The 72,089-nt window shown below is 42.7% G+C and overlaps 1 protein-coding gene and 1 pseudogene across 1 annotated transcript; one reads left to right on the top strand and one right to left on the bottom strand.

Moving 5' to 3' along the window:
* The first annotated feature begins 25,626 nt into the window (after positions 1–25,626).
* Positions 25,627–35,847, top strand: LOC139458082 (uncharacterized; annotated as a pseudogene).
* A 3,433-nt stretch (positions 35,848–39,280) lies between these two features.
* LOC139458081 (mucin-22-like) lies at positions 39,281–41,622 on the bottom strand. The gene is made up of 3 exons (XM_071239388.1): positions 41,177–41,622; positions 40,397–40,991; positions 39,281–40,297 (listed from the first exon to the last, which is right to left on the bottom strand). The coding sequence occupies exons 1-3, from the start codon at positions 41,620–41,622 to the stop codon at positions 39,281–39,283; spliced, it is 2,058 nt and encodes a 685-aa protein (XP_071095489.1).
* Positions 41,623–72,089: the final 30,467 nt, after the last annotated feature.

The following is a 72,089-nucleotide window of genomic DNA, read 5'->3' as shown; positions in this document are numbered from 1 at the left end:
CACACCCATCACATACACCACACACATCACATACACCACACCCATCACATACACCACACACACCACACACATCAGACACATCACATACACCACACACATCACACACATCAGACACATCACATACACCACACACATCACATACATCACACACATCACACACATCACACACATCACACACATCACACACATCACACACATCACACACATCACACACATCACATACATCAGACACATCACATACATCACACACATCACACCCATCACACACATCACACACATCACATACATCACATACACCACACACATCACACAGATCACATACATCACACACATCACATACATCACACACACCACACACATCACACACATCACACACATCACACACATCACATACACCACACACATCACATACACCACACACATCACATACATCACACACATCACACACATCAGACACATCACATACATCACACACATCACACCCATCACATACATCACACACATCACATACATCACACACATCACACACATCACACACATCACACACATCACACACATCACACACATCACATACATCACACACATCAGATACATCACACACAACACACCCATCACACACATCACACACATCACATACATCATATACATCAGACACATCACACACATCACATACATCACATACATCAGACACATCACACACATCACACACATCACATACATCACACCCATCAGACACATCACACACATCACACCCATCACATACATCACACACATCACATACATCACACACATCACATACATCAGACACATCACATACATCACACACATCACACCCATCACACACATCACACACATCACATACATCACATACACCACACACATCACACAGATCACATACATCACACACATCACATACATCACACACACCACACACACCACACACATCACACACATCACACACATCACATACATCACACCCATCAGACACATCACACACATCACACCCATCACACACATCACATACATCACACACATCACATACATCACATACATCAGACACATCACACACATCACACACATCACACCCATCACACACATCACACACATCACATACATCACATACACCACACACATCACACAGATCACATACATCACACACATCACATACATCACACACACCACACACATCACACACATCACACACATCACACACATCACACACATCACATACACCACACACATCACATACACCACACACATCACATACATCACACACATCACACACATCAGACACATCACATACATCACACACATCACACCCATCACATACATCACACACATCACATACATCACATACATCACACACATCACACACATCACACACATCACACACATCACATACATCACACACATCAGATACATCACACACAACACACCCATCACACACATCACACACATCACATACATCATATACATCAGACACATCACACACATCACATACATCACATACATCAGACACATCACACACATCACACACATCACATACATCACACCCATCAGACACATCACACACATCACACCCATCACATACATCACACACATCACATACATCACACACATCACATACACCACACACATCACATACATCACACACATCACATACACCACACACATCACACACATCACACCCATCACACCCATCACACACATCACATACATCACATACACCACACACATCACACCCATCACACACATCACATACATCACACACATCAGACACATCACATACATCACACACATCACATACACCACACACATCACATACATCACACACATCACATACACCACACACATCACACACATCACACCCATCACACCCATCACACACATCACATACATCACATACACCACACACATCACACCCATCACACACATCACATGCATCACACACATCAGACACATCACATACACCACACACATCACATACACCACACACATCACATACACCACACACATCACATACATCACACACATCACACACATCAGACACATCACATACATCACATACATCACACCCATCACACACATCACACACATCACATACACCACACACATCACATACACCACACACATCACATACACCACACACATCACATACACCACACCCATCACATACACCACACACATCACATACACCACACACATCACATACATCACACACATCACACACATCAGACACATCACATACATCACACACATCACACCCATCACACACATCACACACATCACATACATCACATACACCACACACATCACACAGATCACATACATCACACACATCACATACATCACACACACCACACACATCACACACATCACACACATCACACACATCACATACACCACACACATCACATACACCACACACATCACATACATCACACACATCACACACATCAGACACATCACATACATCACACACATCACACCCATCACATACATCACACACATCACATACATCACACACATCACACACATCACACACATCACATACATCACACACATCACACCCATCACATACATTACACACATCACATACATCACACACATCACATACATCACACACATCACACACATCAGACACATCACACACATCACATACATCACACACATCACACACATCACACACATCACACACATCACATACATCACAAACATCAGACACATCACATACATCACATACATCACACACATCACACATATCACACACATCACACACATCACATACACCACACACATCACATACACCACACACATCACATACATCACATACACCACACCCATCACATACACCACACCCATCACATACACCACACCCATCACATACATCACATACATCACACACATCACACACATCACACACATCACACACATCACACCCATCACATACATCACACACATCAGATACATCACACACAACACACCCATCACACACATCACACACATCACATACATCATATACATCAGACACATCACACACATCACATACATCACATACATCAGACACATCACACACATCACACACATCACATACATCACACCCATCAGACACATCACACACATCACACCCATCACATACATCACACACATCACATACATCACACACATCACATACACCACACACATCACATACATCACACACATCACATACACCACACACATCACACACATCACACCCATCACACCCATCACACACATCACATACATCACATACACCACACACATCACACCCATCACACACATCACATACATCACACACATCAGACACATCACATACACCACACACATCACATACACCACACACATCACATACACCACACACATCACATACATCACACACATCACACACATCAGACACATCAGATACATCACATACATCACACCCATCACACACATCACACACATCACATACACCACACACATCACATACACCACACACATCACATACACCACATACATCACATACACCACACCCATCACATACACCACACACATCACATACACCACACACATCACATACATCACACACATCACACACATCAGACACATCACATACATCACACACATCACACCCATCACACACATCACACACATCACATACATCACATACACCACACACATCACACAGATCACATACATCACACACATCACATACATCACACACACCACACACATCACACACATCACACACATCACACACATCACATACACCACACACATCACATACACCACACACATCACATACATCACACACATCACACACATCAGACACATCACATACATCACACACATCACACCCATCACACACATCACACACATCACATACATCACACACATCACACACATCACACACATCACATACATCACACACATCACACCCATCACATACATTACACACATCACATACATCACACACATCACATACATCACACACATCACACACATCAGACACATCACACACATCACATACATCACACACATCACACACATCACACACATCACACACATCACATACATCACAAACATCAGACACATCACATACATCACATACATCACACACATCACACATATCACACACATCACACACATCACATACACCACACACATCACATACACCACACACATCACATACATCACATACACCACACCCATCACATACACCACACCCATCACATACACCACACCCATCACATACACCACACACATCACATACACCACACACACCACACACATCACATACACCACACACACCACACACATCACACACATCACATACATCACACACATCACACATATCACACACATCACACACATCACACACACCACACACATCACACACACCACACACATCACATACATCACACACATCACACACATCAGACACATCACACACATCACACACATCAGACCCATCACACACATCACATACATCACACACATCAGACACATCAGACACATCACATACATCACACACATCACACCCATCACACACATCACATACATCACATACACCACACACATCACATACACCACACACATCACATACACCACACACATCACATACACCACACACATCACACACATCACATACATCACACACATCACACATATCACACACATCACACTCATCACATACACCACACACATCACATACACCACACTCATCACATACATCACATACATCACACACACCACACACATCAGACACATCACACACATCACATACACCACACACATCACACACATCACATACACCACACACATCAGATACATCACATACATCACACACACCACACACATCAGACACATCACACACATCACATACACCACACACATCACACACATCACATACATCACATACATCACATACACCACACACATCACACAGATCACATACATCACACACATCACATACATCACACACACCACACACATCACACACATCACACACATCACATACACCACACACATCACATACACCACACACATCACATACATCACACACATCACACACATCACACACATCACATACATCACACACATCACACCCATCACATACATCACACACATCACATACATCACACACATCACACACATCACACACATCACACACATCACACCCATCACATACATCACACACATCACATACATCACACACATCACACACATCAGACACATCACACACATCACATACATCACACACATCACACACATCACATACATCACACACATCACACACATCAGACACATCACATACATCACACACATCAGACACATCACATACATCACATACATCACACACATCACACATATCACACAAATCACACACATCACATACACCACACACATCACATACACCACACACATCACATACATCACATACACCACACCCATCACATACACCACACCCATCACATACACCACACCCATCACATACACCACACACATCACATACACCACACACACCACACACATCAGATACACCACACACACCACACACATCACACACATCACATACATCACACACATCACACATATCACACACATCACACACATCACATACACCACACACATCACACACACCACACACATCACATACATCACACACATCACACACATCAGACACATCACACACATCACACACATCACACCCATCACACACATCACATACATCACACACATCAGACACATCAGACACATCACATACATCACACACATCACACCCATCACACACATCACATACATCACATACACCACACCCATCACATACACCACACACATCACATACATCACACACATCACATACATCACACACATCACACACATCACACACATCACACCGATCACATACACCACACACATCACACACATCACATACATCACATACACCACACACATCACATACACCACACACATCACACACATCACATACATCACACACATCACACATATCACACACATCACACACATCACATACACCACACACATCACATACACCACACACATCAGATACATCACATACATCACACACACCACACACATCAGACACATCACACACATCACATACACCACACACATCACACACATCACATACACCACACACATCAGATACATCACATACATCACACACACCACACACATCAGACACATCACACACATCACATACACCACACACATCACACACATCACATACATCACATACATCACATACATCACACACATCACATACACCACACACATCACACACATCACATACATCACACACACCACACACATCAGACACATCACACACATCACATACACCACACACATCACATACATCACACACATCACACATATCACACACATCACACTCATCACATACACCACACACATCACATACACCACACTCATCACATACATCACATACATCACATACACCACACCCATCACATACACCACACACATCACATACATCACACACATCAGACACATCACACACATCACATACACCACACACATCACATACACCACACACATCACACACATCACATACACCACACACATCACATACATCACACACATCACACACATCACATAAAGCACACACATCACATACACCACACACATCACACACACCAGTCAACCATGCATGCTGTTATAAGACTCCTGCCATGGTGACCTGATTCAGAAGAAGGCTGTTCACCTGTACCGGACAGCCAACAAAAGCGACTGTTTATTCATTCTTTCCAATCAACTACGAGTATATATTCGACTTGTATTCATCGATAACCCTCAATATATTGTCAGACTGTGTTCGTATTGATTAACCAATGATTAACAATAATTCTATATTGAGAAAGTATTTTAGCTGAACAGCACAATGAATTCGAATCTTTTACTCAATGAGACGACATTATTTGTTGATGAAAAAACAAAAAAACAAAGATCTTTCATCAGGATTCAAGAGAGGATACGATTTGAAAAGAATGTCATTTGATATTCAAGTATACAGAGAGCCGTGCTTCGTCTTAATTCACACATGAATGCATCTTTGAAAGCTTTGAAGAGTATTGACAGAAGCTGAACAAATTGGTTCAATTCTAAGCCAATGTTGAACCGGTTTCATAAATTATGACACATGCCTTTGATTTCTCAATCTGTTTGATTGATTCATGTATCAGTCAGTGGTTCTGTATTCATGTTTTCACAAAAGAGTTGGTGATGTGCGGTCCCCGCGCTGATCTAACATGGAAATGTGTGCTTTTGTCATCTCATTACCGCGCTCATTAAAATAAGCTCATATATTATCCATGTGAATCAGGATCAGCGAACAAATGATTCAATGCACCGTGTGCCACTGATCTCTGCCACAAATAAATAAGACCTCACGAAATACAAGCAACGAAGCATTTCCGTCATCCTTAGGACTATCTTCTAAAAGCGGAGTCCATTCTACGATTCTGATAATTCATTCCTGTCTCAATGAATCATTATCAGATAAGATGATAATAGGTGTTCCCCAAAAGGCGAACGGGCCCTGCCCTCCTGTGATACCCATCACAAACACATGCAAAGGAAGGTCAAGTGTTTAGTTATATAAGCACGGGAGCACAGGGTACAAGTCATAAATAGAGAATTGCATTATAAGTTTGTGTCAAATTGGAAACTTTTCTCGACTTGTCTACATACACCTTTTTTTATGAGCTTTACTTAGCTTTGAATGTTGTAGCCCTGATCAAAATATGCTTTAGTGTAAGTCATGATGGTCTTTGATATACTCATGCGAAGGGCATGCTCGGTTGTATCCCAAACGTTGTGAAACGTAGACACGAAAGGTTTCAGCTACTGGCGTATTGCTCAACATTAAGATGAAGCTGGCGTCATTCCTCTCGTCATATAATCTTTAACACAGTCTTTGCAACTCTTAATCTTCAAGCAAAGTATATGTCTTTACATTTGCCCCCTTGTTTATTCATTTAGTATAAACGTCAGTGATATGTTTATTGTTTATAGGGGTCGGTGGAGGTGCTTAGTGTTGAAAGCGTTATCTCGACACTCCGAAGACCCGGGTCCAATGTCCCACATGGGTACATTGCGTGAATCCCATTTCTGGTGTCCCCAGCAGTGATATTGATATTACTCACTCATTGTATTGTTTAGTGTTATTTAGGTTTAATATATGAATTAATTAACCTTCTTGTCAGCTTCTCGCTGATTCACATCCTACAATAGCTGTAACAACCCTACATTGTACAATAGCTGTTACAACCCTACATTGTACAATAGCTGTTACAACCCTACATTGTAAAATAGCTGTAACAACCCTACATTGTACAATAGCTGTTACAACCCTACATTGTACAATAGATGTAACAACCCTACATTGTACAATAGCTGTTACAACCCTACATTGTACAATAGCTGTAACAACCCTACATTGTACAATAGCTGTAACAACCCTACATTGTACAATAGCTGTAACAACCCTACATTGTACAATAGATGTAACAACCCTACATTGTACAATAGCTGTTACAACCCTACATTGTAAAATAGATGTAACAACCCTACATTGTACAATAGATGTAACAACCCTACATTGTAAAATAGATGTAACAACCCTACATTGTACAATAGATGTAACAACCCTACATTGTACAATAGCTGTTACAACCCTACATTGTAAAATAGATGTTACAACCCTACATTGTACAATAGATGTAACAACCCTACATTGTACAATAGCTGTTACAACCCTACATTGTAAAATAGCTGTTACAACCCTACATTGTACAATAGATGTTACAACCCTACATTGTAAAATAGCTGTAACAACCCTACATTGTACAATAGCTGTAACAACCCTACATTGTACAATAGATGTTACAACCCTACATTGTACAATAGCTGTAACAACCCTACATTGTACAATAGCTGTTACAACCCTACATTGTACAATAGCTGTTACAACCCTACATTGTACAATAGCTGTTACAACCCTACATTGTACAATAGATGTAACAACCCTACATTGTACAATAGCTGTTACAACCCTACATTGTACAATAGCTGTAACAACCCTACATTGTACAATAGCTGTAACAACCCTACATTGTACAATAGCTGTAACAACCCTACATTGTACAATAGATGTAACAACCCTACATTGTACAATAGCTGTTACAACCCTACATTGTAAAATAGATGTAACAACCCTACATTGTACAATAGATGTAACAACCCTACATTGTAAAATAGATGTAACAACCCTACATTGTACAATAGATGTAACAACCCTACATTGTACAATAGCTGTTACAACCCTACATTGTAAAATAGATGTTACAACCCTACATTGTACAATAGATGTAACAACCCTACATTGTACAATAGCTGTTACAACCCTACATTGTAAAATAGCTGTTACAACCCTACATTGTACAATAGATGTTACAACCCTACATTGTAAAATAGCTGTAACAACCCTACATTGTACAATAGCTGTAACAACCCTACATTGTACAATAGATGTTACAACCCTACATTGTACAATAGCTGTAACAACCCTACATTGTACAATAGCTGTTACAACCCTACATTGTACAATAGCTGTTACAACCCTACATTGTACAATAGCTGTTACAACCCTACATTGTAAAATAGCTGTAACAACCCTACATTGTACAATAGCTGTTACAACCCTACATTGTAAAATAGCTGTTACAACCCTACATTGTACAATAGCTGTAACAACCCTACATTGTACAATAGCTGTAACAACCCTATATTGTACAATAGCTGTATTAAAACCTACATTGTATAATAGCTGTATTTTACCCTACATTGTACAATAGCTGTAACAACCCTACATTGTTAAAAAGCTGCAATAACTCTACATTGTACAATAGCTGTATTAAACCTTACTTTGTAAAATAGCTGTATTAACCCTACATTGAACAATAGTTGCATTAAACCCTTCATTGTACAGTAGCTGCAATAACTCTACATTGTACACTAGCTGTATTAAACGCTTCGTTGTACAATAAAACATACTAGAACATTGAGCCGGAACCTCGGCACCTGATCGGAGTGTGTGATCGATATATGTGCTGAATCTTCCAACATTACTTAACTGCAGCTTGAAGCAGATTCCCACTGTCACACCAGCCGTTATACGTAGACTATCACACCCGCCGTTATACGTAGACTATCACACCCGCCGTTATACGTAGACTATCACACCCGCCGTTATACGTAGACTATCACACCCGCCGTTATATGTAGACTATCACACACGCCGTTCAACATAGACTGTCGCACCCGCCGTTATACGTAGCCTGTCACACCCGCCGTTATACGTAGACTATCACACCCGCCGTCATAGGTAGACTATCACACCTGCCGTTATACGTAGACTATCACACCCGCCGTTATACGTAGACTATCACACCCGCCGTTATACGTAGACTATCACACCAACCGTTATACGTAGACTATCACACCCGCCGTTATACATAGACTATCACACCCGCCGTTATACGTAGCCTGTCACATCCGCCGTTATACGTAGACTGTCACACCCGCCGTTATACGTAGACTATCACACCCGCCGTTATATGTAGACTATCACACCAGCCGTTATACGTAGACTATCACACACGCCGTTATACATAGACTGTCACACCCGCCGTTATACGTAGACTATCACACCCGCCGTTATACGTAGACTGTCACACCCGCCGTTATACGTAGACTATCACACCCGCCGTTATACGTAGACTATCACACCCGCCGTTATACGTAGACTATCACACACGCCGTTATACGTAGACTATCACACCAGCCGTTATACGTAGACTATCACACACGCCGTTATACGTAGACTATCACACCAGCCGTTATACGTAGACTATCACACACGCCGTTATACGTAGCCTGTCACACCTGCCGTTATACGTAGACTATCACACCAGCCGTTATACGTAGCCTGTCACACCCGCCGTTATACGTAGACTATCACACCCGCCGTTATACGTAGACTATCACACACGCCGTTATACGTAGCCTGTCACACCTGCCGTTGTACGTAGACTATCACACACGCCGTTATACGTAGACTATCACACCAGCCGTTATACGTAGACTGTCACACCCGCCGTTATACGTAGACCGAAGTATAAAGAGATAAGGCGGTGGTCTGGTCGCATTTATTACTAGTTCAGGTGTGTAAACTAGTGACGGAGAATGGACTACTTGACCTTCTTTGAACGATATCAGATCATGGATATATACCTAAAGCTGAAGTTAAACTTTTTGGTCAAATTCAAATATTTTTTATTTTGCCAATTAGAACAGAAAGTCCGATTCATATGCATAAATTACCAGATCAACTGACAGGACAGCTCAGCTGGTGTCCACGGGCATGCGCACTGCTTGTTTCAACGTCTTGTCCCCACGTGTCAACATGTCCCCTGTTGCCCTCTCAGTAAACCTCAGTTGACATAACATTTTCGACAAATTGCCCTCTCAGTAAACCTCAGTTGACATAACATTTTCGACAAATTGCCCTCTCAGTAAACCTCAGTTGACATAACATTTTCGACAAATTGCCCTCTCAGTAAACCTCAGTTGACATAACATTTTCGACAAATTGCCCTCTCAGTAAACCTCAGTTGACATAACATTTTCGACAAATTGCCCTCTCAGTAAACCTCAGTTGACATAACATTTTCGACAAATTGCCCAGAACCATGGAAGATAGAGATTACGGATATGTGATTTCACCGCGTTTAGTAACAGAAGACCCGTAGATCAAGGAATGAAGTGTAACTGTTACACTGTGTAAAAGCAAATGTTTTTTTATCAAAATTGAATGTGTTTCTTTTCTGAGATTGCAACATTACCACATGGTATTAAATCCACTTGCCTTAAATACTTTCTGCATATATGAAGATGTTTTGTCGCATTTATTTCCAATTATGCAACTTCGAGGTTTGAAATTTTGTAAAGCATCGAGCTGATGCCCAATATTATGTAAACATATTATTTATCTGAATACGAAAACAACAACTTTTGTTTACGGGTAATCGTTTGTCGCGCATTTGTCAACCAAATGTTAATATGGAACTCACCTGATGTTGATGAATCTTGAAAACCGTGTGGGACGGCCAGGAGCCAGGCTTTGGAGGAGACAGAATTACTATATTCCCACTCTGAAAGACGTCAAACAGGTGTGTCTCGTCGTTTGGCAAAGGAATGATTAAGTATTCAACACCAATACTTGTATTATTATCGCTCGCGCACGTGTTTTGTTTACATGGGTTGTCCTGGAACATGTATACAATTCCTGCACGGTCATTAGCCTCCGCCATACTACCGCCCCGGTGCGAACAAAACTCGATATGATCAACACGCGTCTGAAAGTTTCTTTCTGTTTTCTACAAAAGGACCACAACAGTACGTCAACAAGTTTACAAGAGCGTTTAATGTATGGAATAAAAACAGAAACTTTGCACAAAAATAATCATGTTTGTCTAAGTAAGGAAAAAAATAATTGCTAATCCCACACAAAGTCAATGATTGCGTTGTGGACCAAGGCACTGCTGCCAATATTGTTGAGAACTCTGTAAGCTGTATTCCTCCCAGCACATCTGGGGTAGTTGGACTCATTGCCGGCAGACTCGTGAAGATCCGGGGTAGAACAGGTCTTCAGCAACCCATGCCTACTGTGAAAGGAGACTATGCTTGTCGTAAGAGGTGACTAACAGGATCGGGTGGTCAGGCTCGCTGACTTGGTTGATGCGTGTCATCGCAACCCAATTGCGTAGATCGATTGTTGATGTTAATCACTGGATTAACATTGTTGATGTTAATCACTGGACTGTCTGGTCCAGACTCGATTCTTTACAGACGGCCGCCATATAGCTTGAATATTGCTGAGTGCGGCGTTAAACAACAAACAAACATTGCCGGCAAAATATACTGACGGTAAAAGTAACTGTGCTTCCCAAAGCGGTGTGAAGGTTGAAGCTATTGAACGTAATATCATACTATTTGGTCATTCGTCTGATCAGACACAACCCATACCTGGTAACAGGAGACAGCAAGACACGTCCTAAAATAGGGTGTTGTATCAACTCAGTTAACAATGTTAATATCGGGTGTGACCACCGTTTGATACAGGCAGCCCATTGAAGACACCAGATGGGTGATATTGTTCCAAATGGCAGTCAAAGATTGGCCCTAGTGAGCTAGCGTTACCGGCTGGTTCTGATCCTGTTGTAGGCGTCGTTCCATGCATATGTGGGCGGGCATTTCCTGCTGCAGCGTGACCTTACGTGACCTTCCGGTAGAATATGATCTTAAACGATGTCGTAGCTATAGCCTACTCCGTTCATATTGCCATTACCAATGACGAGTTGAGCTCTCCCAGGTGTTGTGATGCCAGCCCATGCCATTACACTTCATCCCCAAACTGACGACGTTGAGAAACGTTTCACTTCGCTAAAACGTTCTCCCGGACACCAGTTAACCCTTGCACGATCATCAGAACTGTCCAGTGAAACCTGGACTCATCTGTGGACAGTGGACTGCCCCAGTCTTGTCTTCTGAACCTCAGACGCTGTCTACACCAAGTTGACGTGGAAGCAAAACTGGGCGTATTGTGTGTAGGGAGTGTGTGGGTGAGTGAGTGTGCGGGTGAGTGTGTGAGTGAGTGGATGGGTGGGTATTGTTGGACGGGCGGGCGCCCGTGCGAGTGAGTGGGCGTATGTGTGTGTGTGTGTGTGTGTGTGTGTGATGTGTGTTATGTACGGATGAGTGAGTGAGTGGGCGAGTGTATCTGTGTTGGTGAATGGATGTGTGTGTGTGAGTGTGTGGGTGAGTGAGTGAGTGAGTGAGTTTGTAATAGTGAATCAGCTACTAACAGAGCTGCTTCGAAAAGTGACTACATCCCAATTAAGATTTGCAAATGGTGTCACATATGTTGCATCGCCGTCAGATAAGACTATGTCCCCAGCAACCTTCGCATGTCGAAAGACGCTACTGAAAGGATCGAACGGCCAGTCCCTGTGGCTTGGCTGTCTGCATGACATCTCGACGGCGGACGATGCTTATAATATCAGACTCGGTTACTGACCGCTATCGTTACACTGCTTGGTGAGTGAGCCGCCAGGCAACATCAAGCAGCTTTGTTGCTATGTTGTACACACAATATTCACCAATACCGTTATATTATCAAAGTGTTTATTTACATTGTCAACGAGTTCATATCGGTAAAACTATTGGTAGAAGGGACCGGGCACATCCCTCCACCACCAGGAGACCAACTAGTTGTCAGCACCTTCGTGCAGGTTTGTGAGTGAGTGAGTGAATTTAATTTTACTTCGCTTTCAGCAAATTTCCAGCAATATCATGGCGGGGGACATCAGAAATTGGCTTCACGCATTGTACCCATGTTTGGAATCGAACCCGGGTCTTCGACGTGAAGAGCGAATTCTTTAACCACTTGGCTACCCGACCGCCCCGTGATTGAGCCAGAGAAGTGATATGTATCCGTATGTAGCGGAAGTTGAAATATCACAAAAGTTAAAATACAAATTATTAAATCATACGGAAGCCTTTTAGGGACATTTGTTTTTCATATTTTATCTTGAAATTCCAAGAAGTTATGTTGAAATTTCAAGATGTATACTAAGTTGAAATTTCAAGATTATAAGTTATAATGTTAAAAAAATAACTTGATATTTTCAAAAATTTCAACATAGCATCTTTAAATTTCAACTTACTACTTTGATATTACAAGAAGAAAAAAGAAATAGACAAGTGCTAATATTCTTGTCATAACCACGTTCACACAGTCAAACAAAAGCTGTTGATGTACAATGGTGAAGTCAGTCCGCGGAGTTGCTTCCCTTGGGAACGCCAGGAACCTATGATCGATTTTGTTTCCAGATTTGGCAGCACCAAAGCTTGCTCGTGGGTTTCACCTAAGTGGTAAACGTCTGAGACCTACATCACTTCCGGCGTTCATGCCACATTAAGCTGACTCGCCGTGATATAACTGGAATACTTTAAAAGCAGCGTTAAATCCAACTCGCGCACTTACTCTATCGATCCGCTTGTCAGCGTGGATATGTCACTAAGCTTGTACAATACTTACTTATATAAATATTTTGTAATCCGCCCTAGATAAGAGATCTGTCATTCATATAGCTACTATAACGATAAATGTGGTACAGCTGATTCCAATCCATCATTCCGAGTCATCCCCACGTAGTCCTTCATCAGACAAATACTAAATGTCACGCACACATGAAGGAATTAACTGTTAACTTTGAAAACAGACACCTTCCACGTGGCTCCGCAAGACGTGCTGCTGTCGCCAAAACACGCCTTGTTGCATTCCGAGTCAGCCAGCAGAGTGTGCCCGGATGTATCGAGGGTACTGCCACACGAACAATCCTTGCCTTTCTGGAAACAGAGGAGAGTCACAATATGTCATCTGCAGTAAATCAAGTAATAATAATAATAAAAATAAGCAATGGCTGGCTCCATGTAACACTGTGCACAAACGTCCATGTTCGAATCCTCAAAGGGTTTCCTTGTACCAAATCCGTCAAATGTAGGCACCACTTGCAGGGTATTGCCGCTTCGAAATTGTCGTGTGCAGGGGTGTCCAAGTCTGTTCTAAACCCAATACCCGACCTTAAACATGTTCGAATCCTCAAAGGGTTTGCTTGTACCAACTCCGTCAAAAAATAGTCACCGGACATCGCCGCTACGAAATTGACGTGTTCCAGGGGTGTCCCAAATATTAATCAAATATTACCACCAAGCGGTGTTACTTTTAGCATGCAACCAAGAACAAAAGATGAGGTACATATGTCCGACTAACTTCATGTCAACTTTCAATAGTTTCTGTGGAGAACCTTACAAGATGTGATCTTTCAGGCATAGAGCCCTAATAATAATAAACATGGCAAATATGCGGACCTCGCTTCCGAAATGTCCCGCTTGCATCCCAAGTACCAGGTTGTACGACTCCCCATTGGAGAGTACCCAAGCCTGCTACCAGGAATACAGCCCTTCTGACAATCTGGTTTAAGTAGAAGGGAGTCTTCACATTCTCCGAAAGGTTCTGGGTCGGTTTGATTAGGCAGCGCTTCCTGTGAGAAGTCCCATTCGCTGTCTGGGCTGCCCTGAGCTGATGATGAGCCTAACCAGCCTGACTGTGCCAGGATCACCCAAACCCTCTTTGCTGCATTTTTTATTTCAATCTATACATAATCATAACTTACATGCAGGGCGATGTAGGGTTTGCTGAGAGCCTGGCAATGGGCGGAACACATGGGGATGGTCATGGCGCTGCTGGAGATGTCGTCATCGGTTGGGAGGACACGGTTGTGGTTGCTCTGCGAATAACACCCCTCAGCAACATCTAACAAAAACAAAATATTGAAACATTGGGCACTTGGATGGTCAGTTGCTGGACATCAGACAGTAGGCTCACTCTCACACTGTCAGCATACATCGGTGCTGTTATAATTATAATCAGGGTAGAGGTTGGATTGTCAAATATATTCATACGCTCATGATATGATTGACTACATATTGAACACCTACATGAGTGAGTGAGTGAGAGTGAGCTGGGTTTAACGCCGCTTTTAACAGTATTCCAGTTACATCACGGCGTGTCAGCATAATGTGGGAGGAAAGCCCGAAGTGATGCAGGTCTCAGACGTTTACCACTTCGCTGAAACCCACGAGCACGGGTATGGTGCTGACAAACCTAGAAACGTAATCGGGGCGACCTGGGATTCGAACCCACGATCATAGGTTTCTGGCGTGTCCAACGGACGCAACTCTGCACAGCCTGAAGTGAAGCAGGAACACCTACATGAAATAGTTGTAGTTGTAGATGGAGGAGTTGTAGTGGACGTCAGTGGAGGCTTTGTAGTAGATGAAGTTGTCGCAGTAGGCGTCGTAGTAGTTAAACTAGGCGTCGTAGAAGTAGATGTCGTACTCGTTGAACTTGGTGTCGTAGTTGATGATGTTGTAGTAGTTGAGGTAGGCATCGTAGGTGATGTTGTAGTAGACACAACTGCTGTGGTAGTCTGCGTTGTGGTGTATGTGCCCGAGGAAGGGATTATAGGAGTTGCAGTCTGTATCGTCGTCATGGCGAGGAAGGATTCTGGAAGTTGTCAGTGTATTATATCAACCGGAGCAAAACGATGTGCTACAGGATGTCGACCTGTGCTACAGCATGTCGATCGGTGCTACAATATGTCGACCAGCCCTACAAGATGTCGACTAGCCCCACAGGATGTCGACCTGTGCTACAGATGTCGTCAAACCCTACAAGATGTCGACCAGCCCTACAAGATGTCCACCAGTGCTACAAGAAGTCGACCACTGCTACAAGATGTCGACCAGCGCTACAAGATGTCGACCTGTGCTACAAGATGTCGACCAGCCCAACAAGATGTCGACCAGCACTACAAGATGTCGATCAGTGCTACAAGATATCGACCAGTGCTTCAAGATATCGACCAGCACTACAAGATGTCGACGTGCGCTACAAGATGTCGACCAGTGCTACAAGATGTCGACCTGTGCTTCAAGATGTCGACCAGCCCTACAAGATGTTGACCTGTGCTACAAGATGTCGACTTGTGCTACAAGATGTCGACCTGTGCTACAAGATGTCAACCTGTGCTACAAGATGTCGACCAGTGCTACAAGAAGTCGACCAGTGCTACAAGATGTCGACCAGCCCAACAGGATCTCGACGTGTGCTACAAGATGGCGGAGTAATTCGAACTCTGTAACATGCGGAGTATGAGTAAGCCAGGATCGAGTGGTAAGGCTCGCTGACTTGGTTGATGCATGTTACAGTGTTCATTAACACCGAGTGTCATCAATGCAACGTTACAGTGTTCATGAACACCGGGTGTCTTCGCCGTACTGTACTGTTAGGCTCTATGACCCATCGGTGTCTTCTCTGTCACGTGATACGGTGAGTGGACACCCGGTGTCTTCATTGTAAGGTCACAGAGTCTATGAACACCCGGTAGATTAAATTCAACTGGAGTAATCGCTCTGAGGTTGTGAAATGGGGTTTAACGTCGCGTACAAGATTGTTGCACTTATATAGCGACGTGCATGCACGTGTGTGTGTGTGTCTGCTTGTACTAGTCCGGATTGAGGCCGTTTTTTAGTGCTGAGTTACCATGCCGCAGTTTAACATGAATACCCCACTCAGACACAGTATACTGACTCCGAGCCGACCAGTCCTTGTTTTAGCCCCTTAATGCCGAGCGCCAGACAGGGTAACAACAAGTACCATCTATTAATGTCTTTTCGTATGACGCGGCCGGGGATGTTGTAGATTGTTTGTCAGTTTCGTCAAATTAATTGACATTGGTCGATAGAAAACTTCAAATATGTGATCCTACCTAAAGAAAGACATATATGCTGAGTCGCTTTCACCGCAGGCATGCACATCTCGTCCACCCTGCAGGGTCTGTCTGCGCATGCGTGACCTGTACCCTGGAAACAACAATGATCACGTGATACTATTGGTTTACGGTTAAGCAAATAGCAGTGACACATTTGGCTCTGAAAAAAAAGATGGTAATCGACATTTCTTGTTGTCAAAGGTATTTTATGAAATAACTTTACTTTGATATTCTAACTGGAAAAGATTAACTACTACAACTACGTTTGTTCACAGCAAAGGGCTACATGAAGCAGGGTATTTTATCCATTGTGTAAGCATTTTATATTTCAATGTGGACATAGCGCAGGATGCCTTCAGCACTACAGATAGACACAGTTAGGTAGAAATGTTCGTGGCCTCACATAGAAAATCGTTAAGATTGAAAATTGTGCACACATTAGTTTTTCCAGATGAGTGAGTGAGTAAGGTTTTACGCCGCTTTTAGGATTATTCCAGCAATGTCACGGCAGGGGGACACCAGTAATGGTCTTCACACATTGTACCCATGTCGGGAATCGAACCCGGGTCTTCGGCGCTTTTACCACTAGGCTACCTGACCGCCCCCAAGGTCAGGAGAACAAGGGGCATGGGGGAGTAATTCAGGGAGATGACTGACGCCAACTGTCGCCAACTGACGCCTGCCGACGCCACGTCGCACTCGCTAGCACTTCTCAATGGATGAGGCCAATTGTTCCACTGACACCATTCTATAGGTAGCTACTTCTTTATCCTCTGTCACGACGTTTCCGAGCTACTTCCTGCTCCTTTGTGTGGTGAATAATTAGTAATGGTAGGATGAATGTACAAAGACAACAACAGCTCTGAAACGTCGTCACAAAGAATAGAAGAAGTAAAAGCATAAAAAGCATGATCCCGACATGATTCCAATAGTGTCAGCGATATGATCCTAATAGTGTCAGCAATATGATCCTAATAGCGTCAGCGATATGATCCTAATAGTGTCAGCGATATGATCCCAATAGTGTCAGCAATATGATCCTAATAGTGTCAGCGATATGATCCCAATAGTGTCAGCGATATGATCCCAATAGTGTCAGCGATATGATCCCAATAGTGTCAGCGATATGACCCCCCATAGTGTCAGCGATATGACCTCCCATAGTGTTATTGATTTGATCCCAATTAGTGTCTGAACTTATTCATAGTCTGGCCGCGAAACGGTCACATAACAGTTACAGAAATACAGAGATATTGAGTGAGTGAGTGATTAGGTTTTACGCCGAACTTTTAGCAATATTCCAGCAATATCACGGCGGGAGACACCTGAAATGGGCTTCACACATTGTACCCATGTCGGGAATCGAACCCGGGTCTTCGGCGTGACGAGCGAACGCTTTATCCACTAGGTTACCCGACCGCCCCTCAGAGATATTGAACTTACCGGAGGACTTGAATAAATTTTATATTGTTTTTCAGTGTACTAACTGATTGGCTTAAGAAGAGAGAACGGTACTCCAGTACAGAGAATGATGAATGAGGTATGCTGGTAGATATGTATTGCGTTTGTTGCTGAAGATAATACATACAAGACTATGATCGAATTCGTCCCCAATATCCCTGTGGTCACCGAGTGGACGACTTCTTTCAAACAATGGCATAGTTCCATCTGCCAGTTTCTACTAGGAGCCGATGATTTCATAATCCAAAGTACAATAGTGGCAGTCCATATTTTACATCCAAAATATTGAGGTATTGTTCACATGATATACACTCTTTCATAACCTTTGTTAGGTTTGTGATGAATTTGTAATTGTATTGTTCAAGACCTGTAAATATTGGTCTTAAACTCTTTGAGAAACAAAGGATTTCATTTCTGGCTATTTATATAGAATCCACATCGTAACGAGTTTTTTCTAACATGTTTTTTTTAAAGTATTATTCCTAAATACGTATATATCCATATAATTTTTGGGGACCACCAAAAATAACAACTCTTGTCTTATCAACAGTTACAGTTAATTTGTTGGATTTACAGAACACTTCAAAGCCACACCGTTCTTTAGCACCAGTGGCTAACACGGCAATCACGTCTGTATACAACAGAACAACAAATACATTTGAAACACACATATATCATTTGGGTTTGAAATAATGGTAATTACAATTACAATTATGATATTTACGTTACTGTTCTAAATCATTTAACAAAAAGTGAGAATAGTAAAGGTTTTCGCCATGTCGTCCTCCAAGCGTCGGCTCTTTGCCAGGTTTTACTCCTTTAATTCCAGATTTCCGAATCTTCCAAAACGATATTTGGTCATTAACAACTACAAACCTAAGCTGCTTTTTAATTTTGAAATTTTGCTTATTTTAATATTTTAACATACATGTCTTTTTACGATTTGCTCGCGTTTTCAAGCGCTGCAGACCGCCTCCGTGGTTTAGTGGTAGAGCGTCCGCCCGGAGAGCGGAAGGTCAGGGGTTCGATCCCTGGCCGCGTCATACCAAAAGACGTTAAAAGATGTTACTTGTTGTTACCCTGTCTGGCTCTCGGCATAAAGGGGCTAAAACAAGGACTAGTCGGCTCAGAGTCAGTATACTGTGTCTGAGTGGGGTATTCATGTTAAACTTCGGCATGGTATCTCAGTGTGCTACACTATAAATCGGCCTCAGTCCGTACTAGTACAAGCAGCAACACACACACATGTATATGCACGTCGCTATATAAGTGCAATAATCTTGGACGCGACGTTAAACCCAATTTCACCTCACCTGACTTCAGGCGCTGCAGGGTCTCTACAGTTTGTTTTGCAGCAAAAATAATAACATTCTATTGATAATATTTTCAATTTATCAATCTATTAAGGTAAATGTGGTTAACAAGACGTATAAATTGTAAGCTTTGGTAATTACTAATATATCACTTTTCTGTCTCTTTATTCTTGTATGTATGAGGAAGAGTGTATGTGTTAACTTTTGGAATAGGCTACGTTTTACATGCTTGTGTGATCAGTTTTGTACAATATACAGTCTGTACTATACAGGATCCGGAGTAATATTTTAAAGTTGTATGTAAATAGTATTAATCATTGTTATAAAAGTATATGTTTTATTCAGATATCCGGACCGCACTGTGGTCTGGAAGACACCCCGGTCTCACATTATCAGACCAAGCTTCAAAAGCAACGTACGCTATCTTCAGAAAGACACGATTGCTGGATATTCCAATTGATTGTCAACTTAAACTCTTCGACCAGTTAGTACAACCGATTCTTCTATATGCAGCTGAAATTTGGGGATATGAGAGTGTAACAATCATAGAACGTGTTCACTTAAAATTTTGCAAATTTATCTTAAGATTAAAGCAATCCACGCCTGACTACATGGTTTATGGTGAGCTTGGAAGGTATCCTCTAGAAATTCAAATAAAAGTCAGAATGATTGCGTTTGGGGAAAGATCATATTAAATTCTGAAAAACTGTCCAGTAGAATGTATCGACTTCTTTTTCATATTAATTCCACAAATAATATACATTTTGGATGGTTAACAACAGTAAGAGATATTTTGTATAAGGTTGGTTTGAATTGGATTTGGGACACCCAGTCCTTCCCCAGTTTAACTTGGTTAAAGGCAAATACTAAAGTCATATTGTTAGATAACTTTTATCAAAAATGGAATGAATCTGCGACTTTATCCTCCAAGGGTAAATACTACACAATGTTCAAAGATAAGCCTCGCCTTGAGGAATATTTATTATCATTACCATACAACTTAGCGAAGTGGATAGTCAAATTTAGAACAGCTAATCACAGATTACCAATTGAAAAGGGAAGATGGTTCAATGTTAATAAAGATCACAGATTCTGTACATTATGCAACAGTTATATTGGAGACGAGTTCCACTTTCTTCTACAATGTCCATCACTTCATGAATGAAGAAATAAATACCTCCCGAGTTATTATTGTAAGTATCCCACTATTGAAAAATTTAACCAGCTCATGGTTTGCTCCTACAAACCTCTTGTAATAAAGCTGGCGAAATACTTAAATGATGGTTTACAACTTTTTAAGTAATAATTCAATTACTGTATATACTATGTTTGTAATTACTTTATGTTTATGCACACTGACACACGTCTGTAAATATAAATATGTATATTGTATGCTCTATATCACAATACATGATTCATGAGTAATAAACTTCTGTTCTGTTCTGTTCTGTTCTGTCTCACCCACAGGGTAGGCACATGATTACTTGTAAAGTCTGTTTGTATATTTGTGCAGCACAAAGTCTGTTACACCCTTAAATTCATGTATATGTATGTATTTGGAAAGAGATTGATAATATTTTTACACTGAGATAAAATAACATATGAATAATTCCTCTATGTGGCTCTTACATCAATTAACAGATTACTGTTAACTGTAACAGCTGATATAAGAATAAGATGTGTTTGCAATGTAAAACGGTTCGTAATACTGTGATTTTGCGTATTGTTAATATTACTTATTATTCCTTTCATATGTTTCAGGGTGTAGATAAATATATGAAACATCCATTGGCGAAATAGAAATGTTTGTACATTGCTCATTCACTACCCTGCTACATAAGTACCAAACGTCGTTTCAGCTGTCTTCAAGAACAATTGATTCATGTCTTCCTTTTTTGTTCAATTAAGGATTGACTGCGTATTTGTTTCGGTTTATTGAGGTATGGATCGAAAAATCGATTTACAGACTGTATTAATCCGACAACGAAAACATCTACAATAGTTCAACCAAACATATGCATATATCAAACAGACAAAAATTACGAGATTGATAAACACCCCATGTGTAGGAATACATTCTGTTGCGTGGCATTAATCAGGTGATTGTTTAGTTAATGCACATAACGTGACACGCCCACAAGGTCAGTAGCCAATCAACGTAGAGCAGGATCAAAACAAAGTTCGTAGGACCTGTCAATCAAGGCACGAGACGAGGAGAACCGCAACAGTCAGACTGTAACGAACCAGAAGAAATATCACGGGCGGATACAGCTTTTTTGAAAGGGATGGGTGCACAATTAAGATCTATTTATTGTCTTTGGTGGTAATTTATACAGAAATGGGTTGCACAATTAAGATCTATTTATTGTCTGTGGTGGTAATTTATACAGAAATAAAGATTTAAAAAAAAATAAAAATGGGGGGGGGGGGCTGGGGGGAAGGTGTGCGCACCCAAAGCGAGCGAGCCAAAACGTTTGTTATTTCACGCCTTCGGCCCTCCATCTCAAAAAGTAGTTTCGACAATGGGTATGCATGGCTTTCTCTGAATGTATATCGATACACATGATCAGAAAGAGAATTACCTAGATTGATATTGGGATTCCCCGACATCCATAGTAAAAAAATAGTCCGCTTCGGTGGACGTGGCTAATTATTTTACGTTCAATGGGAAACGATTGCAGCAACACGAGCCAGAACCCCCATTCCCTATACTACTCCAGCTAATCATATTGTAGGAATTACAATGAACACAACGACAAATTTGTTATAGTCTGTTAATTAGGAGACGTTCAAAGAACCCAATTCTTCGTTTAGTCCCTGTCATCATTCTTAAAGGGGCACTGATCTAACGCAATCCCCGGACTGGTTGTTGCCTTTGTTATTGTTTTTTCCCCAGTGAGTACCCGGATGATACGCAACGCAACTGAGCGTGACCAGAGACTGGGCTGTCGACTGCAAGGACAGCTAAATAAACTTGGATGCTGGATGCAATATTTGTTTAACACATTTTTGCATAAACACTGATTGTTAACTGTGATCTATAAAGATTTCGACAAAGGGTGCATGTTAATTAATTTCTTCAGCCTAAACAAACAGACAAAAAGAACGGCGGAGCTCATCGGATGTCGTCATTTGGAAATACCCCAGATGGTTATAGTTTAATTCTAATAAAAAGTATCCATGCAGTGAAAGCATTTTCGGATTTCGGCTTGCGTCGATAATACGATTACTACTCCCTTGTTGTCATCCACGTTTTCTCGTATAACCCTACACTTGTGTATTTGTCGGCATTCATTTGATGCTCAGTTGTTGAATTTATTACAGGTACAATTAGTGGTAGCACCACTTAGATTACCTGATAAAGGTTCCCATTTGGCATTCATTGTGTCTGGGGTAATTATTCAATCTAAATCCAGGTTTGAAGTGAGGTGAAATGTGTGTTATGTAATATGCACGTGGCAGCCCAGCAAGAAATGAATGACATCAAAGGATTAACAGAAAATACGTTGATTGATTATCACTGTTATCTTGCGCAGTGGATATGTCAAGAGTGAGTGTTTACATGTCTAGGTTTACTAAGACAAAGGGAATACACTCATATCATGGCGTGAAGTGCCGATGTATAAACAACATACTTTGTTCAAAGGGTTAACTGATAATACGTTGATTGATTGATCATTATTATCTATCACTCAATGGATTTTTTTGAAACCGTGGACGTTATGAAAATAGTTGTCACGTGGGCTTTCTCAGCCGACCATTGAGACTTGACACCTATGTAAAACACCTGAAAAATCTAAGTGATCAGTTGAGAAACGAACACGGGTTATAATATCCCGAAACGATATATATATTTTAAAATATTTGATTGTTACAGAGACACGTGACATCGAATAAGTTTCTTTGTACAGCTGCAGACGAGTGGGTTATTGTTCCTTTGTGTGGATATTCACGGATACATTCCTCGAACAAGGAAGCTGCCTAAAATTTATACACATAAATTTGGTAGGTTGTAATTATGATATTTGCATTTTGTTTTCCTTCATTTGAACCGATTCGTTCTTGTTTCTCTACGTCTTGGTTGGGAAATCCTTCAATGCGCGATAGACGTTGTTTTAAAAGGTCTTCTCCTTTGTAAGCGTGTATATATTACTGTCAATTTGTAAAAATGTGATTCTCTCTGGCAATTTATAAAATGTGTAAATATTTCAGTCATTTTGACTAAAAAATCTGTCCAGATTGATTAAGACGATCAAAAGGGCCTACAGACATCACAACAGATTATTATGTAGGATTAGAAGCCTGGATCATCTGTATTAGTTTCAAGGAAAAACTACATCAGATTGATTAATATGTGTCAAGGATTCAGGCAAACACAGTTTGTTTTTAACAGCACAGGACGGTTACCTTCCGAACTATTCTGTGAGACCTCCATCACAAGATCATCGAATGGACGCGCTTTATCCGAGCTTTCCCTCGCACAGTTTGGCTGGCTGTGGCAGTCTATCCGAGCTCTCCCTCGCACAGTTTGGCTGGCTGTGGCAGTCTATCCGAGCTCTCCCTCGCACAGTTTGGCTGGCTGTGGCAGTCTATCCGAGCTTTCCCTCGCACAGTTTGGCTGGCTGTGGCAGTCTATCCGAGCTTTCCCTCGCACAGTTTGGCTGACTGTGGCAGTCAGGTCATTACGACAGACTGACGGAGTGGCAGACCAAAGGTCACGACCCCGCAGTACTTCACGGGTACTTCATCTGAGGAACAGATTTCTTACTGTGACGTCATCAGCTGCCAACAGCTTAGGACATCCGGTCAGCAGACAAACAGTGACCAGACGACTACGACATTATGGTCTCCGGGCTTTTCGCCCTTTCAAGGGCATGGCCTTGACCCGTCAACACCGACGTGCCAGATTGACGTGGTGCAGGCAAACTCAGCGATGGCAACAAAGGGAATGGCGGCGAGTGCTGTTTAGTGACGAGAGCAGGTTCCAACTCTTCAAACCTGATGGGCAGACGCGAGTTTATCGAGGACGTGGTGAACGTACGGCTCCTTGTTGTGTCCAGGAGGTGGAACCTTACGGTGTGATGATTTGGGGCTGCATTTGCGGGGACGAGAAGACGGAACTTATCATCATCAAAGGCAATCTGACAGCACAACGCTACATTGACAAAATCTTACGGCCAGTGGTTCTTCCTTTCATCCAGCGTCAACAACGGACGGTGTTCCAAGATAACGCTACGCCCCATAAAGCCCGTATTACTAGAGACTTCCTCAACGCCAACAACGTGACTGTCCTGCCGTGGCCAGCTCGATCACCAGATCTGTCACCCATAGAACATCTCTGGGACCAGCTGGGACGTCGTCATCCTCCCTTCACGAGACAAGCGTTGATCGTTGCCCTCCGTGAGGAATGGAATCGGATACCTGCAGTCGATGTGAGGACGCTTGTCTACTCAGTTCGACGCCGCATTCGAAGATGCATTGTCGGTCATTGAGGTCATATCCCGTATTGAACGGTCTGGGCCGTCGTCACCTTAAAGTTGTGACCAATGTTGTTGATCGACTACTGGACAAATGACCCCTTGTCAAGAAATGTCCCTGTTGGAGGTCAAGGACTTTGTTGTTGAATTAGTAAATTCGCATTTTACTGTTCTGAATGATGAATTTCGAAAATACAATTGTTATTGCTGCTTCAAATTGTGTTGGTCATATTTTATCCTAGAAATATCGTTGGTAACGTTTCTTTGGGCCGTCAGTTTAGTCTCTTTTGGACGCGTCCTAAGGATATATCCTTTCACCGTTGATAACCAGTTTGTCCGAGTTGAATGATATCCTTTGGATCCCCTGCCTTTTGGTTGTTTAAAGACAGGCCACAAGATATTTCTCTGGGATGTTGTTCCGAGACATAATAGTGTGTGTTTCTAAAGTTTGTGGTAAAGGCTCTTACCTCTTATCAGTCAATATTGCTAAAAGCGGCGGAAAACCACACTCACTCACTTCTACCTATCAGCCTTTGTGGTCATTAAACTTTGCATCTAGCGGCCTCGTTTTGTCTCGTTTAGCTCCTAATCTGTGTACTTCAATAGTAATTTAATCTCTCTCGGCAGTATTTCTGAACGACTTCATGGGATTTGTTGTCTTCTGTCTCTTCAATTCCAAAGAACCGTAAATTGTCCGTCATTGACCTTACCTTCAGGAGGACCATTCTGTCTTCTCTCAGGTATGTATTTTGAGAAATATTTTGTATCTTTGTAGAGCTTGTCCATGTCCCATTTATGTTTTAAATTTCAGATCGTGTTTGCTTGTCAAATATTTCTAGTTTTTTCTTCATAGTATCTCTATCCTTTCTTGTCTCGTCAAACTGACTGCTGATGATTCTAGCGTTGTCCTCTGCGTCATTCACTTGCCAATCGTGAGTATCCCTTACTGTCTCAGAAAACCGGAGCCATGACTTTGCCAGTTGCGCTTGTGAGTTACAATTCACATAAAACAAATATCAGGATTCTGAAGACCGGTGAAAAGATCCCAGGTTTGTTGGTTGTTTTTTTAACACCGCACAGCAATATTCCAGCTATATGACGGCCGTCTGTAAATAATCGAGTCGACCAGACAATCCAGTGATTGACATCATGAGCATCGATCCACGCAATACGGATACGATGACATGCATCAACCAAGTCAGCGAGCCCGACCACCTGATCCCGTTAGTCGCCTTTTACGGCAAGCATGTGTTGCTGAAGACCTATCCAGGTTAGAACATCTTATCCCTGGATATGTTTAGATGGGTCAGCTTCTGATCTGGTGTCGGGGCGGTCGGGTAGCCTAGTGGTTAAAGCGTTCGCTCGTCACGCCGAAGACCCGGGTTCCATTACCGACATGGGTACAATGTGTGAAGCCCATGTCTGGTGTCCCCCGCCGAGATAGAGCGGGATTATTGCTAAACGCGGCGCAAAATAATACTAACTCACTCGCTCCGACCTGATGTAAGCATTCCAGATCCACGTCTTACGTGTAAGTTGCTCACGTGATGGGTGTAAGTTCAGATGGACTGTACTCGTCCAAACTTAATCAACGGTGTCAACGATATGAAGAGCTTAGAGCTAAAAGGGGCATTTTGGCCCTTTTTGCATATTATTGCATAAATAACATCTATGAGTTCTTGTCTACCTGTAGAAAAAAATTGCTTGTTTTCATTGATGCGTTTTTGAAATATAGCTACTTAAAATTCTATGAAAGGGCTAAAGTCAAGTTTCAAAAGGGCCTAAGTCACTTTGTTAGATTTTTTCCGTGTGTGATTCAGACTTGTTGTCCGAGAGAGATTTTGAAAGGTGAAATGGGGTTTAACGTCGCGTCCAAGATTATTGCACTTATATAGCGTGTGTTTGTGTGGCTGCTTGTACTAGACGGGCTGATGCCAATTTATAGTGTAGCTCACTGAGATACCATGCCGCAGCTTAACATGAGTACCCCACTCAGACACAGTATACTGACTCCGAGCCGACCACTCCTTGTTTTAGCCCCTTAATGCCGAGTGCCAGACAGGGTAACAACAAGTACCATCTTTAAACGTCTTTTGGTATGACGCAGCCGGGGATCTAACCCCGGACCTTTCGCTCTCCGGGCGGATGCTCGACCACTAGACCACGGAGGCGGTCCTGTAGTATACAAACATTTGTTTGAATAACTTGCCTGAGAACGCCAAGTCTCACTTACAGTGAGTGAGTGAGTATGGGTTTATGGCAATATTCCAGCAACGTAACGGCGGAGGGACACCAGAAGTGGGCTTCACACATTGTACCTATGTGGGGAATCGAACCTGGGTCTTCGGCGTGACAGGCGAACACTTTAACAACTAGGCTACCCCCTCGCCCCTCTCATTTAAAACTGAAACTGTGGAAGGAACGATGCTGGGTGATAAATATAATCTCACCCTCGTGTCTGTTGATCTCAGTCATAACACTCGTTGATAAAAGTTAAAACTGCTCGGCAATCCTCAGAGTTTTCAATTGTTATCGACTCGTGTGACAGAGCTACAGATTTGCGTGAAATACCTCCGAAAATATTTAAAACTCAATCGTTTTAATTTTAGAAACGCATGCATTAAATGAAAAACTTAAATGTATAAAAACAGCAGGGGTAAATACCAAAATGAAGCTTTTTCAGCATGCGAACAAAGGAGCTAATTTCCTAAACACAATTTCGAGATAATTTACTTTCCGAGTCAAGCCTTTTTATTTAGAACAGTTATGTACATCTAAAACATTATTTAATTTTTTAAAATCTTAAAATGTTCACTAATTTTGGGAAAAAAACCAATAGTGTGATGAATAGATGAGGGAAAAAATATTTGTTACCCAATGAAAAATGTGATAAACAATTAAAATAGAAACCCTAGAGTACAAAACGCAATTGCTCAAAAGGTTATCTTGAGCTCTGCTTTAGATATATCCGATATCAAAAGATACTCGGGGGAGATTCTCTATATCGTCAAATATATTATTATCATTACGTCTCTAGCTTCAAAGAATGCCGACAAACCTGACACTGTCTCGGTTCCCCATACACGATCCCCGGACTTGTACGTAGGTTCCATGGCTGCATCTTCTCCGAGGAATCACAAAGTTGACACACCTTAAACCTGGTGTCCCAGTTGAAGGACGCGCACCTGCTGGAATACCAACAGGTGAGATGACAGGAGTACTCCCCGCCCGGGTGCAGGGTGACGTACACACTGCCGTGCAGCTGTCTGTCTGTCCGTGTGGGGTAGAGACACAGATGACCACCCACAGTGGCGCAAGTCACAAATACAGCCATCATGATAGAGGCAAGAGTTTTAAAGAACAACATCACTGAGGGTCTTACCGATGACGTTGTTCTCCTCAGTGGTATGCGAACACGTTAAGTGATTCTCTAACGGTAAATTTTAACCTACATATCCATGGTGAATGAGTTGGTCGTTCTGGTATTAAGCGTTGTGTGGTCACATGACCGCTGCTGCAGATCCATGAAGTGTAACGTCCCGTGCTGGTGTAAGGTTGATATATCCACCTGTTGGTTCTCTTGCCGGCGGCGGGATCAATACCCGGGCAGTCACCCAGTACATAGTACTGCCCGGTGTCAATTTGCATTGTTCCACTAGCGAAGTACAACGGTACTTTTATCACATACTATAATATCTCATAGTGTCTTAAATACATACTGCTGTATCTCACCAGGATATAACGTGGGGTACAACTGATACATATATCATCGCGCGTGTATCACTAACAGAGAGTTCACACATTGCTGGCTGACCGCCTCCGTGGTCTGGTGGTAGAGCGTCCGCCCGGAGAGGGAAGGTCCGGGGTTCGATCCCCGGCCGCGTCATACCAAAAGACGTTAAAAGATGGTACTTGTTGTTACCCTGTCTGGCGCTCGGCATAAAGGGGCTAAAACAAGAACTTGTCGGCTCGGAGTAGTATACTGTGTCTGAGTGGGGTATTCATGTTAAACTGCGGCATGGTATCTCAGTAAGCTACACTATAAATCGGCATCAGTCCGGACTAGTACAAGCAGTCACACAAACACACACACGTACATGCACGTCGCTATATAAGTGCAATAATCTTGGATGCGACATGAAGTCCCATTTCACTTCACCTGAAACTACTGGCCTACTGAGTGTGACGTATCACGTAGCGTGTCAAATGATACTTAGCTATCGCCCTTCAAAGCAGGCACTTGATAATAAATATCCCTCTCATTTAATAAGTCATTGAATAAATATTGTGATTGCTTTGCAGATAAAAGTCCTTTGTTGTTGTGCTGGTATCTGTTAGTAAAATGACTGAGTGGTCCACCTTCTCCAGCTTCTCCACACATTCGATACAGAGCTGATTTTATATCAATGACGACAACCGTGGACAGTGATAGATTCGATACCCCGGTACACAAGTACAGGACAGTGGGCAGTGATAGATCCGATACCCCGGTACACAAGTACAGGACACTGGGCAGTGATAGATCCGATACCGCGGTACACAAGTACAGGGCAGTGATAGATCCGATACCCCGGTACACTAGTACAGGACAGTGCGATAAGGACTCCCAGACAAACTGAACATACTTGTGACTAACAGGCGTGACGATGCGTAAACCTAACGACGGGGTAGCACACGGGGGCCATGCTACGGTGTATGTTATCAGTAAGGGTCATATTACAGTTTACAGCTAAAACAGAATTATCATAAAACCGCCGGCGTGTTATTAGAAATGAGCGTCACATTAACTTACATTATAGCTAAAGTGGATAGAATTATCATTAAACCGCCCGCACGTTATCAGAAATGGGCGGGTCACTGTAACTTGATAATGCCCTCATACTGCTTGACGACGGGCCATTATCAAGCCCCTTGTTAGGTGACGTCATAGGGTAGAGAAAATGACGTCACGTATTATAGTGACGTCATCTGGTTTGTTCTTTGACGTTTCCATATTTGTAAAATGTGGTCAGTGACACTCGTGTTGATTTCAGTAAATGTTTCAAAACCGATGTTGTTGTTTCTTTTTACTTAAAAACAAATTCCATCCATTTTAGTTATAATAACGGTGACGCTCTTTTTCAGGGCATTATCATTTGCAGAAGCCCTCGGTCTTAATGGAAGACCTCGGGCTTCTGCAAATGATAATGCCCTGAAAAATAGCGTTACCCTTATATTAATGCCCTCATATTGCTTGACGACGGGCCATTATCACGCCCGTTGTTAGGTGACGTCATATTGATATCATTACTCTCGTTTTGCATTATATAATCAATGGGTTCAATTTTTCGTAAATATTGTGACCACAGGATATTAAACTGTCTACTATATTTCTCCAAGAAGTGTAAAAGTACCAATTGTACCAGTTGTATCAGTTGTATCGGTTGTATCAGTTGTGACAGTTGTATCAGTTGTATCAGTTGTGACAGTTGTATCAGTTGTATCAGTTGTATCAGTTGTACCTGTGGTATCAGTTGTATCAGTTGGATCAGTTGTACCTGTTGTATCAGTTGTATCAGTTGTATCAGTTGTACCAGTTGTATCGGTTGTACCTGTTGTATCAGTTGTACCAGTTGTATCAGTTGTATCAGTTGTACCGGTTGTACCAGTTGTATCGGTTGGATCAGTTGTACCGGTTGGATCAGTTGTATCAGTTGTATCAGTTGTACCAGTTGTATCAGTTGTACCAGTTGTATCAGTTGTACCAGTTGTACCAGTTGTATCAGTTGTATCAGTTGTACCAGTTGTACCAGTTGTATCGGTTGGATCAGTTGTACCGGTTGGATCAGTTGTATCAGTTGTACCAGTTGTATCGGTTGTATCAGTTGTATCGGTTGTATTAGTTCTACCGATTGTATTAGTTGTACCGGTTGGATCAGTTGTATCGGTTGGATCAGTTGTACCGGTTGTATCAGTTGTATCATTTGTATCAGTTGTATTTTTTGAACACTTGAATATGTAAAATTGATGCCAAACAGGTGCGTGTCTTATCCAATTAAGATTCAATGTAAATTCAATCAAATTGTTTATCTAAACGAATACAGTTTCAACATCGATATTTGTGTTGGAATAGTTTGGTTTCTCGTGAATAAAACACCACGACAATATATTGTCCCAACTCACAGCTAATTCTCACAAAGTGACCTTCGTAACAATAAATTAGTGCTCAATATAGCGGAGTTATGCCCCCTTTTCGTTGAACATGCGTAACCTCTCTGTCGCCTTTTGAGGTGAATCAGTTTTAGTCATTTACGCATTATTTTATTTTTGCATTGAATTCATGTCATTATACATACGCATAGAGCTCCATTTGATATGTAGTTATGTCGTTCAGATATTAGGCAGTATTATGTTCGCTCACAGTTTCGGTAAAGCTGTTAAATAAAAAGAATCGTCGCACAGTTCTTTTATCGGTGTACGATAAAAAAGGGAGAAATTTTCTGTTTTTCAACACAGAATAAAGTCTCGGACAACATTTAGCAGTGTCTTTTTTTCAAACCGGTTTATTATTTACAGTTAAATTTATACCTTAACAAAAATGTAAACTTAACAAAAACATACGCCTGTTGCACAAAACTACCTTTGGACATCCTGAACGTCAACAGGATCATTAGCGGCAACCTTAACTGAGGTTGGACTCTTTAGTGTGGGGGACTCAATTAAGCCCCCATTACACTATAAAAAAAATTGATCAAAAACTTGGTCAAAGTCCATTTTGACCAAGTTTATGATAGTGTTTCATTCCGTCAAAAACGTTGACAAAGTTTTTAACGGGACTTAAGTAAGTTTCGCCGTACATTTAGCCTAGCTGATGTAGCATCGTTACTTTGTAAATGACATCAAATACATGTGTCTATCATTGGTATTATGTAAAAGCATTACATGCCATCGAGTGGTGTTAGGAGAAATGTATGAATTTTCCTTTTTAAAATAAATTAATAAAAATTCCTCTACACCATTATATTTATATTTGAGTTCAAAATGTATAATTTTGAACAGTATTTCTTTCAGCCCAAAGTGGCAAGAAAGATAAATAAAACCCCTTCCTACCGGGCCGGTTTGCTAAATATTTTGATAATAATCTGGAAAATACTATATTGTTGTCTAAATTAAATATGTTAGCTGCGTGTGTGCATAAATTGTTGTCAATCTGTTACAGAGTAAATGCCTGCTCGGCTGGGGCTGTTCCAGATTTAATGCCTGCTCGTCTGTTGAGAACACAGGGGCTCTATTGAGAAAAAAGTGGAATGATTACAAGTTTGAGATATATTCCATTGCTAGAATTGGTGTGTACACATGTATCTGTGAGTATTTAACTACTTTGTTGGGGTGTTTCTTTTGAAGACACGTTGGTTGTAATTTGTCAATTAAAAATCAAGTGTTTTGGTTTATAATAACAATTGGTAATTAGAAATGGCAAACAATTAGTGAAATGTTAAAAATCACCAGTTTATATACAATATGAATTCCATATGTTATAAAATGGCTCATTTACAATGGCCACTGTGAACATCATCATGAATAATAAATATACAGATCTCAGGTAAAAAGAAAGGCCATGGTTGTCCACAAAGAATCGTCCAAAACAGGAGGCGGTCCAGCACCATCACCTTTGACTGATCTGGAATTCAAAGTATGTTATACAATTTTACTTTCCTTAAGAGGAATTTATTTCAAGGCTATCTGAATGGGAAGGTAATAATGAAAGAGTCCTCTCACAACATTTATTAATTTAATACTTCCCCATAACTATGTATAGCTTGAATATTTAATATATAATATATTCTATTTGTAGGTTGTATCACTGATTCCACAGTGTCAAACTGAAGGAACAGCTGGTGGACTGGAGTCGGAGGTTGCTGAAAGTGAGTGTTTTTCTCATATAGTTTCACTTTATATTCAAAATACAAAACAACTTTCATGTTGATTGAATATTTTCATTGAACTGGGTTCTTTCCAAACCATGAGCATTGAAAGTGACACTAGTATTAATTTGGACTGACATGGACATAGATGACTAATTAATAACAACTCGTAACATCTTCAGCTTTTCCTACACTCAACGCATTGAATGAAGGTCACCTTGCCCCAGTGGATTTCTTTGATTCAATCATCATAAGGGAAGAGACACAGACCCTTGAAACACCTGGTAGACTTATTCAATACTTTTTAAAAAAATCATTTATCGTGGAGTTATTTGAATTACAGTTTAACAATCTCAGATATATTAAATTACCATGTGCATTGATGGAACCTAATTTCATCAAACTTGCAGGTCCTATCTTTATGTGTGGGAACACTGGCAGTGATGAGGCTTCATCAATGAGTCAACCTGTGGAATCAGCAGAAATGAGAGTAGATGAGACAAGTCATACTTCAGTCACAAATGGTAAAAGTTTAAATACTAGCCTATTTGAATAAATAATCAACAATAATATAGAATCATACTTAATATCCAATCACCTGATGACTCTATATATCAAACAATCTGATAATAAGAGGATAAGTAACTTATCTCTTGATTGCTACAGCTAAGATATCAAGATGAACAGATCCAGACAAAGAAGATATGGTATGGTATTATTATATATTTTGTGTACACTCTTTTATAATCATGCCAGTATTATTTGTTGGATAATTGTCAACAATTTTAGCGCAAGCAATGTTTTGTAGAGTCTTATATTGGATTTTAACTACTAATTTCTTGTATTATATTATTTTATTTTAATAAAATGTATTATTTTCATCACTGATTACTACTGATCATGATAATATAATAAACATGATACATTAAATTTTCTCGTAATTTTTACAGAAAACTCAAAGCAGCCACCAAAGCATTTTACCTCAATAATTGATGTGTAGACAGCCAAAGAAGATGCCCTCAAAGAGCAAAAGAGGATGCTCAGCATATCAGAGGAGCACTTGGCTGCAGTGTGAGAAAGGCCTGAGCTAGAGAAATCCAAATTTGAACTTTTGCAACATCTGTTAATGAATCAAGGAAATAGATCTCCAAATACTTTGTCCCCAGTCACCAACGTTATCTTATCCTTCTAACCATGCCAGCACCCCGGCTGATATAACTGACTGGTGATTTAAGGTAAAATCTTACGTGAGATTAATACACATTGTGTAAAGAGACAGTTATTTTTTATCTGTCTTGATGTAATTACCCGTAGCACACAGCTTTAAATACAACCCTGTTATTTTCTGCCAATACATTTATGTTCATGCACTGCCCAGCTGTTTAGCTGTAGTCAAAATGAATACATATGTGTATTCAATTGTTGCTTATTGTGTTGTTTACTTACAGCCTATGTAAATCTTTCAGTAGTCAGCTTCCTCCTAGTCGTACACCCATCCTGACACTGTCTGACTTCAGGATTGTTTTCTTCATCAACATGATCAACCACTGCTTCCTCTGGTGGTGGTGCAACCTTGTTGTCGATGCAGAAGTTGGGCAGCTTGGAAGTAGCCATAATTACAGATACGCATTTTCGTGGATTAAACCATAAATGTCATATTATCAAATTCATGTATTTCTTACAAAGTAGGGGGCACGGGTGGCCCAGTCGTCTGAGGCGCCGCGATTCGCTGTGCAGAGTTGCGTCCCTTGGGCACACCAGAAACCTATGATTGTGGGTTCGAAACCCGGTTCGCCCCGATTATGTTTCTAGGTTTGTCAGCACCATACCCGTGCTCATGGGTTTCACCGAAGTGGTAAACGTCTGAGACCTGCATCACTTCAGGCTTTCCTCCCACATTAAGCTGACACGCCTCGATATACCTGGAATACTGTTAAAGCGGCGTTAAACCCAACTGACTCACTCACTCTTACAAAGTATGTACTAATTTCAACAATGACAGCATTAACATTATGTTCATACAATATCATTAATGATTATTTTTAAACACATATCTGATAAACAATTAAAAAATTAAAATACTATACTTTAGGAAAGAAAAAGAAATGGGATAATTTAAATTAAAACAAGTTGAAATAAATAATAATTTAATTGTTTATTTGCAAGTCAAACATGGATCTCTGTAATAACTGACCAGTCCCTAATCCGGTTTTCGTTACATTTCTGAAACTTGTCACATGTAATTTTGATACTATACCTGAATCTAGACTTTAGCACTCCAAAGGCCCTTATTAGGATATTAATTCCTTACATGGTAACATCAGAAATAATAATGATAGTTACAAAAACGTGGCACTTTCCTTCACAACAATTCTAGTTTCAAAACTCTCAAGTCCGTACATATATTTAGTGCATTATGCATGAGGTTAAACTGGTTTACCCTGAGTCACAAGTAGCCAACCATCAGGTGCAGTTTCTTCCATCCTCATCCCAACTTGACTACTACTCCGAATCAGAGAACCGTGAGTCGATCCTGGCCATTTTGCCACCACGTTGGTAAATCTGTAACAGTAAACAATTCCACTTTAAACAGATGTTTGGTTTCCATTAAAGCAATGAAAATACTTTTGTATTGATAATCTAATGTATATTATGACCAATCTATTATTATCAGACCATTTAAATATTTCGGATTTGCTAACTTTCATTACATTCACACTCATATTCTTACATTTTAAATACATTGTAAATTAATATACGTAATCATAACTTTTTGACATCACATCAGTCCAATGAAGACCACACACTGAATAATTAAAAGTAAAATGTTTGGTAAAAGAAACACAATTTCATTACATGTATCTTGAATTGAATCTAGTAACACTCAGAAAATAATCCTGAAGATATTGTTGTATAAATGGTAATAAAATATAAAACAATTTACATTTAGATAAGAAAAAAGGATTAAGGAAGCTATGGTAAAATGAATGACGCTGGTTTCATTTGACAGGAAAGCAGTTTCGACTCGCTTGTGGGTCAAGGTCGTTGCTAATGTAAACAGTACAGCGTACTTTGCTCAGCACGGTCCAGTTACCGCTGTTCTATGAAAATTGACTGCCGTTATCTACTGTACATCTTACCGGGGAGAGTTGTCGCATATCGCCTGCACATTGATGGCATGGTATCCCTTGCGGCATATGGTGTCGTTTGTTGTCTGGTGATGGTCGTTTTGGGGGAATAAGTGTTCCATCGACGGCACTGAGAACTTTTGGGAAATGACCAATTCTGTTGAAAGCTTGCTGTGCCTTGGTTTGTAAGGCAGTTAGTTTCATGCAACAGGGGGTCAACCTTAGTAAAGGCCTAACAGTAAAACTTAAGGATAGAAAGTAACCTTGGCGCTAAGATTGCTTTGTACAACGGCACCCAGGGCATTATCATTTGCAGAAGCCCTAGGTCTGACGTTGGCGTACACCTCGATCGAGTTCATCCCAGAGGTGTTCGATTTGGTTGAGATCTGGAGATCTCGGCGGCCAGGGCAAGCCGTTGATGTTGGCATTATGCAGGTAGTCTACCGTGACACGATCTGTGTGCGGTTGAGCGTTGTCCTGTTGAAACAGCTCCCTCTGACGGTCAATGATTGGAAGAAGGTGAGGTTGAAGAATTTGATTCATGTAGCGATTTGCTGTCAAATTGTCTTGAACCACAACAAGACAGATCTCGTGGTGTAGGATATGGCCCCCCACACCATGACACTATTGCCCCCGAAATTGTCGAATTTACGTATACAAAGTGGGTCAAAAGGCTAATTTCGACGACAATGAACACGCTGTCTTCGATCTCGCTGGTAAAGAAGAAATCGTGATTCATCGCTGAACCACAATGGTCTCCGGTTTCTCAAATTCCAAGGCTGTGAGGTATGGCACCAATGCAAGCGTCCCTGTTGATGGATCAGTTGCAAATCAGGGACAATGACTGGTCTGCTGGGTCGGATTCCAGCCTCGCGAAGATGGTTCCTGACAACCTGGTCCGATATCCTCCTCAAACAAGGGACGCGTTCTGCAGTCGTAGGTGGAATAATCGAATGAAGCGATCCTGTGCAGGGGTGGTAACTCTTGGTCCGCCGATTTTCGGACGGTCTGCAGTGGGATCGAACTGTGTATCGGTCACAAAGGCGGCAAATAGTGTTGTGGTGGACGTTGAAGTGGCGTGCAACAGAAGACGGCGATTCCCCACTATGGATACCTCCTATGGCGATGTTCCGATCGGCAGCGCCGAGTCTCGGCATTTTCGAACTTGAAGCTGGCCGTTTTATAGCCACTACCACGAGTTACGAATGCCATATATTGCACGTGCAATTTGCTTTACTGTTTTCCTCCATGACATTTTAAAACGAGTTGTCAAAATATTGCCGTTTAAGACATTGCAAATCGACAATGACAGTGAATTTTATCATTACTCGTGAGATTTAACAGTATGTTGCTGTAGTCGGACAGATGTTGTCGGTGTCTGTTGTAGTCGGACAGATGTTGTCGCTGTCTGTTGTAGTCGGACAGATGTTGTTGCTGTCTGTTGTAGTCGGACAGATGTTGTTGCTGTCGGTTGCTGTCAGACAGATGTTGTTGCTGTCAGACATTTGTTGTTGCTGTCTGTTGTAGTCGGACAGATGCTGTTGCTGTCTGTTGTAGTCGGACAGATGTTGTTGCTGTCTGTTGTAGTCGGACAGATGTTGTTGTTGTCTGTTTCAGTCGGACAGATGCTGTTGTTGTCTGTTGTAGTCGGACAGATGTTGTTGTTGTCTGTTGTAGTCGGACAGATGTTGTTGTTGTCTGTTGTAGTCGGACAGATGTTGTTGTTGTCTGTTGTAGTCGGACAGATGTTATTGCTGTCTGTTGTAGTCGGACAGATATTGTTGCTGTCTGTTGTAGTCGCACAGATGTTGTTGTTGTCTGTTGTAGTCGGACAGATGTTGTTGTTGTCTGTTTTAGTCGGACAGATGTTGTTGTTGTCTGTTGTAGTCGGACAGATGTTGTTGTTGTCTGTTGTAATCGGACAGATGTTGTTGTTGTCTGTTGTAGTCGGACAGATGTTGTTGCTGTCAGACATTTGTTGTTGCTGTCTGTTTTAGTCGGACAGATGTTGTTGTGGTCTGTTGTAGTCGGAAAGATGTTATTGCTGTCTGTTTTAGTCGGACAGATGTTGTTGTGGTCTGTTGTAGTCGGACAGATGTTGTTGTTGTCTGTTATAGTCGGACAGATGTTATTGCTGTCTGTTTTAGTCGGACAGATGTTGTTGTTGTCTGTTGTAGTCGGACAGATGTTGTTGTTGTCTGTTGTAGTCGGACAGATGTTGTTGCTGTCTTTTGTAGTCGGACAGATGTTGTTGTTGTCTGTTGTAGTCGGACAGATGTTGTTGTTGTCTGTTGTAGTCGGACAGATGTTGTTGCTGTCTTTTGTAGTCGGACAGATGTTGTTGCTGTCAGACATTTGTTGTTGCTGTGTGTTGTAGTCGAACAGATGTTGTTGTTGTCTGTTGTAGTCGGACAGATGTTGTTGCTGTCTTTTGTAGTCGGACAGATGCTGTTGCTGTCTGTTGTAGTCGGACAGATGTTGTTGTTGTCTGTTGTAGTCGGACAGATGTTGTTGCTGTCAGACATTTGTTGTTGCTGTCTGTTGTAGTCGGACAGATGTTGTTGTGGTCTGTTGTAGTCGGAAAGATGTTATTGCTGTCTGTTTTAGTCGGACAGATGTTGTTGCTGTCTGTTGTAGTCGGACAGATGTTGTTGTTGTCTGTTGTAGTCGGAGAGATGTTGTTGCTGTCTTTTGTAGTCGGACAGATGTTGTTGTTGTCTGTTGTAGTCGGACAGATGTTGTTGTTGTCTGTTGTAGTCGGACAGATGTTGTTGCTGTCTTTTGTAGTCGGACAGATGTTGTTGCTGTCAGACATTTGTTGTTGCTGTGTGTTGTAGTCGAACAGATGTTGTTGTTGTCTGTTGTAGTCGGACAGATGTTGTTGCTGTCTTTTGTAGTCGGACAGATGCTGTTGCTGTCTGTTGTAGTCGGACAGATGTTGTTGTTGTCTGTTGTAGTCGGACAGATGTTGTTGCTGTCAGACATTTGTTGTTGCTGTCTGTTGTAGTCGGACAGATGTTGTTGCTGTCTGTTGTAGTCGGACAGATGTTGTTGCTGTCTGTTGTAGTCGGACAGATGTTGTTGTTGTCTGTTGTAGTCGGACAGATGTTGTTGCTGTGTGTTGTAGTCGAACAGATGTTGTTGCTGTCTGTTGTAGTCGGACAGATGTTGTTGTTGTCTGTTGTAGTCGGACAGATGTTGTTGCTGTCTGTTGTAGTCGGACAGATGTTGTTGCTGTCAGACATTTGTTGTTGCTGTGTGTTGTAGTCGAACAGATGTTGTTGCTGTCTTTTGTAGTCGGACAGATGTTGTTGTTGTCTGTTGTAGTCGGACAGATGTTATTGCTGTCTGTTGTAGTCGGACAGATGTTATTGCTGTCTGTTGCAGTCTGACAAATGTTGTTGCTGTCTGGTGCAGTTCGACAGATGTTTTCGCTGTCTGTTGCTGTCGGACAGATGCTTTTGCTGTCTGTTGCTGTCAGACAGATGTTGTTGCTGTCTGTTGTGGTCGGACAGATGTTGTTGCTGTCTGTTGTAGTCGGACAGATGTTGTTGTTGTCTGTTGTAGTCGGACAGATGTTGTTGCTGTCTGGTGTAGTCGAACAGATGTTGTTGATGTCTGTTGTAGTCGGACAGATGCTGTTGCTGTCTGTTGTAGTCGGACAGATGTTGTTGCTGTCTGTTGTAGTCGGACAGATGTTGTTGCTGTCTGTTGTAGTCGGACAGATGTTGTTGTCTGTTGTAGTCGGACACATGTTGTTGCTGTCTGTTGTAGTCGGACAGATGTTGTTTCGGTCTGTACCAAGTGACATTCCGATAAACAGTAGTTGATATGTTCATTATTCATCAGTCGTCCCTTCACCACACTGAACTCAGGGAGCTGATTGATTGTTTACATAATTGGTCTCATTGGCGACAGGCGGACTTCATTAGCTCGTGTAATTGTTACTTGTTTTGTTAATGCTGCTAATATGTTGAGGCTATCGCATCCCCTGGGGGATCCGAGTGAGAACAGGTCAACAGCACATATGTTTGACCACCACTCTCTCTCTCTCTCTCTCTCTCTCTCTCTCTCTCTCTCTCTCCGCTTCCTTATCTATCTCCTCTCTCACTCTCTTTTTCCCTCTCTCTCATTCTCTCTCTCTTGTCTACTTCTCTTTCTTTCCTTCTCTCACTCATTTTCCTCCCTCTCCCTCTCTCCCTCCACCCCATGCCTCTTCCTCTCTCTCTCTCCCCTCTCCCTCTTCTCTCTCCTTCCTTCTCTCTATCCTCTCTCTTACTCTCTCTCTTTCCCTCTCTTTTTCTCTCCTCCTTCTCCCACTCTCCTCTATCCCTCCCTCCCTCTCCCCATCTCTCCCTCCATCTCCCCCCTCTCTCTCCCCGTACAAGCTACCCATGTTTGACGAGTGAACGTTGCACTCCTCATGTCACCCATTTAGCTGACAACCACTTCTCAAACGTTCTAAAGACAAATACGACAGGTTGTCCAAAGTATGTTCAGTCCATCATCTTTCTTAAATGTAAACCACATTCCCAAATCGTAAGAAAAAAATATCTTATTTTATTGTACCTTATGTTTCCGATTCGCTGCTAATCGATGTTCACACTATCGCTTTGTGTTGTTTAACATCAGAGTACAGCAGTAATGGCCAGTCTTCATTAAGGGATATGTTCACTCTATCGACCATCGGCTTGTGATGTTCAACGTCAGAGTACACCAATAGTGGAAGGTCTTCATTAAGGAATATGATCACACTATCGTCCATCGGCTTGTGATGTTCAACGTCAGGGTACATCAATAGTGGTAGCTCTTCATTAAGGAATTTGTTCACACTATCGTCCATCGGTTTGTGTTGTTCAACGTCAGGGTACAGCAATAGTGGTAGGTCTTTATTAAGGAATATGTTCACACTATCGATCATCGGTTTGTGATGTTCAACGTCAGGTTACAACAATAGTGGTAGGTCTTCATTGAGGAATATGTTCGCACTATCGACCATCGGTTTGTGGTTTTTAACGTCAGCCTACAGCAGTAATGGTCTATCTTCATTGAGGAATATGTTCACACTATCGACCGTCGGTTTGTGATGTTAATGTCAGAGTATTGAATATGTTCCAATATGTTCCAATACGTTCCAATGCCTCCATTTCATTCCCTACTTCTAGTCAGTCCCATGAACACAAGGCCTGATATAAGGGACACTACAAGTTACAACTGAATACATGTTCACTCTTCAAATTCAAAAAAGAAACGCACAGGTAGGATGTAGTTCAGTGAACCTGACTACACAAAAATATCCTGTATATGAATTGGATATATGTTATTGGAAAATGTTGGTGGCCTGATATTCGACAAAAGGTGCTTCAAAACGGAGCCATTGTCGATTTGCAATGTGTTAAACGGCAATATTGTAACACTGTCATGGAGGAAACCAGTAAGCAACATGCCCGTGCAAGTTATGTCATTCGTAACTCGTGGTAGTGGCTTTAAAAAGGCAAGCATAAGCCAATAATTTGCCATTCAATTGTCAACATTTTTTCGAAAAATGCCGAGACTCGGCGCTTCCACCAACGTAACTACAATGCCATAGCTACGGAGAATGCAGGACGCATCCCTCGTTTGATGAGGAAATCAGAGCAGACTGTCAGGAACCATCTCCGTGAGGCTGGGAACGAGATCTGACTTGGTTGTGGGGCGGTCGGGTAGGCTAGTGATAAAAGCGTTCCCTCGTCACGCCGAAGACCCGGGTTCGATTCCCGACATGGGTACAATGTGTGAAGTCATTCAAGTCCCTGGCCTATGGCCGTTGAGATCTCCAGATCTCCAGATCTCAACCCAATCGAACACCTCTGGGATGAATTCGATCGACGTGTACGTCAACGTCAGAACACGCCATAGACACTCCCACAACTGGCCAACGCGTTACAAGCAGAATGGCACAGAACTCCGGTAAACAGAATTCGTACACTTATCCAGTCAGTGCCGAGGAGATGCAGAGCCTTGATTGCTGCCCGGGCTGGTCACACGAGATACTGAGTTTAGCGCAACCTTGTGGCCTTATGTGACATGACAATGGACAGTTTTCAACGCCTTTGTACAACGACATGTGACTATCGAGCTCCAAAATTTCACATTTGTATCTATGATATTAAATTAAATATATCGACTTTATTAGGTACAATAAATTTACTATAAATCTGCCTGTGCGTTTCATTTTTTAAAAGTGTATATGGGGAATCGAACCGATTGTCTTCAATATCAAATATCAACACGAGTCAATAAACGCTTAAAACACTCAGGCGCGACAAGTATTGACATAGTTAATATTATAGGACACAAGGGAGGGAGGGAGGGATTCTATTCATGATCAAACATCTTTCTTCCAAGTTTTCCTTGTGTAAACTGTAATCACCAGTGTCTTCAGTGTAACTTGTACAGCGAACCAACAAATGTAAACGCTATGTCGACAGATGGACATTTGTATCACGATAGCTGGACGTATTTGATACGTTTCAAATCCTAATTTGTTTAACGATTGCTCTTTGACATGTTACATACCTAGCTCAGCGACGCTTACACACAGCTCGACTTTTTGATTTTCAAGCGATTTTTCTCACAATCACTTAATTATGCTGCACGTTTTTGGTTTGTGATTGTTGATTATGTGTGTATGTTGCATCGATGGGTATGGTCGTCGATAATGGAGTAATTAGTCAATAAAACTGTGACCCGTCATGACCCGGCCCGACTTTTAGGAAATCCCGCTAACCAGCTTCAGTGGCAGGAGAATTAGCGGTTTTCTCCACGATGTAGACTATCACTTAATCAATGAAATCATGTCTTTAAAATGATACTAAAACAAATCGAAAGAACCTTTCCCCTGCTGCTGTTTTACCAACTAGACTTGGTTAGTTTGATCTTGACTTGCCCAGGCTTTTAAGTAAAAACCATACCTTAAAAAAAATATAAATTCCAGTCATGGTGCAGGACTTTCAATGATGTTGTAGTAATGCTATACGTGGGAGATATCGCCTGGCCTCAACCAAAGATATATTCTGAGAAAGCCAGTCTCGGATGATAAATTAAAAGAAATTAAAAACAAAAAAACAACAAACATATCCTGTAGTATATATATGTATAAAAAACGCTTTTATTTTTTCGTAAAATGGGACATACTCCTATTGAAATACAGATATCCAAATATAAAATCTGATGACGTGTCTGATTCCAGTCCTATGTGAGTGCTCTGCTTCATGTCATCGTACGGCTTGGCTGTTGTGGACTATTTCGAGAAGATTCGGAAAGACATTTGGGATATACATATTAAGGATGGCTCTTAATTGTTTGCAGGTGTCAGTGTCAGTGTCACGTGTGTGTGTGTGTCTGTGTTGGCGTGTGTGTGTGTGTGTTGGTGTGTGTGTGTGTGTGTTGGTGTGTGTGTGTGTGTGTGTTGGCGTGTGTGTGTGTGTGTTGGCGTGTGTGTGTGTGTGTTGGTGTGTGTGTGTGTGTGTGTGTTGGCGTGTGTTGGCGTATGTGTGTGTGTGTGTTGACGCGTGTGTTTGTGTGTGTGTGTTGGCGTGTGTTGGTGTGTGTGTTGGCGTGTGTGTGTGTGTGTGTGTGTGTGTGTGTGTGTGTGTGTGTGTGTGTGTGTGTGTGTGTGTGTGTGTGTGTGTGTGTGTGTGTGTGTGTGTGTGTCCTGTGCCATGGCCACTCTGATGGATGTAGATGTGCCGGGATTGTGTGCAGTTTTTGTTGAAGCTACACCACATGGGATCTCAGTACTGGAGGTAAGTCCGTCAACATGTACATAATGGACGCCCACCATTGTCTGCAAACTGTGTCACAACCTTCGGGTAATAAATAAAATATAACACATCCATGCGATATCGTGCAGATGCCTAGGTAAACAAGTAACAATGAGGTAGGGACATTGGGAATATATTTAATTCATTATACGGAGTTTGATCTCCTTGTTGCTAGGTGAAATACACAAGACAGTTTTCAATCAAAATAGCAAAACACAGAAGGCGAAAACACAACCGTATGAATATACATGTTGAACACGGCGTTAATAAACAGGTTGAACACGGCATGAATAAACAGGTTGAACACGCCATGAATATACACATTGAACACAACAAAATTAAACACGTTGAACGCGGCAAAAATAGACACGAGGAACGAGTCAAGAATATACGTGTTGAACACGCCATGAATATACACCTTAAACATGAGAATATACACATTGAACACGACAAGAATATACACGTTAACAAAGTCATGAATATACACGTTGAACACGTCATGAATATACACGCTGAACACCAGAATGAACACATGAACACGTCATGAAATATCACGTTGAATACATCATGAATATACACGTTGAACACAAGAATATACACGTTTACAAAGTCATGAATATACACGTTGAAGTCGACAAGAATACACACGTTGAAACAAGAATATAAACGTTGAACACAGGAAGAATATACATGTTGAACATAAAAATATACACATTGAACATGGCAAGAATATACACGTTGAACATGGCAAGAATATACACGTTGAACACAAGAATAAACACGTTGAACATGGCAAGAATATACACATTGAACACAAGAATATACACATTGAACACATCATGAAGATACACATTACACACGTCATGAATATACACGTTGAACACAGCAAGAATAAACACGTTGAACACAATATACACACAGCCTGTTTACCTGGGTATGCTGCGCTGGCTCTACACGACCCAGGCAATGACTGCTCAATGGCCGCCTCCACTAGACGAACAAACATGGCGGACACGCCATGTATTTACTGTAGAAAAACTCTTTCTTAGCATTTTCATGAATGCTGTTGTAATGTATATGAAACGACAATAACGTCCGTTGTTACCTCTAGTGAAGGAAAACATTATTTAAGCATGATTTTGTCAAGAAAACCAGAGGAAACTATGTGTGAAACACACACTTTCAAGGGCTGTAGTTTATCAAAGACATATTTGGTAAAAAGCTAAGCAGTTGTTAAAATTTGATAATATCCCCATCTGGCTATAGTCATTAACATGATATTTGGGGTGGGAGAGTGGGGGTTGTCACCAAGGTAAGATGATACACAAGAATATACACGTTGAACACAATATACACGTTGGTCATGGCAAGAATATACACATTGAACACCTGAATATACAAGTTCAACATATATAGAATATACACGTTAAACACGCCATGAATATTCATGTTGAAGACAATAACATACACACTGAACTCGGCAAGAATGTACACGTTGAACCCGTCATGAATATACACTTAGAACTCGGCAAGAATGTACACGTTGAACATGGCAGGAATATACACGTTGAACACGTCATGAATATAAACGTTGAACACAACAATGTACACGTTGAACACATCATGACTGTACACGTTGAACATGGCAAGAATATACACGTTGAACATGGCAAGAATATACACGTTGAACATGGCAAGAATTTACACATTCAACACAAGAATATACACGTTGAACATGTCAAGAATATACCCCTTAAACATGTCATGGTTATACACGTTGAACACAGCATGAATATGCACGTTGAACTAGGCAAGAATATACACGTGGAATACACGAACATACACGATGAACACCTCAAGAATATACACGATGAACACGTCAAGAATATGCACGATGAAAACGTCAAGAATATACACGATGAACACGTCAAGAATATACACGATGAACACGTCAAGAATATACACGTTGAACATGTCAAGAATGTACACGTTGAACATGGGAAGAATATACATATCAAATACCAGAATACACTCACTGAACACGTCATGAATATACACGTTGAACATTGCAAGAATATACCAGTTGAACACGCCATGAATATACACGTTGAACACAAAAATATACATGTTGAACACGTCTTGAATACACACATTAAACACGTCATGAATATACATGTTGAGGTCAATAATATATACGTTGAACACGTCACGAATATACACGTTGAAAACAGTATGAATATACACGTTGAAAACAGCATGAATATACACGTTGAACAGGGGAAGAATATACACGTTGTACACAAGAATATACACACTGAACATGGTAAGTATGTACACGTTATCAGGGCAAGTATACACACGTTTAACAGAAGAATATACACATTGAACACATCAAGCATATACACGTTGAACACAAGAAAATACACGTTGAACATGACCAGAATATACACGATGAAGACAAGAATATACACATATAACAAGCCCTGGAAATACACACTGAACATGGCAAGCATACACACGTTTAACACGGCAAGTATACACATGTTGAACACAAGAATATACAAGTTGAACATGTCTTGAATATACACGTTGAACACAAGAATATACACATTTAACACAGCAAGTATACACGCGTTGAAAACAAGAATATACACGTTGAAACATGGTAAGAATATACACGTTGAACACATGCATATACACGTTGAACATGGAAATAATATGCACGTTGAACACAAGAATATACACGTTGAACACGTCATGAATATACACGTTGAACACAACAATGTACATGTTGAACACAGCAAGCAAATACACGTTTAACACAAGAATATACACGTTGAACACAGGAATATTCACATTGAACACGGCAAAGATACACACATTGGACACAAGAATATACACGTTGAACACGTCATGAATATACCCGTTGAATACAAGAATAAACACGTTGAACACAAGAATATACACATTGAAAATGGCAAGTATACACACGTTGAGCACGGCAAGAATATACACGTTGAACACAAGAATATACACATTGAACAGAGCAAGAATATACACGTTGAACACAGGAATATACACATTGAACAGAGCAAGAATATACACGTTGAACACAGGAATATACACATTGAACAGAGCAAGAATATACACGTTGAACACAGGAATATACACATTGAACACAGCAAGAATATACACGTTGAACACAGGAATATACACATTGAACAGAGCATGCATATACACGTTGAACACAGGAATATACACATTGAACAGAGCAAGCATATACACGTTGAACACAAGAAAATACACGTTGAACATGGCCAGAATATACACGTTGAACACAGGAATATACACATTGAACAGAGCAAGCATATACACGTTGAACACAGGAATATACACATTGAACAGAGCAAGCATATACACGTTGAACACAGGAATATACACATTGAACACAGCCAGAATATACACGTTGAACACAGGAATATACACATTGAACAGAGCAAGCATATACACGTTGAACACAAGAATATACATATTGAACACGGCAAGCATATACACATTAAGCACGGCAATAATGTGTGTATGTATGTGTGAGAGAGGGAGCGAGAGAGAGTTTGGGTATGCATGTAGATATTCAGATATGCAACATCTAATAACTGCCATACGTATGCACAACCGCTGATTATCTAACATTTGCCAGTTGGTGGCCAGAGAGAGCTGTTATCATTCGTCCCCCGTGAGTCGTCTCCGTACCTGGCTGGTCAAACTGGACACTGGCCGCAAACTTTATTGTCATGTGTCATGTGTCGGACTCGGTGCCCACCAGGCGCCACCACGATGTCATCTACTAGACACCAGATTAATACTATTAAGCGGCTCAAAAGGGGCTTTCATATCTCCCTGTTTCAGACCATAGTCATAATGACCATTATCCCGCATGACATCCGATACTCCGGACATGACAGCACTTAGCTTTGTGTGCCACTTGTACCTACAATCATCTAGATCTAGATATTGATCTGAAACAGTTCTTGTAAAACTGTCCTTTGTTTTGTGTTGTGACGTCGTACGTGGTGAGCAGTTTAGCGTTTGGCTAAATACTATTACCGGCATCGTGCTGTGGGCGGGGCCCCATTTTGCCGGCACTATTGTTGTGGTATTGAACCTACTGGGGCATTAGTGATGGGTATTGGCCTAAAGCTAGTATAGCAATCTATTTCAATAATATTTCCTGTATTAAGATACGTACCACAATATATTGCATGCCTACTTTCATCTGTAATTTGTTATAAGCCCGAATAAAAAACACTTCTCCAGCATGTTTTTGACAACACAACTTCGTATTATGTGGGATGATGTTGCTATGGTCACAAAACATATATATACAGGAAACTGTCACAAATAGTTTCACTTTTTCGCCACAGGAAAAAGTTGCTAAGTCCATTTGAGTTGTCACTAGTGTAAAATCTTCCAAAGAAGATGATATTCATGACTTTGAAAAATGCAATATTCATTATTTTCCAAATGTATTGTGGTGCGTATTCATTGGTATTTCATATCGTTGTATACCGGTATATCGGTAATATCGCCCACCTTCATGAGGCATGAAAATCCCTTAATCAGTAGAGGATGAAACTAGTCTGCTTCCTAGTATGTTCCCAGTAGACGTCTGACATTGAAACAAAATCGGTGTTTGGTTGTTGCATAAAATGTAGCTTAATTATTGCGCCAATAAGGAATTATATGTATCCATCATTCTAGTACGCGGTAAACATCGTACATTAATGCATATCAATCAGTTAACTGTATCAGCATGGCGTATTACATGGTATATTCATTATAACATAAATGTTTGCTATCAGGATCAGACCGCCTCCGTGGTCTAGTGGTAGAGCGTCCGCCCAGAGAGCGGAAGGTCCGGGGTTCGATACCAGGCCGCATCATACCAAAATACGTTAAAAGATGGTACTTGTTGTTACCCTGTCTGACGAACGGCATTGAGATGCTAAAACAAGGACTGGTCGGCTCTTTTAACGTGTTTTCGTATTTCGTATCACATAAGAGCCTACGCACACAAGAAGAACCTCGAACTGCGCCATTGTTAACGTTGATCTGCACGTAAAAGTCAATAAAAGCAGTTGATCGATCTGGTAACTCGATAACGGAAATCAATACGTAATTCGAAGGAGTGGGTACTGTATGGTCGGGGTCAGCGTGGATGTAGGATTCAAGGGGTCTGGCTTGAGTAGACATTGTTGCACGGAAGTAATAGCAATAGGCCATTTATATAATGCAGTATTTCCACACCAGACAGGGGCATACTCAAGGCGCTACACGACACCTGAGAACGCTGAACACTCGACCACGTGATACAACTAGCCATTACCTGTGAACGGCGAAGGTCACTTAAAGTAGATGTTGGTGTATTCGTTTGATGTGCACACGCAATGACGTCAGGTGAAACTAGTTTACCTGTAATCACTAAGTATGCTATGGGTCAATGGGCCACAGCAAGTCTGTAAACGACAAACTTAATGCATATCCTGGTGTATTCAGCTCGTCTCAGGCTCTCAATTCAGTGATGAGACCTGCCTTGACTGTCCCGCCCTGAAAGGGGTGTGATCCATCTGGAGCGTCCAGCACGGGTAGGGGTGTGTTCGATCTGGAGTGTCCAGCACGGGTAGGGGTGTTATCCATCTGGAGTGTCCAGCCCAAGGGGTGTGATCGATCTGGAGCGTTCAGCTCGGGTAGGGGTATTATCAATCTGGAGTGTCCAGCACGGGTAGGGGTGTGATCCATCTGGAGTGTCCAGCACAGGTAGAGGTGTGATTCATCTGGAGCGTCCAGCCCGGGTAGGGGTGTTATCCATCTGGAGTGTCCAGCACGGGTAGGGGTGTGATCCATATGGAGTATCCAGCACGGGTAGGGGTGTGATCTATCTGGAGTGTCCAGCACGGGTAGGGGTGTGATCGATCTGGAGTGTCCAGCACGGGTAGGGGTGTGATCGATCTGGAGTGTACAGCCCGAGGGTGGTGATCGATCTGGATTGTCCAGCACGGGTAGGGGTGTGATCGATCTAGAGGGTCCAGCCCGGGTAGGTGTGTGATCCATCTAGAGGGTCCAGCCCGGGTAGGGGTGTGATCCATCAGGTGTGTCCAGCCCAGGTAGGGGTGTGATCCATCTAGAGGGTCCAGCCCAGGTAAGGGTGTGATCCATCTAGATTGTCCAGCCTGTGTAAGGGTGTGATCCATCTGGAGTGTCCAGCCCGGGTAGGGGTGTGATGGATTTGGAGTGTCCAGCCCGGGTAGAGGTGTGATCCATATGGAGTGTCCAGCACGGGTAGGGGTGTTATCCACCTGGAGCGTCCAGCACGGGTAGGGGTGTGATCCATCTGGAGCATCCAGCACGGGTAGGGGTGTGATCCATATGGAGCGTCCAGTCTGGGTAGAGGTGATATCCATCTGGAGTGTCCAATCCGGGTAGAGGTGTTATCCATCTGGAGTGTCCAGTCCGGGTAGAGGTGATATCCATCTGGAGTGTCCAGTCCGGGTAGAGGTGTTATCCATCTGGAGTGTCCAGTACGGGTAGGGGTGTGATCGAACTGGAGTGTACAGCCCGAGGGTGGTGATCGATCTGGAGTGTCCAGCCCGGGTAGGCGTGTGATCCATCTAGAGTGTCCAGCCTGTGTAGGGGTGTGATCGATCTGGAGTGTCCAGCCCGGGTAGGCGTGTGATCCATCTAGAGTGTCCAGCCTGTGTAGGGGTGTGATCGATCTGGAGTGTCCAGCCCGGGTAGGGGTGTGATCCATCTGGAGTGTCCAGCTTGTGTAGGGGTGTGATCGATCTGGAGTGTCCAGCCCGGGTAGGCATGTGATCCATCTAGAGTGTCCAGCCTGTGTAGGGGTGTGATCGATCTGGAGTGTCCAGCCCGGGTAGGCATGTGATCCATCTAGAGTGTCCAGCCTGTGTAGGGGTGTGATCGATCTGGAGTGTCCAGCCCGGGTAGGCGTGTGATCCATCTAGAGTGTCCAGCCTGTGTAGGGGTGTGATCAATCTGGAGAGTCCAGCCCGGGTAGGGGTGTGATCCATCTGGAGTGTCCAGCCCGGGTAGAGGTGTGATCCATCTGGAGTGTCCAGCCCGGGTAGGGGTGTGATGGATTTGGAGTGTCCAGAACGGGTGTCGGTGTTATCCAACTGGAGTGTCCAGCACGGGTAGGGGTGTCATCCATATGGAGCGTCCAGCCCGAGGGGTGTGATCGATCTTGAGTGTCCAGCCCAGGTAGGCGTGTGATCCATCTAGAGTGTCCATCCTGTGTAGGGGTGTGATCAATCTGGAGAGTCCAGCCCGGGTAGAGGTGTGATCCATCTAGAGTGTCCAGCCCGGGTAGGGTTGTGATGGATTTGGAGTGTCCAGCCCGGGTAGGGGTGTGATCCATATGGAGAGTCCAGCACGGGTGTGGGTGTTATCCAACTGGAGTGTCCAGCACGGGTAGGGGTGTCATCCATATGGAGCGTCCAGCCCGAGGGGTGTGATCGATCTTGAGTGTCCAGCCCAGGTAGGCGTGTGATCCATCTAGAGTGTCCATCCTGTGTAGGGGTGTGATCAATCTGGAGAGTCCAGCCCGGGTAGAGGTGTGATCCATCTAGAGTGTCCAGCCCGGGTAGGGTTGTGATGGATTTGGAGTGTCCAGCCCGGGTAGGGGTGTGATCCATATGGAGAGTCCAGCACGGGTGTGGGTGTTATCCAACTGGAGTGTCCAGCACGGGTAGGGGTGTCATCCATATGGAGCGTCCAGCCCGAGGAGTGTGATTGATTTTGAGTGTCCAGCACGGGTAGGGGTGTGATCCATATGGAGCGTCCAGCCCAGGTAGGGGTGTGATCGATCTGGAGTGTCCAGCACGGGTGGATTATCCATCTGGAGTGACCAGCCCGAAGGTGGTGATCGATCTGGAGTGTCCAGCACGGGTAGGGGTGTTATCCATCTGGAGTGTCCAGCCCGAGGGTTGTGATCCATCTGGAGTATCCAGCACGGGTAGGGGTGTGACCCATATGGAGTGTCCAGCCCGGGTAGGGGTGTTATCCATCTGGAGTGTCCAACACGATTAGGGGTGTGATTCATCTGGAGCGTCCAGCCGAGGTAGGGGTGTGACCCATATGGAGTGTCCAGCTCAGGTAGGGGTGTGATCCATCTGGAGAGTCAAGCACGGGTAGGGGTGTGATCCATATGGAGAGTCCAGCACGGGTAGGGGTGTGTTCCATCTGGAGTGTCTAGCACGGGTAGGGGTGTTATCCATCTGGAGTGTCCAGTACGGGTAGGGGTGTGATCTATCTGGAGTGTCCAGGACGGGTAGGGGTGTGATCGATCTGGAGTGTACAGCCCGAGGGTGGTGATCGATCTGGAGTGTCCAGCCCGGGTAGGGGTGTGATCGATCTAGAGGGTCCAGCCCGTGTAGGTGTGTGATCCATCTAGAGGGTCCAGCCCGGGTAAGGGTGTGATCCATCTAGATTGTCCAGCCTGTGTAGGGGTGTGATCCATCTGGAGTGTCCAGCCCGGGTAGGGGTATGATCCATATAGAGGGTCCAGCCCGGGTAGGGGTGTGATCGGTATTGAGTACCTCGACTTATACATCTAGGGTTGTTATCGATCTGGACTGATCCAAAATAGAGAATTGTTATTGATCCATTCTACGAAAAGTCCGGACACAGACACCCGACCCCATCACACACCCATGCTGGCTATAAACACCTGGCTACAGACACCCGACCCCATCACACACCCATGCTGGCTATACACACCTGGCTACAGACACCCGACCCCATCACACACCCATGCTGGCTATTAACACCTGGCTACAGACACCCAACCCCATCACACACCCATGCTGGCTATAAACACCTGGCTACAGACACCCGACCCCATCACACACCCATGCTGGCTATAAACACCTGGCTACAGACACCCGACCCCATCACACACCCATGCTGGCTATAAACACATGGCTACAGACACCCGACCCCATCACACACCCATGCTGGCTATAAACACCTGGCTACAGACACCCGACCCCATCACACACCCATGCTGGCTATAAACACATGGCTACTGACACCCGACACCATCACACACCCATGCTGGCTATAAACACATGGCTTCAGATAACAGACCCCATCACACACCCATGCTGGCTATAAACACATGGCTACAGACACCCGACCCCATCACACACCCATGCTGACTATAAACACATGGCTACAGACATCAGACCCCATCACACACCCATGCAGGCTATAAACACATGGCTACAGATAACAGACCCCATCACACACCCATGCTGGCTATAAACACCTGGCTACAGACACCCGACCCCATCACACACCCATGCTGGCTATAAACACATGGCTACTGACACCCGACACCATCACACACCCATGCTGGCTATAAACACATGGCTTCAGATAACAGACCCCATCACACACCCATGCTGGCTATAAACACATGGCTACAGACACCCGACCCCATCACACACCCATGCTGACTATAAACACATGGCGACAGACATCAGACCCCATCACACACCCATGCTGGCTATAAACACCTGGCTACAGACACCCGACCACATCAGAGACCCATGCTGGCTATAAACACCTGGCTACAGACACCCGACACCATCATCAAATCAGCTATAAACACCTGGCTACAGACACCCGACCCCATCACACACCCATGCTGGCTATAAACACATGGCTACAGACACCCGACCACATCACACACCCATGCTGGCTATAAACATCTGGCTACAGACAACCGACCACATCACACACCCATGCTGGCTATAAACACATTTCTACGGACACCCAACCCCATCACACACCCATGCTGGCTATAAACACCTGGCTACAGACACCTGACCCCATCACAGACCCATGCTGGCTATAAAAACCTGGCTACGGATACCCAACCCCATCACACACCCATGCTGGCTATAAACACCTGGCTACAGACACACGACCCCATCACAAACCCATGCTGGCTATAAACACCTGGCTATGGACACCTGACCCCAACACACACCCATGCTGGCTATAAACACATGGCTACGGACACCCGACCCCATCACACACCCATCCTGGCTATAAACACCTGGCTATGGACACCTGACCACATCACACACCCATGCTGGCTATACACACCTGGCTACAGACACCCGACCACATCACACACCCATGCTGGCTATAAACACATGGCTACAGACACCCGACCACATCACACACACATGCTGGCTATAAACACATGGCTACAGACACCTGACCCCATCACACACCCATGCTGGCTATAAACACCTGGCTACAGACAACCGACCTCATCACACACTCATGCTGGCTATAAACACCTGGCTATGGACACCTGACCCCATCACACACCCATGCTGGCTATAAACACATGGCTACAGACACCCGACCCCATCACACACCCATGCTGGCTATAAACACCTGGCTACAGACACCCGACACCATCACACACCCATGCTGGCTATAAACACCTGGCTATGGACACCTGACCCCAACACACACCCATGCTGGCTATAAACACATGGCTACAGACACCCGACCCCATCACACACCCATCCTGGCTATAAACACCTGGCTATGGACACCCGACCACATCACACACCCATGCTGGCTATAAACACCTGGCTACAGACACCCGACCACATCACACACACACATGCTGGCTATAAACACATGGCTACAGACACCCGACCCCATCACACACCCATGCTGGCTATAAACACATGGCTACAGACACCCGACCACATCACACACACATGCTGGCTATAAACACATGGCTACAGACACCCGACCACATCACACACACATGCTGGCTATAAACACATGGCTACAGACACCCGACCCCATCACACACCCATGCTGGCTATAAACACCTGGCTACAGACAACCGACCTCATCACACAGCCATGCTGGCTATAAACACCTGGCTACAGACACCCGACCCCATCACACACCCATCCTGGCTATAAACACCTGGCTATTGACACCCGACCACATCACGCACCCATGCTGGCTATACACACCTGGCTACAGACACCCGACCACATCACACACACATGCTGGCTATAAACACATGGCTACAGACACCCGACCACATCACACACCCGTGCTGGCTATAAACACATGGCTACAGACACCTGACCACATCACACACACATGCTGGCTATAAACACATGGCTACAGACACCCGACCACATCACACACCCATGCTGGCTATAAACACCTGGCTACAGACAACCGACCTCATCACACACTCATGCTGGCTATAAACACCTGGCTATGGACACCTGACCCCATCACACACCCATGCTGGCTATAAACAACTGGCTACAGACACCCGACCCCATCACACACCCATGCTGACTATAAACACATGGCTACAGACATCAGACCCCATCACACACCAATGCTGGCTATAAACACATGGCTACAGACAAACCAACCCCATCACACACCCATGCTGGCTATAAACACATGGCTACAGACACCCGACCCCATCACACACCCATGCTGGCTATAAACACATGGCTACAGACACCCGACCACATCACACACCCATGCTGGCTATAAACACATGGCTACAGATACCCGACCCCATTACAGACCCATGCTGGCTATAAACACCTGGCTACAGACACCCGACCACATCACAGACCCATGCTGGCTATAAACACCTGGCTACAGACACCCGACACCATCATCAAATCAGCTATAAACACCTGGTTACAGACACCCGACCCCATCACACACCCATGCTGGCTATAAACATCTGGCTACAGACAACCGACCACATCACACACCCATGCTGGCTATAAACACATGGCTAGGGACACCCAACCCCATCACACACCCATGCTGGCTATAAACACCTGGCTACAGACACCTGACCCCACCACAGACCCATGCTGGCTATAAACACCTGGCTACGGATACCCAACCCCATCACACACCCAAGCTGGCTCTAAACAAATGGCTACAGACACCTGACCCCATCACACACCCATGCTGGCTATAAACACCTGGCTATGGACACCCGACCCCATCACACACCCATGCTGGCTATAAACACCTGGCTACAGACACCCGACCCCATCACACACCCATGCTGGCTATAAACACCTGGCTATGGACACCCGACCCTATCACACACCCATGCTGGCTATAAACACCTGGCTATGGACACCTGACCCCAACACACACCCATGCTGACTATAAACACATGGCTACCGATACCCGACCCCATCACACACCCATCCTGGCTATAAACACCTGGCTATGGACACCCGACCACATCACACACCCATGCTGGCTATACACACCTGGCTACAGACACCCGACCACATCACACACATATGCTGGCTATAAACACATGGCTACAGACACCCGACCCCATCACACACCCATGCTGGCTATAAACACATGGCTACAGACACCCGACCACATCACACACACATGCTGGCTATAAACACATGGCTACAGACACCCGACCCCATCACACACCCATGCTGGCTATAAACACCTGGCTACAGACAACCGACCTCATCACACACTCATGCTGGCTATAAACACCTGGCTATGGACACCTGACCCCATCACACACCCATGCTGGCTATAAACACCTGGCTACGGACACCCGACCCCATCACACACCCATGCTGACTATAAACACCTGGCTACAGACATCAGACCCCATCACACACCAATGCTGGCTATAAACACATGGCTACAGTCACCCGACCACATCACACACCCATGCTGGCTATAAACACATGGCTACAGACACCCGACCCCATCACACACCCATGCTGACTATAAACACATGGCTACAGACATCAGACCCCATCACACACCAATGCTGGCTATAAACACATGGCTACAGACAACCAACCCCATCACACACCCATGCTGGCTATAAACACATGGCTACAGACACCCGACCCCATCACACACCCATGCTGGCTATAAACACATGGCTACAGACACCCGACCACATCACACACCCATGCTGGCTATAAACACATGGCTACAGATACCCGACCCCATTACAGACCCATGCTGGCTATAAACACCTGGCTACAGACACCCGACCACATCACAGATTCATGCTGGCTATAAACACCTGGCTACAGACACCCGACACCATCATCAAATCAGCTATAAACACCTGGCTTCAGACACCCGACCCCATCACACACCCATGCTGGCTATAAACACCTGGCTACAGACACCCGACCACATCACACACCCATGCTGGCTATAAACATCTGGCTACAGACAACCGACCACATCACACACCCATGCTGGCTATAAACACATGGCTACGGACACCCAACCCCATCACACACCCATGCTGGCTATAAACACCTGGCTACAGACACCCGACCACATCACAGATTCATGCTGGCTATAAACACCTGGCTACAGACACCCGACACCATCATCAAATCAGCTATAAACACCTGGCTTCAGACACCCGACCCCATCACACACCCATGCTGGCTATAAACACCTGGCTACAGACACCCGACCACATCACACACCCATGCTGGCTATAAACATCTGGCTACAGACAACCGACCACATCACACACCCATGCTGGCTATAAACACATGGCTACGGACACCCAACCCCATCACACACCCATGCTGGCTATAAACACCTGGCTACAGACACCTGACCCCACCACAGACCCATGCTGGCTATAAACACCTGGCTATGGACACCCGACCACATCACACACACCCATGCTGGCTATAAACACCTGGCTACAGACACCCGACCCCATCACACACCCATGCTGGCTATAAACACCTGGCTACGGACACCCGACCCCATCACACACCCATGCTGGCTATAAACACCTGGCTATGGACACCTGACCGCAACACACACCCATGCTGACTATAAACACATGGCTACCGATACCCGACCCCATCACACACCCATCCTGGCTATAAACACCTGGCTATGGACACCCGACCACATCACACACCCATGCTGGCTATACACACCTGGCTACAGACACCCGACCGCATCACACACATATGCTGGCTATAAACACATGGCTACAGACACCCGACCCCATCACACACCCATGCTGGCTATAAACACATGGCTACAGACACCCGACCACATCACACACACATGCTGGCTATAAACACATGGCTACAGACACCCGACCCCATCACACACCCATGCTGGCTATAAACACCTGGCTACAGACAACCGACCTCATTACACACTCATGCTGGCTATAAACACCTGGCTATGGACACCTGACCCCATCACACACCCAAGGTGGCTATAAACACATGGCTACAGACACCTGACCCCATCACACACCCATGCTGGCTATAAACACCTGGCTATGGACACCTGACCCCATCACACACCCATGCTGGCTAAAGACAATCGAATAGATATCTAATTACAAACATTGACGTCCACGAGGAAGCACCCATGTTGAAAGATCAAACACACATATATTTATATACAAACTGAAAGTGGCTTTTCAGCATTATGTGAACACAGTTTCACTTCATTAAATCGCAAACTTTACGAGTAACAATGACTCATAGATACAGGGGGTCAAAATGAGATTGTCATTGTCAAAACACACGTGTAACAACAGTCTTGTTAGTCACTGCAAAGTCATAAATCCCCGGTTTGATATGGAGTATGTCCACCTTGTGCCTCAAAACAGACCACAACACGTCCCCGAACAGATGACGTCAGACACCTGACGACGTTAGCGCGAATCCGTCCTCTATGGGACATCGCTCCAGGTCCCTCTATGGGACATCGCTCCAGGTCCCTCTCTGGGACATCGCTCCAGGTCCCTCTATGGGACATCGCTCCAGGTTCCTCTATGGGACATCGCTCCAGGTCCCTCTATGGGACATCGCTCCAGGTCCCTCTCTGGGACATCGCTCCAGGTCCCTCTATGGGACATCGCTCCAGGTTCCTCTATGGGACATCGCTCCAGGTCCCTCTATGGGACATCGCTCCAGGTCCCTCTCTGGGACATCGCTCCAGGTCCCTCTATGGGTCATCGCTCCAGGTCCCTCTATGGGACATCGCTCCAGGTCCCTCTATGGGACATCGCTCCAGGTCCCTCTCTGGGACATCGCTCCAGGGCCCTCATCGCTCCAGGTTCCTCTATGGGTCATCGCTCCAGGTCCTCACCGGAGGTACTTTCCCCCAAATGTTCGATGAGGTTCATGTCAGGAAAACATGGAGGCCATGGCAAAACATTAACGTTCTCGTTGTTTAGGAAGTCCAGTGTCAGCCTTGCAGTATCAGGTCCTGCGTTATGCTGAGAGACGATACCGCGTGGCTGTTGGGTAGATCGCAGCACAACGGGGCGCAGCACTTCATCCCCATGCCTCTGTGCAGTAATGTGGCCTTGTGTGATAACCAGCCTCGTCTTCAAGCCCCGACAGTCGCCTCCCCAGACCGTGACACCATCGCCTCCAAATGGCTAAACTTCCAGGATATAGGTCAGAGCTTGGCGTCACCGTGACGTATGTACACATCAGAGAACAGGACTCGTTCCCAGTCTCGAACCTGTCAACGCCGAACCTGCCTGGCCATATCAACCAGTTATGTCTGTGTTGTGGCGTCTGCGTCATTCCTCGGTAGGGTAGAAGTGTTCGGATACCGTGTTCACTGTCCGTCGACCGACACGATGCCAGAGTGCGGCTGCTCTCCCGGGGATGAAGCGGTTTCGGAGATGAAGTCCACGGATGTGACGGATGCCCGTTGCCGGTCATGTCAACCAGGACCGAGTTTAAGAGGTCGATGCGCTTTGTAAGAGCTCTCCGCGGATGTTCTGGCGTCATCGAACAATGTGTCACCTTCCGGCGGCAGAGGACGAGGTTTTCAAAATGGCGTTGCAGACTGATTTTTGTAACACTGTTGAACAATGTGTATGTAAAGACTTAAAAGTGTAATTGATTATGATACGAACTACGATAAATTCACCTTTTGTTAGATGGCCATGCATCAGCCGATCAGACAGCAAGACTCGATGTTATTAAATCAAATAGAGACCGAAAGGGAATCAGCCTGAAAATTCATGAACATGAACACGACGGCATTTTCGGACCCGACCCGACATCTAATATTGGAGAATCAAAATAAAAACTTGCATATGTATACGCCACAATCCTGGGGTAAATAAAAAAAGTCGGATTGCACATTCAAGTTATGTCTTATCCACTTTGCTTGATAAAATATACTGAACAACAAAAGTTCCCGTGACACTGAATAAGATTTAATGCAAGCTTATGTTTTTTACCAAATCTGAAACAATTTCGGTTTGCAACAGATAAAAGACTCCTGGAAGTGTTCAAATGGTTTAATTTGCCTTACTGACTTCAGAAAATGCGTGATTTCATAAAAAAGCATGAGCATGCCAAAATGTCAATTTACAAATCAATAGCGTGCGTATCCACCTCTGGTTGCGATGCAAGAACCACATCTTCGTCTTATGGAATGGACCAGGCGTCGCACAAAATTCTGTGGGATATCTGTCCATATCTGCTGGAGCATGTTTCGAAGTTCCTGGAGTGTCTGTGGAACACAAGGTTGACGTCGAAGTAGGCAATCCATCTCATCCCACATGTGCTCGATTGTCGAGGGATCAGGGGAGCGAGCCGGCCAGGGGGTGACATTCACGTTGTTTTGTTGAAGAGAATCCTGAACAAGTCGAGCAATATGAGGCCAGGTGTTGTCATGTTGAAAGGTAATGCCTGGGCCATGACGACGCTAAAACTGTAGAACAACAGGGCCGATGATCTCGTCGCGGTAGCGCTGTCCATTGAGATTTCCCTCAACCACTATCAAACGGGCCCACTGTCTTGCTGTAATCCCACCCATATTATAAGGTTGTCGCCCCCGAACCGATCTTCTTCCATGACACAATGATTGACGTAACGTTCACCTCGACGTCGTTACACTCCAATCCGTCCATCGTTGTGGCTGAGGTGAAAACGAGACTCTTCAGTGAATAGAACTTGTCCCAGCGTAGACGCTGTCTGCACCACTGTAGACGTGCTTGACGATGGTTTTCTGTCAAAATGGGACGTCTGGCGGGTCTTCTGGCGACAATCCCTGCACATCTGAGGCGACGACGTACGGTTTGTGAAGATATTCGTCGAAGGCCAGGGATGCTTCTTGCAGTCACTGTTGCTGGCTGGAATCGATTTCGTAGGTGTGTTGTTCGAATCCAGTTGTCTTGTCGATTATTGCTTATGCGTGGCCTGCCACTCCGAGGATGGTCTCTGACTGCATTCGTCTGTAGCCAACGTTGCCATAAACACCAAATGGTGTTTCTGTGGACGTTAAATTGTCTTGCAACATCACGTTGACTCGATCCTGCTTCAAGCATACCAATGGCTCGCAGACGCTCATTTTCGGACAGGCGTGGCATTTAGTAATGTTGAATAATTGCGTAATTTTGTTGTTTTTCTGAGTTGTTGTTGTCAGCACGATGCTAAACAATGCAAATGGAATCCCGTTAATGCACATGTTTTTATACCCATTCTTGCGTAGTGAAATGCATGGGCTTGCATAAACGTCAACTTTTGCATAGAATGCATGCTTTTCTGTAGCAGTTGCGTTTTTGTGACCTGATTCCATACATGTACTACAATATTGAAAACCAAACTTTACGTGTTTGAAAAATGCACTAAAATATTGGTGTTACAGGGACTATTGCTGTTGATTATCTCTTGTTTCTTTAGCCATCCATATAATCAACGATGAGATAGAATTCATGAGCTGGAACAAATTGAGGACTGTTTTGTTTATACGGGGAGAGTACTGGATTAGTTGAGTTTACAAAAGTTGAATTTCTGTATGCATGTTTAGACCAACAGTTTGTGAATACATGTTTAGACCAACAGTTTGTGTATACATGTTTAGACCAACAGGTTGTGAATGTATGCTTAAACAGTTTGTGTATGTATGTTTAGACCAATAGTTTGTATATGCATGTTTAGACCAACAGTTTGTATATGCATGTTTAGACCAACAGTTTGTGTATGTATGTTTAGACCAACAGTTTGTATATGCATGTTTAGACCAACAGTTTGGGCATTCATGTTTAGACCAACAGTTTGTATATGCATGTTTAGACCAGCAGTTTGTGTATGCATGTTTAGACCAACATGTTATGAATGCATGTTTAGACCAACAGTTTGTGAATGCATGTTTAGACCAACATGTTATGAATGCATGTTTAGACCAACAGGTTGTGTATGTATGTTTAGACCAACGGTTTATGTATGCATGTTTTGACCAGCCGTTTGTGTATGCATGTTTAGACCAACAGGTCGTTAATGCATGTTTAGACCAACAGTTTGTGAATGCATGTTTAGACCAACAGTTTGTGTATGTATGCTTAGACCAATAGTTTGTGTACGCATGTTTAGACCAACAGTGTGTGTATGCATGTTTAGACCAACAGTTTGTATATGCATGTTTAGACCAACCGTTTGAGAATTCATGTTTAGACCAACAGGTTGTGAATGCATGTTTGGACCAACAGTTTGTGAATGCATTTATAGATCAACAGTTTGTGTACGCATGTTTAGACCAACAGTTTGCCTAAGCATGTTAACTATAAAATATTATGTATGCACGTTAAAACCAACAGTTTGTGTGTATGTCTGTACCGGCTAAGGACTTACACAAGTGGACAAACACTTTGCGTAATTCTGCAGGCATAGACCCAGACAAAGAACGCATGTGTGTGACTAATATCGACGTCCAAAACGACAATACATGCCCTTGTACACAGCTTAGATGCTGATGAGAACTCAATCAGTTTACATCACGACCAATCAATCTGCGACTGTCCTCGGGTCTCACGTTACAGGTCCATTGTTAAATAATGGATCCAGTGTAAAAACCATTTAGGTGGCAGCAGGCACACACGATGGTGGTGACACCACACGGAGACGGCTCTGTCCCTGTGTGTCACGCCCACATCCTAGTGGATGCTGGATCCTGACAGAACGGATGAAGAAGCCACCTATGGAATACTGTAAGGAACATTCTTGACTTCTGGAAACGAGTTAAATATGCCCAAAACAAGAGAATGCGAGATAGCGAGTGGTGGTTATGGACAACTGTAAGGGACATTCTCGCGATTCTCGTGTTTTTGGTACCTCTTTGTCAAAAGTCGAGAATGCATAGCCACCATCGTGTTTATGCTCTCGGTGTTAGGTCTCGTACAGCGTATTGTGACTGTTCTTTGCAGAGACGCTGTTATTAAGTACGTTGCTATTAGTGTTTAACATTGATGTGATAGTGTTGACGTCACTGACGGTGAACACAACTGCAGGACAGGGACAGTTTAATTTCAAACTGCGAGATAGACACGACATTATTACAGCTGATAGATACACATACGTGCATTATCATAACTGACAGATTCACATACGTGCATTATCATAGATGACAGATACACACACGTGCATTATGACATGAATTATAACTCACAGATACACACGTATGTATTACATCGTAAGTCACAGATACGCAAACACGTTGTTCATCGTAGCCCAGAGATACGCATGTTACACGTGATGTAAGATGTATGTTACATACTGTGTCGATTCCCAAATTGAAACAATATGTTGACCCAGAAATCTGTACGTGAAAGAACTTCGTGTGAAACCAACAAACAACCAGCAATTTCAATACAATAAACAAAAGGATTACAAAATTTTACAAAATTCAGATCAATTCAAATCACTGCACAACAATTACAATGGCAGTACAAAATACATAGTATATACTGACAGCACATACTATGTTTAGTGTCAAATAAAAAAATACAGTGGCGATAGCCAAAGTCAGTGATACTAATATATTCACCCAGCGGCGACAGTGTTCAAGCTTCCGAGAAAGGCCAAGGCAGGGAATCCAGGTGATCTTCACACGAAAGCTGGTCTTGATGTAATGAAATGTGTGTGAGATACGAGAGGCTCTTGTCCCCTAATATGCAGTCGAACTAGCATCTGGAACGTTCCACACAGTGCCACATATTCTTCATGTCTATAACAGTCTGTCTCAGTCCCCGGTATTCCGGAAGTTCATACATCACACAAGCATCTAAATACAGTAAATTCCCCAAAACTGCTTACAATAAACAGTACTACATTTCTGACAACTAATCACTGTTCAAATACAATACAATGCGCTTCTACCGAATTTCAACAGAAACAAAACATGTACCGATCATTGTTAAACAATAAAATATATGGCACCATAGTGAGTGAGTGATTGTGTATGTTTTTACGTCGCTTTTAGTAATATTCCAGCAATATCACGGCGGGGGACACCAGAAATGGGCATCACACGTTGTACCCATGTCGGGAATCGAACCCGGGTCTTCGGCGTGACGCTTTAACCACTCGACTACCCGACCGCCCACATTACCCTCTAACAGTACCACCGCGGATATCACGAACCTGTCGTAGACAATTGTAAAGGAGAGTGCATTTAACACATATTGATGATACTTGTTTTATTGTTGTTTTTTCAAATGTAATAAATGTATTTATTTTGTTCAATGACAAGTAAATATCAGGATTCTTAAACCGTCTACAGGGACGTCGTTGAACGTCGTGATTGTCACGCCTCGACTGCTCTCTCACTCTTTAAGGGTACCTTACACTCATGCTCATTATATGCCGTTTCCAGGAAAACACAAGTTTCTGAATAATCGATTTGAAACAAAACCTTGTTTCGTTGGGGTGCATGGATTCAGGGACACGAAGTATTTACTCTCAGCATCGACCCCCTGGTCTACACCACGTGACCTTCATCGTGGACGAGACTCCTCAGTAATTTGCTCAACTCGGTCGTTCCCAGGTGTCAAAGATACGTGTCGACATGTCCCTCTATATTTCTGATTTAATTGAGTGTAAAAAAATGTCATTTTTTTCAAAATCGATAGTTTTACAAGTTAAGTGTGTCTGTCTGTCTGTCTGTGAGCCTGTGAGTGCATGTGTGTGCATGTCTGTGTGAATGTGTGTGTCTGTGTGTGTGTGCGTGTCTGTGTGAATGTGTGTCTGTGTGAATGTGTGTGTCTGTCTGTATGTGTGTGTGTCTGTATGTGTGTGTGTGTGCGTGCGTGTCTGTGTGAATGTGTCTGTCTGTATGTGTGTGTGTGTATCTGTATGTGTGTGTATGTGTCTGTCTGTATGTGTGTGTTTGTGTGTGTGTGTGTGTGTGTCTGTATATGTGTGTGTGTGTGTCACGTCATCGTATGTCTTTGCTCTTGTGGACTATTTCGAGAAGATTCGGAAGGACATTTGGGATATACATATTAGGGATGGCTCTTAATTGTTTGCAGGTGTCAGTGTCAGTGTCACGTATGTGTGTGTCTCTGTGTGTGTGTTGGCGTGTGTGTGTGTGTGTGTTCGCGTGTGTTGGCGTGTGTTGGCGTGTGTTGGCGTGTTTTGGTGTGTGGTGTGGTGTGGTGTGTGTGTGTGTTGGTGTGTGTGTTGGTGTGTGTTGGTGTGTGTGTTGGTGTGTGTGTGTGTGTGTGTGTGTGTGTGTGTGTGTGTGTGTGTGTGTGTGTGTGTGTGTGTGTGTGTGTGTGTGTGTGTGTGTGTGTGTGTGTGTGTGTGTGTGTTGGTGTGCTGTGTGTGTGTGTTGGCGCGCGTGTGTGTGTGCGTGTTGGCGTGTGTTGGTGGGTGTTGGTGTTTGTGTGTGTTGGCGTGTGTTGGTGGGTGTTGGCGTGCGTTGGTGTGTGTGTGTGTGTGTGTATATGTGTGTGTGTGTCTCTATGTGTGTGTGTGTGTGTGTGTGTGTGTGTGTTGCGTGCGCGTGGTTGTGCGTGTATGGGTATGTGTGTGTACATGTACGCATGTTCTTAAAGGTACATGTAGGTGATATACCCATTTTTGTATATTAATGCACATATATTTACATACAGGAGGAGTGATACTTATATGTGATGGAGATATGCTGACATAACAATGCTTAAATGATATTCATATTTACTTATATCGGCGATAAAGTGAGCAGGAATCCAAAATGCACTGCCGCTGGTCTTACAAACATACAATATACCAAGGACTAAATCAGATCAGATCAGATCAAGCTGTTTCGTTATAGTTATGGACTATGGACAATGCAATTCAGGGACAGAGTAAGTCTCCGTCAGTCAATATTGGCCAACACACACAGAGCATTCCCTCCCGTCTGACCACACCAGCATTGTTGTGCGGAGTTACGTCCCCTGCGTCCGTAAGCCACGTGAGTAAGGGTAGGTCAGTATTACCCCAGTAACGTTACAACAATGTTGCTTTTATTGTGATATATTTTCAGGTTGAAATATCAATTAACTTTCTATATGTATTGAGAACATGGGCACAATCAAAGAGCGTGTAAAGCGTCTCTGTTTGTCTTGTCATCCCCATTGTGTCCACCATTTGGATAACTGTGTACAGTTAATTTGTATGTCGCACCCTAATTTCCATGTGATTATTTAGCTGTGATGTGAAAGTCTGCGATAACATATGTTATACTGTTATACTTCTAGACTGTTATACCGTTATCCCGTTATACCGTCAGACCGTCATACAGTCATACCGTCATGCCGTTAAACCGTTATCCCGTTATACCGGCATGCCGTTAAACCGTTATCCCGTTATACCGTCAAACCGTCATACCGTCATACCGTTATCCCGTCAAACTGTCATACAGTCATACTGTTACATTGTTACAGTGTTATACCGTTACACCGTTATACCGTTACACCGCCATACCACCATATTGTTATACTGTTATACCGTTATACCGTAGTACCGTACTGTTATATTGTTATACTGTTATACTGTTATACTGTTATACCATAATACCATAATACCATACCGTTATATTGTTATACTGTTATACTGTTATATTGTTATACTGTTATACCATTATACCGTTATACCGTTATGCCCACTGTTATATTGTAATATTCTTATACTGTTATACCGTTATACAGTACCGTTATATTGTTATACCGTTATCTTGTTATTCTGTTATACCGTTATATTGTTATACTGTTATACAGTTTTATTGTTATACTGTTATACCGTTATATTGTTATACTATTATACCGTTATACCGTTATACCGTACCGTTATATTGTTATAGTATTATACTGTTTTTTTTGTTATACTGTTATACCGTTATACAGTTATACCATTATACAGTAAAGTTATATTGTTATACCGTCATATTCTGTTATACGGTTATATTGTAATACCGTTATACCGTACCGTTTTACCGTTATATTGTTATACTGTTACACCGTTATATTGTTATACTAGTATACGGTTATACCGTACCGTTATATTGTTATGGTGAATGTTATACCATTATATTGTTATACTCTTATACTGTTATAATGTTATACCGTTACACAGTATCGTTACATTGTTATACAGTTATATTGTTATTCTGTTATACGGGTATATTGTTATACAGTACCGTTATATTGTTATACTGTCATATTGTTATTCTGTTATACTGTTAAACCGTTATATTGTTATATTGATATACCATTATACCGTACCGTTATACTGTTATAATGTTATACCGTTACATTGTTATACTGTTATACAGTTATACCCTACCCTTACATTGTTATATTGTTTTACTGTTTAAATGTTATACCATAATACCGAACCGTTATATTGTTATACTGTTATACCATTATATTGTTATATTATTATACTGTTATACCATTATACCGTTATACCCACTGTCATATTGCTATATTCTATTACTGTTATATTTTTCTACTGTTATACCGTTATATTCTTATATTGTTATACCATTATGTCGTTATACTGTACCGTTATACCGTTTTATTGTTATACTGTTATACCGTTATATGTTATACCATTATACAGTACTGTTATATTGGTATCCTGTTATATTGTTATGCCGTTATACCGTACTGTTATACCGTTATATTGGTATACTGTTATACAGTTATATTGTTATACTGTTATACAGTTATATTGTTATACTGTTATACCGTTACATTGTTATACTATTATACCATTATATTGTTATACCGTTATACCGTACCGTTATATTGTTAAACTGTTATAATGTTATTCTGTATTACCGTTATATCGTTATACCGTAACACTGTACTGTTATATTGTTACACCGTTATACCATTATACCATAATACCGTACTGTTATATTGTTATACTGTTATACCGTTATATTGTTATACTGTTATACCATTATACCGTTATACCCACTGTTATATTGTTATATTGTTATATTCTTATATTCTTATACTGTTATACTGTTCTACTGTTATACCATTATATTCTTATATTGATATACCGTTATACCGTACCGTTATACCGTTATATTGTTATACTGTTATACCGTTATACAGTACCGTTATATTGTTATACTGTTATATTGTTCTTCTGTTATACGGTTATATTGTTATACTGGTATACTGTTATGCCGTTATACTGTACCGTTATACTGTTATATTTTTATACTGTTATACCGTTATACAATTATATTGTTATACTGTTATACCATTATACAATTAATTTGTTATATTGTTATACCGTTATACTGTTACACCATTATGCCGTTATACTGTTATACTGTTATACTGTTGTACAACTATACCGTTATACCATTTTATCATTGTACCATTATATTGTTATACCGTTATACCATTACATTGTTATACTGTTATACCATTTTACTGTTATATTGGTACATTGTTATACTGTTATACCGTTATTTTGTTATACCGTTATACCACTATACCGTTATATTGTTATATTGTAATAATCTCAAATTGTCATACTGTTATACTGTTATACCGTTATACTGCTATACCATTATACCATTATATCATGATACCATTATATTGTTATACCGTTATACCATTACATTGTTGTACTGTTATACCATTATACTGTTATATTGGTATATTGTTATACCGTTATACTGCTATACCATTATACCATTATATCATGATACCATTATATTGTTATACCGTTATACCATTACATTGTTATACTGGTATGCCATTATACTGTTATATTGGTATATTGTTATGCTGTCATACTGTTATATTGGACTTAACACAAACTTTGCAATGCACTGTCAAATTACTTCATCACAACAACATATAATCCCAATGATAACATCAGTGTTTAGAAATCAATGAGCAAACACAACTGAAACTGTAAAACTGTTATAAAAAACTACTGGAACTAGACATCTCTGCACGGTATATCCGAGAGAACGTTCATGTGGCATGGTATTTGTATATCCTGGTGGATTAGCGTTCAAGTGACAAGGTATTTGTATATCCTGGTGGATAAGCGTTCCATTGACAAGGTATTTGTATATCCTGGAGGGTTTCCGTTCATGTGACAAGCTATTTGTATATCCTGGGTGGTAACCGTTCCAGTGACAAGCTATTTGTATTTCCTCGAGGGTAAGCGTTCATGTGACACGGTACTTGTATATCCTGGAGGTTATGTGTTCAAATGACAATTCATCGTTATATCCTAGACGTATCGGTATATGCTAGAGGGTATACGTTCACGAGACAAGGCCACGGTATATCCTAGACGTATCGGTATATGCTAGAGGGTATACGTTCAAGTGACAAGGCAACGGTATATCCCCGAAGGAAAGCGTTCAAGGGTCCATCCGAGCATTACCCAACCCCCAGTGTGTTCTAGGTGTCTACAACCTGGCGACACATGTCTTGGTCATGTTCCTTATTGGGCCGGCCACATACTTCCCCTTGCAGTTGTCTTTATACCTTGATGGCTGATTCATGAAGCGACGCATGTTCTGGCGATCATGTTGAGATCCTGGTCGCGCTATCTGTATAAACACAACGGGCACTTATCACTTGAAATAAGACATTCTCATTCTGCTGTAACTTCACAACAAGATCACAATACATCATACCCCTTCAACACTGCTAGCTTATTATTAAGTGCAGCTTGCACCCAAGGGCTTCCATTTCCTGCACATGTACGTGACGTTAGTGGTTTCATCAAACAACTTTTGTCCAGCGTCCAAACACATATCGACTTCTTTATGTAAATATAGAACATGTAAAAATGTTGTTTTCCGAACACTTGGATTAGTGTTGAGGATGGTAAAGGATGCTGACAAAGCAATTAAATGTGAAGTTCTTCTATTGTCATCATCTTTCATCCAACTCCTGGTCGACCAGCTCGAGTGCGTGACATAACGGTGGACCTACCCTTTACTATCGTCTGACAATGCGTGGGTCTTACAGTCAAACAAATGTTCTATTATTGTATTCTGTGTGTTTATTTGACGAAAACCAAACATTTATTGAATAGAAGCGTTTCCACATTATTAAAAATGTAGCTATTTTAACACTG

This window comes from Haliotis cracherodii, unplaced genomic scaffold (assembly GCF_022045235.1).
Source record: "Haliotis cracherodii isolate W230 unplaced genomic scaffold, xgHalCrac1.p SCAF_12, whole genome shotgun sequence".
NCBI lineage: Eukaryota > Metazoa > Mollusca > Gastropoda > Lepetellida > Haliotidae > Haliotis > Haliotis cracherodii.
The sequence above is the reverse complement of the archived record's forward strand: the minus strand, read 5'-3'. Positions and strand labels throughout refer to the sequence as shown.

Excerpts from the sequence above, each read along its gene's own strand:
- LOC139458081 (XM_071239388.1), bottom strand. The coding sequence starts at position 41,622 with ATGAACATATCAACTACTGTTTATCGGAATGTCACTTGGTACAGACCG. Across the intron at positions 40,992-41,176 it reads ACCAGACAGCAACAACATTT|ACAGCAACAACATCTGTCCG; the intron begins GTCAGACTGCAA and ends CGACTACAACAG. Across the intron at positions 40,298-40,396 it reads AACAGACAGCAACAACATCT|CAACAACATCTGTCCGACTA; the intron begins GTCCGACTAAAA and ends AATGTCTGACAG.